Raw genomic sequence first — 70,812 nt, forward strand, 5'->3', positions numbered from 1 at the left:
GGTTCGGTATAAGGCAGCTTCATGTGTTCAAGCCCCGTTACCTCTTGAGTTAGGGCATGCCCCAATGTATGGCCAAATTTGAGGCAGGAAGAACCCAGGCAGAGTGAACAAGAAGCGGCTTATTAAACCAATATTATGGCAAGTAAGTAAATAGGAGAAATGTTACAAAAATGGGGCAGAGTTAACACAGAAACACTACAACCACACAGAGTACAACTCACAAAGAAAGAAGCCGGTCAGAAAAGAACAAAGTTGCCAGCTCTGGGTTGGGAGATACCTGGAGATTTTTGTACCCTCTCTGGTAGAGCTCTGCCTCCTTGACAACCATTGGCTTCTACTTTCCCCTCCATTTTTTCCCAGCCCAGTCATAAAGCTCACCCTTGTAGGCTTGACCAAAGGGTTAATGAGAAAATGAACTAAAGAAATTAAAATCCTTTTGCTAGACTGAGCTAAAAGGCAGCCACAAAACTGTGAGCTGATGGATGGAAGACGCATTGCTGCAAAGTAACCACTAGCCTGACCCTTCAAACTCCAAGATCTCTGCCATTAAAACTCCAAGATCTCTGGGCAGCCACAGATTATTAGCAAGGGTCTGAATAACATATATCTACCCCACGCTGTCCCACTGGGTTTTGTGCCGGGCCCCCTGGCATGCCACCAGGTTGTGGCAGGAGGCAGTGTCCCAGGAGAAAAATTAAAAAGGAAAGCAAGGCCTCATCTACTTACAGGAAGTGCTTACTGTAGAGTTCTTGGTGATTCCTAGAGTCACCCTATGTCACTTTTGAGTGGCTCTAGGAATCACCAAGAATTCTATGGTAAGAACTTCCTGGAAGAACTTCTTCTTCTTCTTCGAAGTAGACAAGGCCTTGATTTTCTTTTTAATTTTATTCCTGGTGCTGCTTCCAGCCATAGCCAGCAACAGGACCTGGGGGCAGCCCTAACTGGGTTGGCCCTAGTTTAAGGGCAAAGCTATATGATATGGCCAACATGTGGAGCCAGAGCAAAGGGGCAAAAACAGGGTTGCCAACCTCCAGGTACTAGCTGGATATCTCCTGTTATTACAACTGATCTCCAGCCAATAGAGATCAGTTCCCCTGGAGACAATGCCCGCTTTGACAATTGGACTCTACGGCACTTAAGTCCCTCCCCAAACCATGCCCTCCTTAGCCTCCGCTCCAAAAACGTCCTGCTGGTGGCAAAGAGGGACCTGACAACCCTAGGCAAAAAGCTTTCCCCGGCTCCCTTTCTGCTGGCAAAAGTGAGGTGGGAGGGAAACTGGAATCTCCTTCTCCCCCCCGCTCACAGTCCCAAGCAAATGCATTTTAAGGTGAAATGGGTGTGCATCCATGAACCGACACACGTTGGGCGTATCCTGTGGCCTGGCCTAGTTCGGTAAGAGTGCTTTGCTAGAGATTTTTATCTCATTTCATAGAGTTGTAGCCAATGGAGTTGCCAAGAAAGAAAGAATTCTTATTTCACTTAATTTGTCTATAGTGTGGATATACCTGTTAATATCTTCAGAAGGAAAATTACATTTGAACATTTGGCAGAAGCAGGCTAAGGGCGTCTGCCTGGCGCCTGTGAGCCCAGAGAAAAGAGAATTCTGTACAACATGCAAATATGTACAACACAAGCAAGCACGAGTTAATATTTGTGTTTAGAAGATTTGGGGTGGATGAAGCTCAGCACTAACTGCCCTTGTTACACACACCTCATGCTGAGTTGTTTCCTCACCACCACCACACCTCAGCGCGTGCACACCCCAAAGTCCAGAAGGATTCACAGCCTTGTCAGATTTTGGAAGCCCTTGTAGCTGAAAGGAGGGAGGTTTGGCACGCAGGCAGCTGCTTTGGGCAGGCACGCAATGTGGTTGACATCACAGGAAGTGGGATCCTGCTCACTGGTGAAGAAAACACCATCAGGAGAATACATGGAGGGATCATCATCAAAATAGTTGTAGGGTCTCAGCATGAACCCAACCACATTCCCAAGGGTCACTGTGTTGGGGATGTCCTCAGCATGTGGAATGTGCAGGAAGCCGACAGTGATCCAGGCAACCAGGTCCTGGGCAGGAGAGAGAAAGCTTTGCGTCATTTGGTTACTTATCGGGAGATCTGGTAAGAGGCAAAGCAGGGATAAGTTTACTTATTTGGAAAATTTATATGAGTATCTCCAGAGACCTGCACAAGGCACAGCACATTAAAAACAATACAACAATATAATCATAAAAACAACCACCAGAAAAAGTACCAACATTAAAGCCACCCATAAAACAAGCCAAAAGCCCACCAGGGGCATAAAAACAACCTATAAATAATATCCAGCAACCTAAAACGATATCCATAAACCAAGCCCTCAAGCTAGAAGCAGGCCATAAAATCACATCTAGAAACAATGGGACCTATCAGTTAAAAACTTGGGTACAGAGAAATGTTTTGGCCTGGTACCAAAAAGAGAATAAAGTAAGCACCAGGCAAACCTCAAGAGGGAGGGGATTCCCAGCACTCCACTCTGGTTCCCACCCATCCTGCCTCTGAAGGGGTGGGGGGACCAGAAAGCAGGGCTTGGGAGGAGGATTTTAATTAGTAGGCTCGATCAGGGCCTTAACCATTAAGCAAAATAAGCAGGTGCTCAGGGCATCAAGGGAAGCGGGGGGCACCACAGAAATTTTCCATTGCCGGATTTACCATGGACCGTATGGCGCAAAACCGCAAATGGTGCAGCTGAACCAGGGTCCACAAAAGGCCCCCCCCCAATAAATGGGAAAATTACAGACATATAGTGACTCAAAAAAACCCCACTGAACATCACAATTTTTACTCTTATCCTTTAAAAAAATGTAAGAATGAAGAAAAACTGGGAATGGAGAATAATAACACTAATCGCACTAGGCTCTCTCTATATTATATATAATAATTATATATATATGTGTGTGTGTGCGAGTGTGTATACATATACATATATATACACATACATACATACATACATATACACACATATATACACACACACACACATATATATACATATATAAAATAATTTAATATTACTTGTTGTGTTTTACATATATATGGGGGCACCAAAATCTTTTAAGTGCTTAGGGCCTCTAAATCCAGCCCTGGGCTTGACAATTGGTCCTTCCGCTGGGCCCTGACCTACGGCTGGAACTGAGGTTTCCACTATGACTGAACTGATACAGCTTGACAACTCACAGCTCATAATGATGGTGGGTACCTGTTGCTGTGCTCCTATGGTACTGTAAATTCTGTAAATAAAAACTGTCTGTCTGTCTGTCTGTCTGTCTGTCTCTGTCTCTATCTATCTATCTGTCTGTCTGTCTGTCTGTCTATCTCTCTCTATCTATCTATCTATCTATCTATCTATCTATCTATCTATCTATCTATCTATCTATCTATCTATCTATCTATCTATCTATCTATTTCACTTTTCTCCCAAACAACTGCTAGCACACTTTCCTCTGAAGGAAACTGATTCTGGGAACTCACCATTACATGGCAAAAGAGAATGCAAAGATACGGTCTTCTTAGACAATGTCTGAAGATTCTGATGTTGCGGCAGAAGAGAAACATGAAGTATCTCACGAAAGAAGCAGGAAAGGACCTCAAGCAGAAACTGCCACAGGACAGGAGAAGCCCCAGGAAGAGAACACACCGCCTTTATGCCACAGCAGAAGAAGCAGGTATTGTGCATGTTAAGTGTTAGAAGGTCGGGAGTATTTGCCCCAGAGCCTACGGCCAGGCTTATTGTTATTAGAGAGGCTGTGAAAATGCAGAAAGACCAGGAGGGTGTCGGAAGGAATGGACTCAAGGCCAGCAAAGAGATCAGGGTTTCAGAGGGGGCAGTAGAATCAGTAAGGCGAGACAGGGCACTTCCTTTCCTTTTATCCCTTAGAAGCTCCTTGATCAATTGATCTTGAGCAGCATATATCTAGTGTTGGAGGGATATAAGGACTGAAACAAATCTTGCCACTGACAATGTAGCCTTGGGGTCCCTGTCGCTTAGTAAAAAAGGCATTATGTCAGTCACAGAGGCATTGGATTTGTATATTAAAAGGGGGGAAATATAATGCGATCGAAGTTCCTCGTAAAAGCGGCATTCCAAAAGGGCATGGGCTAATGTGTCAATAGAGCCAGAAGAGCAAGGGCAGATCCTGTCTGATTATGGTATATTCAGAATTCTGCCCTTCATTACCATAGAAGGGTGACAGGGCACTTCCTGCACCTTCTCTTTGGTCCACTTTGCTGCTGTCCCTTTGTTTACCCAGACCGCTAATCTTGGGAGTTCCTTCCAGCTTCCTCACTTCCCTTCATCCACCATGACAGCTGGTCATGCTCCCTGTAATCTCTCTCTCCATTGTAGCTTATAGCTAGAAACCTCTACTCTGTTTTCCTGCCTAGCAATAAAGTGTTTCTATTTCCTTTCTAAAATAATAAGTTTGGGTTAGGGTTAGGGTTAGCTTGTTTTCCTCTTCCTTTTCTGTCCCTTCCCTGTCTGCCAGTGTTTTCAGTTGTATGCACAGGCAGAATGCACAGGCAGAAAGGCAGGACACAAATATCTCAAATAAATAATTAAGTGTCCAAACTTTTCTCAGCCAGAAGTGTACCACGCCAAAGTTTGCCATCAGAGAAACGGAACTGCACTAGCTTATTGCTTCTCTATGTGTATTTAAAACTGAAACATTTAAGTCAGATAAAGTTTTCCTTAATGAAAGGAATGTTAGGGAACCACCAAATCCCCCCCCCCCACTGTTTTAAGGTTGCGCTGTCGTTTCAAAACAGAGACAATTCACTTTAAGCAGGAAACCCTCGACAGGAAGCCCAGGGGACCCTGACACTTTTCCTAGCATCTGCCAAGAATTTTTTAAAAGTGGGTGGGGCCAACTGGGGCTTTGGCCCAGCAATGCTTCTGATTGGCCATTGAAGATTTGATTGGCCGTGGCAGCCATTTGTGTCAGAATTCCAACGATACCCGCAGGCTCAAAAAGGGACCCCTCTCCGATATACTAAGCTAAAATCAAGTGGGTGCCAGACAAGGAAAAGAGCAAAAAATTGATGCGCGTAGGTTGCGGTCCACACCCTGCCTGCATTAGCAACATCTGTCTGAATGTTTATGGACTTCCATTGACTACTCATAAGGCTTGCCAGCATCCGACAGAGATAACAGCTCACCTCATTGGTAATGGTCTCATTGTTTATGAAGTCATCAAAGGCAACAGAAGGGGTCCAGGGGTCATTCTGGTTATAGACACTGGTGCTGAATGGCTCTTCCTCCTTCCGCTTGGTGACAGCCAGTTTGTACCTCAAAAGCAGAGCGAGAAAAGCATTGCTGAGTGGGATCGCCACTTCCCTGGGCAGGAGGACCAGTGACAGGCTGGGCCATGGCGGCTAGCAGTTCCGAAGGGGGGCAGATGTTCCCTTGAAATTGGAAATCTCTGGGAACTTTTTTAATTCTCTCCCACCCTGAAATACAGCTTTGCAAAGACCCCAATCAACTGCTTCCCCCCCCACACACAAGATTGTTACATCTCCACTTTCACTCCAATAGTTAATTTTGAAACAGAAGGATTTCTACTCCCTGTGGCTAAATGCAGTGCAGCTACCCCTCTGGGTTATCGTGGAAGGCACCACTGCATCTAACTGAACGGAGTGGAAATCAACAAATAAGGAAACTCTGAGACTACATAGGTGGGGATTGTTCTTGGTGGATGACATCCCAGTTGGCCAATGGTCTGCTGAGTCACTTTAATGCCCCTCCCACTGCCCTCTGCCTAGGAAAGTGACACCAGACAGCAAGGTCTGAGCACATGAAGCTTTACAGTATGTCAAGCCAGACCACTGGTTGATCAGGTCAGTCTGCTCTGACTGGCAGCAGCTCTCCAGGGTCTCAGGTAGACAGAGGTCTCTCACATCATCTACTAGCAAATTCTCTCAACTGGAGATGCTGGGGACTGAACCTGGGACCTTCTGTGTGTAAAGCAGGTGCTCAGCCATGGAGCTGTGGCCCTGCCCCAGTTGCTAATGTCAGTCTTCTTTCATTCCAATAGTAAGCAATACAGCTCATTTCAAATGACAAGGAATCTAAACCCACCCACCCGCCCCACACACACTGTTTTGGTTTTTGGCACATCCCTAGAAATAGCTAACTTACCGGCCCCAGCTGATGGCTCGCTCCATAGGATCCGACTCTGGCAGGTGGTCCCCAGAGAAGCTGTAGATCTGAATCCGATAGCCACGCTCGTGCCCCCACGTATTTGTGCTATTTGCTGCAAAATAGATGTGTCTGGGAAAGTCATCGTGAAGGCGGAAGGCAGCCTCGTCCTCCGTGTCCAGGACTTCTCTTCGCAGCCTCATCTGGTGGATCTCCTGCTGTTGGTCCCAGGGGGCCCTCACTTTCGTAAAGGCCATGTCATTGGTTATCAGATAATTGTTCACACCTAGAAAGGAATAAAAGGTCAAGAACAACAGTGAGAAGACATATTCTTGGGCTGTTTTGTTAGCCCATGTCGACACAGGTGAGGCTTTGCCAGGTAGGGCTGTTGATTTGGTTCGGGCCGAACCGAAAAACAGCCAAATTCCCCCCGATTCGGCTGTTTTTCGGTTCGGACTAACCAAACTCAAAAAAGGCGGGAAACGGGGGAGCCGAATTTGCCGACTTCGGGGGTTCGGTGAATAAATTCGGCAGATTCGCCCCCCCCGCGCCTTCACGGAGCTTCCATGAAGGCACGGGGAGGGGGCCCTTTAAACAGATCTGCGCCTTCCAGCAAGGCTGGGGGGGTGTCTTTGGACCCCTCTACGCTCTGTGCGCAGAGAGCGCAGATGGGCTTGACAGCCCCCCGCCAGCCTTCCCGGGACTCCCGGCAAGGCTGGGGGGGGTCTTTCGACCCCTCTGCGCTCTCTGCGCAGAGGGCGCAGAGGGGCTTGACAGCCCCCCGCCAGCCTTCCCGGGACTCCCGGCAAGGCGGGCGGGTGGGTCTTTAAACCCCTCTGTTCTGCCTGCACAGACAGCGCAGAGGGGCTTGTTGGGGGGCCCTTTAAACAGATCTGCGCCTCCCAGCTGGGAGGCACAGATCTGTTTAAAGGGCCCCCCACACGCCTTCAAGGAATTTCCCTGAAGGCGCGCGGGGGGCCGAATTTTCCCCTGAACTCCAGATCCCCCCTGAATTTCGGGGATCCAAAGCGGGGGAGTTCGGACTTCGGCACGGCCCGAATAAAAACGGGCCGATTTTTGCCGAATCCGAATTCAACTGAATTTTTTTTTTCAACAGCCCTATTGCCAGGCATGGAGATGCTTGCCTGGCTGAATGTCTCTGCTTTGTGTGCTGTTCAAGGTGAAAGAGTTCTGTCACAACAAAAGCAGTTGTGTTGCATCCCCCCCCCTTCCCCAGTGACTGAGAAGTTGCAAGTATAGTCCATCCTAGGTATGGTTTCTCTGAGAAAAGAGCACATGGGATTCTTCAACAGCTGTCAGGAGATCATCAGGAGAATATTAACTTTCTTTTTTCCAAGGCTCTCTGCCGAGACAGTTAGACTGTGCATGTTTTGGTTTCACCAGGTGCGCCCCAAGGCCGGGCCTGTTAACTGTCAAATTCCTTTCGCTAACTCTTTGGGAACTGCCCTCGTAGGGAGGGTGGTTGCCAAAGGCCGTGCCTTTAGTTCTCATTTGTGCCAACTTACCTGTTAGCTCTGTATACCTGTAGGTTTTCTAATAAATCAACTCTCTTTTGGACTACTCGTCTGTGGATGTTGTTTATGGGATTACTACGGGCACAAGTGCTCACACATCGGGGGCCAGTTTAGGGCAACCTGTCGTGATAGCCCTATTAACCATAACCGAACGGCAAAGACACAACAGCAGAAACATTAACAGGAACTGATGGTTAAAATCAATCCTTTACAACAAGAAGCTACAAAAGCTAAAAATAGTTTGGTGATGCTATCAAGAAAACTGAACGAGCCTTTTTAGGGTAATGCTGTGAGAAAATAATTGGTGTTCCAGGCCTTAAAACAAGTAGGCAGATTGAGTGGGGAGTGTTCTGGTACTTGTACATTAAACATTAAAATATCACAAATATGGGAAAAGTCCAAAAACAGATATGAAGTTTCATGCTTTCAAAATGATCCACAAAGAGAGTATAAACTTAAATAAATTGCTAAGTAGATCCAACAACTTGAGTGAGTAAACAAGACCTCCCAACACCATGCTCTCATAGAATCATAGAGTTGGAAGTCCAATCCCCTGCACAATGCAGGAAATTCACAACTACCTCTCCCGCACACCCCCAGTGACCCCCCACTCCATGCCCAGAAGATGGCCAAGATGCCTCTCATGATCTGCCTAAGGTCATAGAATCATAGAATCCTCTCTTTTTATGGTTTCAGAGGGGGAACTGGATCCCACAGTCTGCTGGCCTTGCTCTTCCATTTTGGGGGGAAATGCTCTACTAATTTAGTTTTTATTTATTGGCAGCCCTGATTGGAGAGGGGAGGGAGGGCAGCAGGGTGTAGCCTATTCTTGTCAGATCGCGTAAGCTAAGCAGGGTTGGTACTTGGAAGGGAGACCACCAAGGAAGGCTCTACAGAGGAAGGCAATGGCAGACCCCCTCTGCTCCTCGCTTGTCTTGAAAGCCCCTTGCTGGGGTTGGCACATGTCGGCCACACAAACAAGCTGCTTTGAGTTCTGCAAGGTAGGAAGACTGCTAATAAATACGTTAAATAAATAAGAATAAATACAGTAAAGGTAATTATAAATAAATTAATACATTTATAAACAAACAAAATAATGGTTATAATAAATAAAATAACGGTTCATGTTCACCATATAAATGGAAAGAATGGCTACCATAGCAATTCCCAGCGCAATGTTCAGAGTGCCAGGGCCAATATATTTCCCGGCACACTCTTTCATTTTTAGTTCTGAGGATAAAATGGCTAGAAGCTGTTGTTGGACCTCTCCTCGACCTACCTGTCTCTTCCCCTTGACGACCCTCTAGCTAGTGGCCATCACTACATCCACGGCCAATTTAATCTCTCATGGAATAAAGAAGTACTTCCTTACAAGAACATAACACGAACCTCCAGTTTCAGGAAACTAATGTTAGGAAAGACCTCGTGCTCATCTCTTTTTATGACCTCACAGGGGGAACTGGATCCCACAGACTGCTGGCCTTTGGGACGGGGGAGATCTACTGCAATCACAGTCATGCATCTAAGTTAACTGTAGAAGCCTCTGACATGTCCCATTCTCTTAGGGTTGCCAACCTGCAGGTACTAGCTGGAGATCTCCTGCTATTACCACTGATCTCCAGCTGATAGAGATCAGTTCACCTGGAGAAAATGGCAGCTTTGGCAATTGGACTCTATGGCATTGAAGTCCCTCCCCTCCCCAAACCCCGCCCTCCTCAGGCTCTGCCCCAAAAATCTCCCACCGGTTGCGAAGAAGGACCTGGCAACCCTACAGTCTCTGAATGCTGCATGGTTCGCAAAGTGCCGATCCCATTGTCATAAAGCAGTGGAACCAGCTCTTTACAGAAAGCAAAGATGGTGGTTAAAAAGCACAAAGGGAGGAAAGGCAGGTCACTTCACAAAACTGAAGGATGCAGCTTTCTGTCTATGATGCTATTTCATTTCCCTCTGTTCCAGAGATAGAATCATAAAAGTCAAACTCAGCCTAAAGATTCATGTCACTTTCTTTTTAACTTCTAGCCCCAGGCAGCATCACAGGTCTTAAGAGAAGGTGTTAAGCAGAGCCAGGTGCTTTCTTGGCATGCTGCCTGCACCATCGTTCCTCACTTGCACAAAAGGAGAAGAAAAAGGGACGCCCGGAGTTCTTGTAACGTTGGAAGTAGATGTAGGAGGGCAGCAGCTTGTGTTGCATCTCCAATTCCAGCCATGCTGGATACTAAAAAGACTGGCTGTGTTGGGCAGTGGAAGGAAAGAAATTTAGGGAGCTATGAGGAGAAAACACACAAGCTAGAGATTTGCCAAGCAAAGAACAAAGGTGAAGAAACAAGCAAGGCGTATTGCCTACCAGATGCAGGAGAAAACTGGGCAAAAAGGTCTACGGAAACAACGGTCTTTGATTAAACTAGACACAAAGATTCTGTTGCTATCCTCTCTCTCCGAGCTTGGGGTTCTGTTGCTATCCTCTCTCTGATCTTGGTATCTCCTTGCATGGCAGTCATAGGCTTGCCAACTCTGGTTTGGAAAATACTTGGAGATTTGGGTAGATGGGGGTGGAGTCTGTGGAGGGGGGGTTGGGGAGGGGCAGGATCTCAATTGGGTATAATGTCATCGAGTCCACCATCCAAAGCAACCATTTTCTCCCAGGGAAATTATCTGTGTCACCTGGAGATGAGGTCTAATTCCAGCAGATCTCCAGGCCCCACCTGAAGGTTGGCAACTCCATGACTCATGGAGCTCCCTCAAAAACGTTCTGTACTACTTTGTCTGTAAAAGAATACACACACAGAGAGAGAGGGAGTTTTGTGTCCACAGAAACCACAATGGCATAAAAGTCACTAGCAGGGCTCTAACTTTATCAATCCCACACCCCGCTCATACACAGTTTGTTGGCAGGGACCCACAATGAGGGCAAAGCCAGCAGAAAGCCAAGCTCAGCTTCAGTGGTGGATTAATTTGTTTGTTAAATACTCAGAAGGTCCATTTCTTCAAAGAAAGATCAACGACATGATCTGCACTGCTGAGACTGCTTGTTAGGCAGCAGTTATAATGAGGGAGTGGGCACACCCAAAACAGAGCTGCCCCTTTTAATTTGCCCTTCTTTTCCCTGCTCTGCCAGATTCTTTCTTTGCACTGGAAAAAGAACCACAAACCAGATGAAGAGAAAGCAACACACTGTAGTTAGATGACGACCAAGAAGCAGGCTAGGAAAGAATGAAGAGATAGAAAGACCCTGGAGTCTCAGAGTCCATGGGGAAAAGAACCAGGGAGCTGGCTGCACAAACTGCAAAACTTTCAAGTTGAGCAGCTAGAAGCTGTGGAACAAACAGCCTGACCCCCACCCATGGCATTAAAATACACGGTCAGCTCAGAAAGGCAACACTGCATCTCAGCCACAAAGATGCGGGTAGCCTGGATCTCCCTGCTCATCTAGGCTGATCAACAGTGCCTCTTTCCACGGGGATGCCCAGACCACCACCCAGCACTGATTTGCATCCCAGCCTACCAGGAAAAATTACTGTAGAGAAAGGCCAAGTGCTGTTTGGATGAACCTTCTTGCTGTGGGGTTGCATTTGGGGCAGAAGGGGAGAGCCTACTTAGGGTCCATGCTTAATAAAAATACATCTTCACTCTGCAATTTTCTCTTGTCAATTAGGCAGCACTACCATTGCACAGAGTCCACACACACTGCACTTTGCATTGTTACAGCACACCGTCCATCCACTGGACTCTCCCTCGCACCTGTGCTCCTGGTGCTGGATGTCCAGCATGACAGGAGGTTTTATTCATTAACAACTCCCAAGGAAAATGACAGTTTCCCTGCAAAGAGCTGGAATTCACCAAAGCAACCCCTGTATCCTCTTTCCTTGTGGGGGCTCCAAGGATGGAGGGGTGTCCAGCTCTCAGACACCTGCCTCAGATAGCTTGGATGTCTCTTAACCCACCATCAGATTGTGGGACTCAAAATAACACTCAGTCTTCCAGATGCAGTTTAAATATTCACCAAGCAGGCACGGAGATGGCTGCATTTCTTCAAAATCACAAAACAGCACTTACCACCAACGTCCAAATCCACTTTGTAATGAATACTGTGAGTATGCATTGGTCCCAGTGTCAGCTCCTGAACCCTGTTCCCAAAATCTGTGGCATCGCCGAAGAAGAAAGAAGACAAAATATACCCACTGGCATGCACCTTGATGCCAACAGCTCCATTCTGATGAAACACAAAATCCCAGACATAGTCATAGTTAACCATTGCAGAGATGCACCTGAAGACCAGAACTGAATCAACCAGCCCTCCGTAAAATGCAGGGCCTGAGTGGTCATAATGGCGCCGTATTGGAATCTCAGCATTTTGTTCAAAGATGCAGATAGAGTTTTTGCGGGTGACAGGCGACGAAGAGTCAAGGAAATAGTGCCCATCCAAATAGGTAGCTAAGTAAGGACAATCAACGCCCTGGGTGAGGGTGATGGCATCTTTCCCAATGGCAAAACTTAGGTCCATGTAACTGGTAATCATTGTCCCTGGACTATTGGACCCGTAGAGGGAAGAGGCATCTTGCGGGCTTAACTCGTATACTATCCTCTCACCCTCAAACCTAACGTCGAAGATACGTGGCCCTCTGTTTACTTCCATTCCAAAGGCAAAGCTCCAAGACATGAAGGTGACTTGGTTGTCCCTGATGCAGTAGCGTGGACCACGAGGTTCATATTGCAAAGGGCCTGGCCACTCGGGTGGGACCCTTGGTTTCAAGGATGAGTAACCCCCCTCAAGAGGCGCCTTCTTTACTTTGGCCACTTGAACTCTCCCCTCGTTGAATTGTCTTTCAAGGTCTTCCATGTCCTCAAAGTACTGCCCATTATAGAACACGTTCAGCACTTTCCACTCAGAAGCATCCAAGCTGCTAACATCCACTTGCAGCTCCAGTCCAACCGGATGCACATAAGAACCAGAAACATTCTGGAAATGATACATCCAGATTTTCCTGTCTCCTGATTTAAACCCTGGTGGCAGAGCAGGGTACCTCACAAAGCTGCTTCCATTATACTCAAACACCCTGTGCATAAAGTTTGGAGCTTTAGAATAATCCTTGCTCATGAGGATATTGATGTCTTCTAGGTCACTTCCCAAAAGAAATCTTTGGTAATATGACAGCTTCCTTCCATACTTCTGCACTGTGATATCTTGGTGGTATGTTGGCTTTGGAAGAGGACCCACTACATATTCGGTGACATTTGGGTCCTCTTGGTTTCCAAAGTGGACCACCGCCAGAGCTTGCCGTGTAGATTTTCTCCCCTGGTGATCTAGGAATTCTAGCACCTCTGCTTTGGGGGGAAGCTGAAGGTTGATGGAATAAATGCAGTTGTCTGATGGCTTGGCTTGAGGGGGCTCCACTAACGGCACCCCCAGGTTGTTCCACAAGTACCTCTTTACCTGCATCATCTCCCCCACAGTTAGATCAGCAAAGACCAGGCTGTGGCTATCTTGGCTTCCCTTCTCCAAGCATAAATCCTGGTGCTGGCTCTCACAGACCGGGGGCTCCTCTTGTTGTGTTTGGAATAGCCAGCCTACGATGAAAGCTATTGCTGTGCATATAGCGAGGAGGGCACAAACCCATTTCAAGTTCATTTTCAGCATTGCCGGTTCCTGGGGTTTGTAAAGCAGTTAGGAGAATGCAGACTGAAGCAACATTTAGAGTGTGACATGAAGATATAGCCTGTATTAGGGGAGGAGATCTGGTGTGAATGAGGTTCAAACTTGTATGATTTTGCTGCTTGAGTATGTACCTCCCACTCAGCGTTTCTCCAAAGCTTTTTACAAAGAAAGCAACAGTGTCTTCCTACCAACTCATTAGACTAGCTCGAGAGCACCTTTTAATTAGTCACACTTTACACAAATTGATAACATCTAACGTACACAAATAGTACAGGTGGAGCCAGACATTGTCTGGCAGAGGAGGTTTTGGTGCAATTCCTGTAAAAAGAGTTGAATGGGAGACCCAGCGGAACTTTCTTATGGTCAATTCTTGTTGCAAAAGCATCAGCTACTCCTGGGCAAAATATCCTAATGAAGGCTAAGACAAACCTATCCTGATCCCACCATTTACCTGTGCCCCCTGGCTTTTCATCCAGTCAACTGCAATATCAAATCACACAACAAATAGAACTCCATCCTTTTTTTATATATAAATTTTTATTAAAGTTTAACAAAACATACAATGTAAAAAGACAAAAAAATTAATAACAAAAAAATTAACATATAAAAGCGAAAAAAAACAAAGATAAAGGTAAAGGTAAAATAAAATAAAAGGGTATTTTTACATCATATATAGTACAATCATAATCAATCAAAATATCCAAAAATACCTTTCTACCCAACACCCACCAAAAGTGACCCTTCACCCGACTTCCGAAGAGGTGTCTGGATAGTTTTATTTATCTATTATCTAAAATTAAAGTCATTTAAACATTATTTTTCTATATCTCACTAAATAATGTCATAAAATCCATTTTTGCCATCTTACCCCAGTATGAGGTGGCCTTAAACCATGTTTGTTTAAATTCTTCCATATCTTTTCCATGCAGAAAAACCGTTAATCTGGCCATCCTCATATACAACCATAATTTCTCTCTCCAGTCTATAATTGAAAGTTTATTTACTTGTTTCCATACTTTAGCTATCACAATTCTTGCAGCAGCAAAACTGTATTGGCAGATAATTCTATCCTGGTCAGGTATGTTGTTTGGTGGGATTCCCAACAGACAAAATGATGGTTTCCTTTTTATTTTGCTATTAATCAAATTATTTGTTTCTTTCACTATTTTTTTCCAAAAGTTTTTAATTTTTTTACATGTCCACCATACATGCATATATGTTCCTCTTTCTTTACCACACTTCCAGCATATTCCTTTATCTTGACTATTCGTCTTAGAAATCATAATTGGGGTTATATGCCATCTATAAAACATTTTATACAGATTTTCTCTTATTTCATTAGTTATTGTAAATTTAAATTCCCTCTTCCATAGGTTTTCCCATATATCCAAATCAGTATTAAATCCTAAATCCATTTAATCATGACTGGTTTAATTCTTTCTTGTTCTAAATTGGTTATAACTAATAATTTATACATTCTACCTATCATTCCTTTATTTCCTTTATCTAATATTTTTTCTAACTCAGATTTATTTTTACTAAATCCGAGTTGATTATCTTTGTTAAAAATATCTTGTAACCTATAGTATACAAACCAATCATTTATGTTTAATTCTTCCCTGCTTTTTAAAACCCATTTACTTTCTTTCCACTGAATAATATTTCTGTACATCTCTATATCTAAATTTAACTGTATTCCCCTTCTCATGAAGGCTTCTGTTGGGTTAATCCATCCTGGAGTCCTAGTTTCTAAAATCTTCTTATATTTTTTCCAAATTTGAAATAACCCAGCTCTAATAATATGAATTTTAAAATCCCTATTTACCTTTTCCTTCTCGTACCATAAATATGCATGCCAACCAAAACGAAGATTATAACCTTCTAACTCTAATATTCCAAGATTATCTAACGTAATCCATGTCTTTAACCAAAGAAAACAGGAAGCCTCATAATATTGTTGCAAATCTGGTAATCCTAATCCTCCTGTTTCTCTTAATTGAATCAAATTATTATAAACTATTCTATGTTTTCCTTTCCCCCACAAAAATTTCAAAATATCTTTTTTCCAAATTTTAAAATTTTTTGATCCCTTACTAATTGGTAAATTTTGGAATAAAAAAAGCATCTTAGGTAATACCATCATTTTGATTACCGATATTCTACCCCATAATGATAAAGGTATTTTTTCCCAGTTTTTCAAATCCATACTTATTTGTTCCAAATTTTATCATAATTATTTTAAAATAAATTAAAATTATTAGGGGTCAACCAAATTCCCAAATATTTTACTTTATTTTCAATAACAAAGTCCATACTTCTTGTCAATTCTTGCTGCTTCAAGAGTGCGATATTTTTAACCAATATTTTATTTTTATTTTTATTTATTTTAAAACCTGCAAGCTTTCCATAAACCTCAATCATTTTATTCCATTCCGCAATCTGAGTAATAGGATTAGTTAAAAAGCAAACTAAATCATCCGCATATGCCTTAACCTTATAATGATTTCTCCCTATTTTATACCTTACAATCTCTACATTATTTCTAATTTTTCTCATCAGTACTTCTAATATAATAATAAACAACAAAGGTGAAAGAGGGCAACCTTGCCTGGTGCCCTTTTGAATTTCGAATTGTGAAGATAATTCCCCATTAATTAATAACCTAGCAGTTTGATAAGTATAAATATTTCCAATAACCCTTTGAAATTTTTCTCCAAAATCCATGTATTCTAACACTTTTCTCATAAATTTCCAGTTTACATTATCAAACACTTTTTCTGCATCTAAAAATATCATTGCAAAAGGTACAGTATCAAATTCTACATATTCTAAAAGGTCCAACACAACTCTAACATTTTGGTTAATCAGTCTTCCTGGAAGGAATCCTGCTTGATCTTCATGTATAATATTATTTAGTACCTTCTTCAATCTATTTGCTAAAATCATTACAAAAAGTTTATAATCATTATTCAATAATGATATTGGTCTGTAATTTTTTACTTCCGTTAAATCAGAGTTTGGTTTGGGAATTAAAACTATATTTGCTTTTTTCCAGGTATTTGGAATATGTCCTCCCTGGATACAATTATTCATTACTCTCAGCAAATATGGTGAAAGTTGATCTACAAAAACTTTATAATAAAAAGCTGTGAATCCATCCTCTCCTGGTGCTTTATTTAATTTACTTTTGTTTATTGCCGATTTTAATTCCTCTATTGTTTTCATCATCTAACAGATCCTTATATTCTTGTAGTATTGTATCCCATTCAAATTGTTTTAAATACATTTCTATTTTTCTGAAACCTCTCCTTGTCTGTAAAGATTTGAATAATAATCTGTAAAAGTTTCTATAATTTTTTGTTTATCCGATACAACTTTACCATTCTTCCTTATTTTCAATATCGGTGTTTTCCTCTCTTTGTGTTTGAGCTGCCATGCTAGCATTTTACCTGGTTTATTTTTTTCTCTATATCTACAGTTATTAAAATTTCATATTGTTGTTGTAAATTTTTTATTTTATCAATCTGTTCTTGTTTAAGTACTTTGCTTTGTGCTTTTCTTAACTGTAATTCTGCCTGTTTAATTTCCTCCAATATCCTTTTCTTTTTCCGCTCTCTCTCTCTATACCACCTCGAGTTTTGTTGTATTAATATACCTCTAATTACTGCTTTCCCTGCATCCCAAACAATTTCTTCTGGAGTTCCTTTTTCTGTATTTTCCTGAAAGTAATGTTGTATATCTGTTTTTATTTTATCTGTTATCTTCTTATTTTTTAATAAATATTCATTAATAATCCAAGATTTATTTCTCTTAATTCCCATATTCATTTGTAACATCAGTGCATTATGGTCAGATAGTACTTTAGGTAAAATTTCAAGATCCTCTGATTTACCTATAACATCTTTAGATAACCATAACATGTCAATTCTCGAATGAGAACTATGTCTTGGAGAGTAAAAAGTATATCCTTTTTTATTACCATTTTTCAATCTCCATACATCAAACATTATTAAAAATACCCGGTAATTTACCTTCAAATTTCCCCACTTTTTTCTTCGATGATCTATCTAGTTGTGGTTCTATTACCCCATTAAAATCTCCCATCCATATCATATTTTCAGTAGCATATTCAGCCAATATTGACATTAACTCCGTATAAAATGATTTCTGATTGTTATTAGGTGCATAGATACCAACTAATATCATTTTTTGGAAGCCACACAAAATCTCTACCATCAAAATCCTTCCTTCTGTATCTTTATACAATATCCTCGGTTCAAATATTAAAGGAATATACATAGCTATCCCATTAGTTTTTTTATTTTCATTACATGATGTAAATAGTTTACGCAATTTATTTTGCTCCAACCTTTTAACCTCCTCCGTTATCATGTGTGTCTCCTGTAAACAAAAGATATTAGCTTTGGATTTTTGTAGATAATAAAATATTTTCCTCCTCTTATTTGGAGAATTCAAACCATTAACGTTTAAATGAACAAGAAGACGTGGTGGAAGGAATTATTATAACAGCCTACAGGATCAACTCTGCATTTGCAACTAAACATAATGTGCCTAGGGACTGTTTAATTCCGCCAACTGAACCTTTTAAAAAAAATTTAAGTCTCTTCCTTCAGATTTTTCTTTCAAACCACGAATATGAATTGAAAATTCTTTTACTTTCATTTCCAACATTTGCAATGTGGTCCTCTTGTTTTTCTTCTCTCTCTAAGGATGCTTCTGAAGACATTTCCAGCATGTCAACCCTTTTCCTTGTCTCTTTGTTGTCCTGTGAGTGCTTAGATAATTTAGCCTCCATCTTGTCCTGACGTTCAGTCAACGAGGAGATTGAATCTTTCAAAGCAGAGATGGCAGCAGTGTTTTGACTTATGGCAACAGTGTTTTGAGTCACCTCTTGTTTGGTTGCAGTTACCTCCTGCAATGTTTTGGTCAGTAAATCATGCAAGGAATTCAAAGTGACCTCTGGTTTTGCTTTGGGAGGCATCTTGGCTATAGCTGAAGTACCCAATAGTGAGGGTGAAGTAGCTGGAGTTAAAGTTATATTTGCTGCAGAGCCCCTTCTTTGTGACTGAGTAGGTTGTTGTAACTGTAACTGTTTAAAGTCTTTGAAGTATTCCTTAGTGTGTTTTTCTTTGTCCCCCATTTATCCGAAGTTATAATGGCTGAACTTGTAATCCACAGGGGGGGGGAGGTAATTTTTTTAAAGCATCTTTTTAAAGTTCAAGAAATTGGAAATCAGCTGTTTATAATCCAGACCTTAGAGAGCAGTCGTTTTTTATTAGCTTCTTCAGTCTATTATTTCATGCCAGTTGCTTTTCCCCAACACAGTCTGTATTAATTTTTTCTATGGTTGGCAAAGCTGGCAGTTGGATTAAATGCTGCGCCACACCTGGCAAAAAGCCCAGTTTCACTTTTGATTATGTTAAATGAGTTATAGTCCAAGATCAGCATTCTTTTAAATGACTAGTGAAACTGTTCAACACCTCAGTTGTGAATCTTTTAAGTAGGATGAAGAAAAGAAAGAAAACTTGTTTTTGTTTGGAGATCGGGGTTTCGTCGCCGCTTTCCCGGTATTTAAAGGAGCAATGGAGCCTGCCTCTCGGCTTCACCTGCCGAAACTCTCGCCACCGATTTCTCGGCAGCAGTTACTTTTTCGGCGGGGAGCCAGCAAGCGCCAGTGTCAGCATCCCCTCTTTCGCCGAGGGGTGCCGGCTGCCAGAAGATAGGGGGCCGATTTCTTGCCCCCCGGCAGTGTTTTCTTGGGGCGCGATCGTCCGCGTGGTCCGCGGCTCTTCCCCCCCGACCCGGAAGTCATTCTTGATTCTTTCTAACCACAATCACGATCCATGAACCTTGATTAACTCAACAAAAGGGGGTATAGTCCTTCTGAGGAGTGGTGAAGAGATCCCAGCTACGCATTTAAGCGCTGATCCGAGAGCCTGTCCATGGGGATTTCTGATTACCCAGCAAATAATTATTGAAATAAGGCTCCATTGTGCCATTGGGTTACTCTTGAGAGCAAACTTCCAAAAAACTACTTTGGTTACAGTACAAAAGTAAATAGAAATTCTGGAGCCAGGGATAAATAGCTTGTCTTTTCAAAATGTAGCACTCATGCAATCACTCAGAATTCTGTAGGGAGTGATCAACGGAACAGCGGCATAGAAAAATAAGCTCAGTTCATTTGGTTGTTCCATGTAGCAAACCAGTAACATTAGACAGTAAAAAAAGCTGGTCCCAGAAGTTTCCTCAGTTCTTGCAGGAGCAAATCCAGGCAGAGTTATTCTGAAGTGTGAGGTTCTCCAACCTCCCTGGGCAATTTCCATAAAATCACTCGCTCAGACGACTGTTCAGAAGCAGGCAAGTTTATTGGAAGGCTTCAGGTAAGGTCAGTGCCTACATGGTCCAAAGCTACAAGTGCTCACACAGTCAAAAGGGCTAGAATATAAACAGTTCTATTTTGCAGACGCCTGTTACATGTTTTGAGAACCAAGTGATAACAGCGCTGAGCTAAGCTACTGAATACACATCAAAGACATCAGAGGAGCTCGTTAACTCGAGCCTGAGAAAGCCAAGGTCGGAGGAGGGAGGTGGGAATGAGAAAAGGAGAAAAGGAAAGCAAACGGGACATTCCTGCAGGGGCCTAAATGGGAAACAGTCCAGCCAAGGCCTGAACCCTTCTACTGACAGAGACCTGGCCTGTCGCTTGTACGGACAGTCCAGACACAGAGCAGAGCAATCCCTCACATTCTGCCCCCCTTAAGGCCCCCCTCCCCCCGCCTTGTCAGGACGTGGCTTGTGGGGGTAAGCGGTATGGAACTCGTGTACCAACCGGGGTGCCTCTACATGGGGGGCCGCCACCCATTCGTCCTGGGCGGGGCTCAGATGTTTCCAGCGAACCAAGTAAAACAACTTCCCATTTTTCAGTTTTGAATCCAACACTTTAGAGACCTCAAGATGCATCTCCCCCCCACAACCGTAGGAACCTCTGGCTTAGGTTGAGGATGGAACTGGGGGGCTGCAGTGTAGGGCTTGAGCAGGCTAATATGAAACACTGGATGTACCCCTTTAAGTGACTTAGGGAGAGCCAACTCAACTGTGACTTCATTAATGACCCGAGTAATAGGGTAAGGACCCACATACTTGTCACTGAGTTTTTTACAGGGGTGCAGCGATCGTAGATTCTTGGTGGAGAGATAAACCTGATCGCCCACTTTGAGTTCCCACCCTGGAGAACGATGTTTATCTGCTTGGTCCTTGTATTTGCGTTTTGCCCGCTCCAAATTCTTCTGAAGCCAGGGCCAAGTTGTTTGCACCACCTGTACCCATTCCTGGGCCCCCTGCACACCCTCCATTTCCGGGGTAACGGTAGTAGACCCAAAGGGCCCAAACTCCTTCCCATAAACCACTTGGAAAGGACTGAAACCTGTGGAGGAATGAGGGGCGTTATTGTAGGCATATTTAGCAAATGGCAGCAAATCCACCCAGTTGTCCTGGTGGTAGTTCACATAACACCTTAAATAACATTCCACTACAGCATTCACACGTTCAGTCTGGCCATCGGTTTGAGGATGGTAAGGAGAAAACAAGCCCTGCTCCTTCACCCCCATTATTTTCAGAAAGGCCCTCCAGAATTTGGCCACAAACTGAGCCCCCCTGTCGGAGAGGACCTTCCGTGGGACCGAATGATGCTTTACCACGTGATTAACAAACAACCGTGCCAGCTTTTGTGCCGAAGGCAATCCGGCACAAGGAACAAAATGAACCTGTTTCGAAAATAAGTCAGTAATTACCCACAAAACGGTTTTACCCCGGCTAGGGGGCAAATCGGTAATAAAATCCATGGCTATAACTTCCCAAGGCATGGTTGGGACTTCCAGTGGTTTTAAAAGGCCTGGTGGCTTTCCCATGCATTTCTTTGCAGTAGCGCAGGTGGGACAGCTGCGCACAAATAATTCAACATCAGCTCTCATACCTGGCCACCAAAATTGTCGTCATAGCAAATGCAAGGATTTAACAAACCCAAAATGTCCAGCTAGTTTGGCCCCATGTACCTTTCCCAACACCTCCTTTCTAAGAGTCTCTGGTACATATAGCCTATTTCCCTGGAACCAAAAAGTCCCCTTTTGAGTAAGGTTTGGAGGAAGACTTTGCTTCTCTTCCTCCAACTGTGTGGCTTCTTTAAGCTTCATCTGAAAAGTCTCTGGTACTCCCCGAAGAGGGGCAACGTCAGTGGCACGAGTTTGGGATCGGGTGGTTACTGACAGTCCTGGCACTTCCCCTCTCTGTTCCGGAGTGAATAGGGATTCAACGGGTCGGTCAAAGTCATTCCAGTATTGGGGGAGTCGGGACAAGGCATCTGCCAAAGCATTGTCCTTGCCAGGCACATGTTTAAGGACAAACCGGAACTTGGCGAAAAACTGTGCCCAGCGAACCTGTTTTGCTGTCAACTTTCTAGTCCCTTTTAAAGCCTCTAAATTTTTGTGATCACTCCAGACCTCAAAGGGCTCCTCTGCCCCTTCCAGGAAATGTCTCCAAATAGTGAGAGCGTGTTTTACCGCTGCTGCTTCCTTCTCCCATATCGCCCAGTTGATTTCAGATTGGGAGAACTTTTTTGAGAAATAAGCACACGGTTTTAAGTGGCCGCTCTCATCCCGTTGAAGTAGCCCCCCCCCCATGGCAACCTCAGAAGCATCCACTTGGACTATGAAAGGTTTCTCACAGTTGGGGTGGGAGAGCACAGGTTCAGAAGTAAATAATCGCTTGAGCGTCTCAAACGCCTGTTGGCAGGCAGAAGTCCATTGCAGTTTTGCAGACGGCAATGTGGCTGCCGCTCCCTTTCCTTTCGTGCGCAACAGCGAGGTTAGAGGGAGCGCCACCTGAGCAAAGTTTGAAATAAAGATCCGATAAAAGTTTGCAAAACCCAGAAATTGTTGTAATTGCCTGCGCGTGGTGGGGGGGTCCCACTCGACCACTGCCCGAATCTTGTCGGGATCCATCTCTAACCCTTGGTGTGAAATGACATACCCTAGAAAGGTAATGGAGGGTCGGTGAAAGTCACATTTTGAAACCTTGGCAAACAGCTTGTGGGCACGCAACTGCTGCAGTACTTCTTTCACTAGCTGTACGTGTTCTTCCATAGTTTTTGTATAAATGAGAATATCATCCAAATAAACCACCACTCCGCGGAATAACAAATCATGTAACACTTCATTGATTAATTGCATGAATACACTCGGAGCCCCCGTAAGTCCGAAAGGCATCACCAAATACTCAAACATTCCAAAACAACAAGAAAAAGCGGTTTTTGGTTCATCCCCTTCTCTTATTCGGATGCGATGGTAGGCTTCCACTAAGTACAGTTTAGTGAAAATCCGGCCCTCCTTCAATTGTGCAAGCAGGTCTGGAATGAGAGGGAGGGGGTAGGCATTAGACTGAGTGACTGCATTCAGTCTGCGAAAATCGATACACAGTCTTAAATCTCCCGTTTTCTTTTCACAAAAAAGGCGGGAGCCGAAAATGGTGCTTTGGAGGGGCGGATAAAACCCCGAGCCAAATTAGTGTCCAAATAGTCCCGTAAGACAGCCTTTTTGTTAGGACTCATGGGGTAAATCTTTCCTTTGGACAGTTTGCCATCCCCTACCACTTCTATGGCGCAATCGGTCTCCCGGTGAGGAGGCAATTCGTCACACTCTCGTACATCGAACACATCAGAAAACTGAGCATACTCCTTAGGGAGCTGTGGGTTGACAGTTCCCGTTGGCCGTGCCTCAACTAAGGCAGCCGCCCGGGTTTTGAGCACCCGGTCCTTGTCGTGATGCTCACACAGGGTCTCAGGGAACGTGAGAGTTCGTTCTACCCAATCTATGGAGGGGTTATGTCCCAGCAGCCAGTTCGTACCCAAAATCACGGGCGTGTTGATAGGGGCAATGGTAAAATGGAGCCGTTCCAAATGTTCCCCCATGCCCATCACTACCGCGGTCGTGCGGTGAGTGACAGGGCCTCCTCTAAGGTCGCTACAGTCCATCTGGGAGAAATGTATGGGTTCGGGCAACTGTACCCTTTTCACCCGCAGTTGGCGGGCGACTTTTTCGCTTATCAGGGTGCGGGAACAGCCGGAATCCACGAGGGCTGTCACTTTTATTATCGGTCCCCCTTTAGGCAACGTAAGGGCAACCTCAACAAACACATTGTCCTCTTGTTCGCTTACCATCATTGGAGCTCCTTGCACCAGGTCTGGAGCGGTCTGCTGAGGAGCCCCTTTTACAGCAGACCGGCGGCGTTTTTTTGCCGTCGGGTCCCATTCCTCCTCGTCGCTGGATGAGGTCAACTCGGGATTTGTAATCCGTGGCTCTGATGAGCCCAAGGTTTCATTTGTAATCCGTGGCCCCGATGGGCCAGTAGCTTTCGAAGCTCCTGGGTTGGATTGCGCTTGAAGGGCCGAAGCAGTGCTCCGTCTGCCGGGTGCGCCGCTGCGACGGCGAGACTGTCCCTCAGTGGGTGGCTTTTCTGGTTCAGCCGCTGCTGGTCGGGGTGGTCCCAGGCGTCTGGGTCTGGAAGGGCATTGAGAAGCAAAATGCCCCTTACCTCCGCAAACGAGACAGGCTCCGCTCTCAAAGCGTTTGCGGCGTTCGGCTACCAACGGTCCCCCCCCGAGGGGAAACGAGAGTCCTTCGGACCGCCAGGCCTGTCTCCACGGACTTTGGTCTCCTGACCCGTGCGTTGTCTGGACAAAAGTAGAAGCTGCTTTCGATTCTCGATGTCGGCTGCGTGCCGGACCCAGCCTTCTACATCAGGAGGGTTACCTTGCATAAAAGCCCAGTGCTGTAATTCCGGGTTCAAACCCTCACGGAAATATTGCACCCTGGTAGCCTCACTCCAGTCCAAAATCTTGCTCGAGAGCGATTGAAATTCACTAGCATATTGCGTTACTGACTTAGTCCCTTGGCGCAACTGTAGCAAGGCAGTCTTGGCTCTTTCGCCCAAGTGCAGGTCCTTGAAACGATGTCGAAGAGCAATCATGAAGTCATCGAGACTTCGCAGGACAGGGGAGCGGAGTTCATACTGCAGCACCATCCAGGTGGCTGCTTCACCCTGTAGAAGGATGCAACATACTGGACCCGAGACTCCTCAGAGGTAAAGGTCCTAGCTTGCTCTCGCATAAAAATATCCACTTGAACCATAAAAAATGTCAACTGGTCACTCGACCCATCATAGGTGATTTTTAAGTCCCGGCGTGCCGGCGGAACGGGGCGAGCGGGCGGCACAGGAGCCGCAGGCTGTACGGGCTGTCCCCCTCCCGCCGGCGCTGCAGGCTGCTGCTGCGGATTCACCCGCAAGTCATCCAGCGTCTGGGCCAAGTCCAGTATTACGGCGTTCATGGCATCCATGCGTTCAAGCATGTCCTGTCGCTCTACCTGCTACCATTGGCGTTCCTCTTCCATCTGGTGTAGCAGGAGAGCTTCCTTCCGGGCCGGATCATCTTCAAATCCAGTCCCGGGAACTGCAGTCCTCCGAGCCCGTGTCTCATCCCTGGAGAGGTACCAAGCACGCAGAGACTCAATCCAGGTGTTCAAGCGGGTAGTCTTGGGCTTCGTACCCAAACACGATCCAGAGTCTGCTCCACTGGGCGTCTTCCCAGTCGACTTCCCTTCCGAAGGGCTAGGATCGGGGTTCGTTGGCACAGTGCTGTCCTCATCCTTCTTGTCATCCCCATTGCCTGCCATAGCTGTCCAAAGGTGGTACAGGAGCAGGAACTGGGGCAAGGGACTTGTAGCTTAATGTGAGGTTCTCCAACCTCCCTGGGCAATTTCCATACAATCACTCGCTCAGACGACCGTTCAGAAGCAGGCAAGTTTATTGGAAGGCTTCAGGTAAGGTCAGGGCCTACATGGTCCAAAGCTACAAGTGCTCACACAGTCAAAAGGGCTAGAATATAAACAGTTCTATTTTGCAGACGCCTGTTACATGTTTTGAGAACCAAGTGATAACAGCGCTGAGCTAAGCTACTGAATACACATCAAAGACATCAGAGGAGCTCGTTAACTCGAGCCTGAGAAAGCCAAGGTCGGAGGAGGGAGGTGGGAATGAGAAAAGGAGAAAAGGAAAGCAAACAGGACATTCCTGCAGGGGCCTAAATGGGAAACAGTCCAGCCAAGGCCTGAACCCTTCTACTGACAGAGACCTGGCCTGTCGCTTGTACGGACAGTCCAGACACAGAGCAGAGCAATCCCTCACATGAAGGTCCTGGCCAGTCAGGAGGAACTAAATGTGTTTCACAATATCAATTCCAATTTGTTTTGTAGGTTGAGGCAGGCAAGGAGTCATCACAAAACAGAATTTGTAATACAAAGTTTCATTCTTCTATCCTGCTTATAGCCTCTGAGCTGCTTCCACCTTCACCTTTCCCCCCTCTCCAATTATGCTTTCTCTTCTAGTATAGGAGGGTAGAAAGAGCCCCCGTGGCACTGAGTGGTAAGCTGCAGTACTGCAGTCCAAAGCTTTGCTCATGACCTGAGTTTGATCCTTACGGAAGCCGGTTTCAGGTAGCAGGCTCAAGGTTGACTCAGCCTTCCATCCTTCCGAGGTCGGTAAAATGAGGACCCAGCTTGCTGGGGATAAAGGGAAGATGACTGGGGAAGGCACTGGCAAACCACCCCGCATACAAAGTCTGCCTAGAAAATGTCGGGATGTGACATCACCCCATGAGTCAAGAATGACCCGGTGCTTGCACAGGGGACCTTTACCTTATAGGAGGGTATAGTCTGCACAGCCACAGACTGGGGGTGTGTGCTTAATGGACCTTTACACACGATCAATGAAATAAACTGTAGCTATTAAAATACTACTGGGTAGTCCAGACTAGCCCATTCTCATCAGCTCTCAGAAGCCAAGCAGGGTCACCCTGGTCAGTATTTGGATGGGAGACCACAGAGGCAGGCAATGAGAAACCACCTCTGAACGTCTCTTGCCTTGAAAACCCTATGGCAGGGGTCATGGAATCATAGAATCATAGAGTTGGAAGGGACCACCAGGGTCATCTAGTCTAATCCTCTGCATAATGCAGGAAATTTACAACTACCTTCCCCCCTCCACATACACCCAATTACCTCTACTCTATGCCTGGAAGAAGGCAAAAACAACAACAGCAACCCTCTAGAATCCCTGAGCAATTTGGCCTGGAGGAAAATAGTTTCCTGATCGGCACTACCCTGGGCATGCCAGAAAGGGCCAAACACTGATGCAAACCTTCCTGCCCTCCCTCTCATGATCTGCCTAAGGTTATAGAATCAGCATTGCTGACAGATGGCCATCTAATCTCTTCTTAAAAAGCACCAAGAAGAGCCCACCACCTCCTGAGGAAGCCTGTTCCAGCGTGGTGCCTGTGGGAGACATGGTAGCTGCCAACGCCTTTCCTGGTGCCCGACAAGTGGGTGTAGAAAGTGGGTGAGATTTGGTGGGGCATGTGCCCTGCATAGAGATGCAGCCTCCAGGTGGGACCTGGGGATCCCCTGGAATTGCAGCTCATCTCCAAACTCAGAGCGCCAGGTGCCAACATGGTGTACCTGGCAACCCTAGCCCAGCAGGGCTTCTGATTGGCTGTGCAGATTAAAAGCCATCCTGTTAAACAGAGCTTCTGCCTGAAATGATGAAGAGTTGCTATTAGAGTTATCTTTGACCTCACTCCCTGACATTTTGTTGCTGGTTCTGCCTTCTGCAGCAGCCATTTTGTGATTTTGCCCAGTGCCCTGTGTCATTATTTCAGAGGTGCCCACAGGCTCACAAAGGTTGGGGATCCCTGCCCTCCGGGGTCGCCATAAGTCATCTGCCACTTGGCAGCAAAGAAATAAACAAACAACACAGTACAGGTTACCCATAGAGAGAACATGCTCCCAGACTGTCTTCAAGGATAATGGAAGCTAGCCACATCAAAGAGCTGCTTGCTCTCACAATACAGACACCGAGAAATCTGCCTCTGAATGCCAACCTCCAGGTTAGGGTTGCCAACCTCCAGGTACAAGCTGGAGATCTCCCGCTATTACAACTGATCTCCAGCCGATAGAGATCAGTTAACCATGAGAAAGTGGCCGCTTGGGCAACTGGACTCTGTGCCATTGAAGTCCCCCACTCCGAACCCTGTCCTCCTCAGGCTCCGCCCCCCCAAATCTCCAGGTTTTGGAGATTTTCCAACCCGAAGCCGTAAACCCTAGCCTCTGGCTTTTGAAAAGATATTTTTAAAAGGAATTTGATTTATTTATAGCCCTAGGTATAATAGAAAGAATGGAAGAACCCAGAGAGTAAATACACTGTCTAGTAACTGAAGGGGGGAGAGGATGGAACACTATCTTTTTATCTTGAGCTAGTCTCTATGAAATGCAGAAGACCAATGAGGCAAATGGAACAATTCTAGAAATCATGCCAAAATGACCTCTGATTTTGCTGAGTATGTTATTTGGGACAGGTTATTTTGCTGGTTTTTTGTTCGTTTGCTTGTTTGTTTAATGTTTCATGAAAGGGAAGATAAGAGGAGCTGTCACTTTAAGAGAAGAGCATCCATTTTTTTAAAAAGGCCTGTGCCCCTGGGGGAGGGGAGAAAATGGGAGGCCCTCAAGGGACTGGTTGGGGGGTGGGAAAGGGCAACAGATGTGGGTGGGGAGGTTCAGAAAAGCACAAACACACGTAGGCAGATTGAGGGGGGAGCGTTCTGGTATTTGTACATTAAACATAAACATATCACAAGCATGGAAAAGGTCCAAAAACAGATATGAAATTTCATGCTTTCAAAATGATCCACAAAGACAGCATGAGCTCAAATAATCTGCTAAGTAGAACCAACCGCTTGGGTGAGCAAACAAGACCTCTCAGTACCATGCTCTCTTCTCTTTTTATGCTTTCAGAGAGGGAACTGGATCCCACAGACTGCTGGCCTTGCTCCGCCTTTGGGACGGGGGAGATCTACTGCAATCACAGTCATGCATCTAAGCTAACTGTAGAAGCCTCTGACATGTCCCATTCTCTTAGGGTTGCCAACCTCCAGGTACTAGCTGGAGATCTCCTGCTATTACCACTGATCTCCAGCTGATAGAGATCAGTTCACCTGGAGAAAATGGCAGCTTTGGCAATTGGACTCTATGGCATTGAAGTCCCTCCCCTCCCCAAACCCCGCCCTCCTCAGGCTCCTCCCCAAAAATCTCCCACCGGTGGCGAAGAGGGACCTGGCAACCCTACAGTCTCTGAATGCTGCATGGTTCGCAAAGTGCCGATCCCATTGTCATAAAGCAGTGGAACCAGCTCTTTACAGAAAGCAAAGATGGTGGTTAAAAAGCACAAAGGGAGGAAAGGCAGGTCACTTCACAAAACTGAAGGATGCAGCTTTCTGTCTATGATGCTATTTCATTTCCCTCTGTTCCAGAGATAGAATCATAAAAGTCAAACCCAGCCTAAAGATCCATGTCACTTTCTTTTTAACTTCTAGCCCCAGGCAGCATCACAGGTCTTAAGAGAAGGCGTTAAGCAGAGCCAGGTGCTTTCTTGGCATGCTGCCTGCACCATCGTTCCTCACTTGCACAAAAGGAGAAGAAAAAGGGACGCCCGGAGTTCTTGTAACGTTGGAAGTAGATGTAGGAGGGCAGCAGCTTGTGGTGCATCTCCAATTCCAGCCATGCTGGATACTAAAAAGACTGGCTGTGTTGGGCAGTGGAAGGAAAGAAATTTAGGGAGCTATGAGGAGAAAACACACAAGCTAGAGATTTGCCAAGCAAAGAACAAAGGTGAAGAAACAAGCAAGGCGTATTGCCTACCAGATGCAGGAGAAAACTGGGCAAAAAGGTCTACGGAAACAACGGTCTTTGATTAAACTAGACACAAAGATTCTGTTGCTATCCTCTCTCTCCGAGCTTGGGGTTCTGTTGCTATCCTCTCTCTGATCTTGGTATCTCCTTGCATGGCAGTCATAGGCTTGCCAACTCTGGTTTGGAAAATACTTGGAGATTTGGGTAGATGGGGAGGGGCAGGACCTCAGTCGGGTATAATGTCATCGAGTCCACCATCCAAAGCAACCATTTTCTCCCAGGGAAATGATCTGTGTCACCTGGAGATGAGGTCTAATTCCAGCAGATCTCCAGGCCCCACCTGAAGGTTAGTAAATCCCTAAAGAGATAATCTCAGTACACAGCCACTAATCGTTTTAACATATGCAACTTTACTTATATATTATTACAATATGCACGTTATGTATGCGTAACACTCTTTTCAATAAAGTTCTGAGCTGCAAATAGCCTGAACGTGATGAAAATAATAGGCTTTAACACTCTATACAACTCCACAATCCTTATCCGAATAAGAGAAGGGGATGAACCAAACAACGCATAGCTACAGATGCTAGCGTTTGTAACCGGCTCAACCAGCAGTAACGGGATTTGAACCATTGGATTGGTCTACGCGTGATCAGCTGACCGCGATTGAGAACGATCTTGATTTGTACTGCCTGATTCGTGGCGGGTTTCAATACATCTGTAAAACTTTGTGGACCTTACTGCTGGTCGTAAGAATTACTCCCCGGGGGGTTGTATGTTCTGGAATGTTTGTAATATTTAGAAGAGGATTGTGGAGTTGTATAGAGTGTTAAAGCCTATTATTTTCATCACGTTCAGGCTATTTGCAGCTCAGAACTTTATTGAAAAGAGTGTTACGCATACATAACGTGCATATTGTAATAATATATAAGTAAAGTTGCATATGTTAAAAAGATTAGTGGCTGTGTACTGAGATTATCTCCTTAGGGATTTACTAGCCACATATCAGTACACCTCCAGTTCATAGTACCCACCTGAAGGTTGGCAACTCCACGACTCACGGAGCTCCCTCAAAAACATTCTGTACTACTTTGTCTGTAAAAGAATACACAGAGAGAGGGGGGGGGAGTTTTGTGTCCACAGAAACCACAATGGCATAAAAGTCACTAGCAGGGCTCTAACTTTATCAATCCCACACCCCGCTCATACACAGTTTGTTGGCAGGGACCCACAATGAGGGCAAAGCCAGCAGAAAGCCAAGCTCAGCTTCAGTGGTGGATTAATTTGTTTGTTAAATACTCAGAAGGTCCATTTCTTCAAAGAAAGATCAACGACATGATCTGCACTGCTGAGACTGCTTGTTAGGCAGCAGTTATAATGAGGGAGTGGGCACACCCAAAACAGAGCTGCCCCTTTTAATTTGCCCTTCTTTTCCCTGCTCTGCCAGATTCTTTCTTTGCACTGGAAAAAGAACCACAAACCAGATGAAGAGAAAGCAACACACTGTAGTTAGATGACGACCAAGAAGCAGGCTAGGAAAGAATGAAGAGATAGAAAGACCCTGGAGCCTCAGAGTCCATGGGGAAAAGAACCAGGGAGCTGGCTGCACAAACTGCAAAACAATCAAGTTGAGCGGCTAGAAGCTGTGGAACAAACTGCCTGACCCACCCCCCATGGCATCAAAATACACCGTTGGCTCAGAAAGGCAACACTGCATCTCAGCCGCAAAGATGCGGGTAGCCTGGATCTCCCTGTTCATCTAGGCCTCTTCATCAGTGTTCATCAGTGCCTCTTTCCACGGGGATGCCCAGACCACCACCCAGCACTGATTTGCATCCTAGCCTACCAGGAAAAATTACGGTAGAGAAAGGCCTAGTGGTGTCTGGATGAACCTTCTTGCTGTGGGGGTGGAGGCTTGCATTTGGGGCCAAAAGCAAGCGCCTACTTAAGCGCCTTGATTTTAAAAAAGCTTCACTCCACAATTTCCCCATGTCAATATGGCCACACTGCCATGACACAAAGGTTGTATTGTCTTCGTCCACTGGCTGTCGACTGGCCTGTGCCTCACACCTGTGCTCCTGACGATGATAGATTGATTATTTTAATTATTTACAGGTCTCAAAGAGCTGGAATTAGACTCAGGAGGCCCTGCACCCTGTTTCCTTCTGGAGCAATGCTGACCACTGACACCTTTTCTGACACCGGCCAAATGTTTCTAGGAAGTGGGCGGGGCCAGGTAGGGCTTTTGCCCAGCAATGTTTCTAATTGACTATAGGAAATTTGATTGGCTGTGCAGATTTTTTAAAATGTTGCTTTGGCAGCAACTGCCACCACAGCACAATTTGCACTGTGTTACTGAAGTTAAAGCTGTGGCCATCATTTTGTGGCTGGCTCCGCCCCCTGCAGCAGCCATTTTGTGGCAGTATTTTTCCCCCTGCACCCACCATGTCTTGTCAGAATTCCAAATGTGCCCGCAGGCTCAAAAAGGTTGGGGACCCCTGTTCTGGAGGCTCCAAGCTTGAGAGAGGTACCAGCTCTCACACAGCCTACCACGTCACTTAGCCTTCAATGCATTTCAACGTTGGTGATTAATTTTAGCAGTGCAATAGGAAGAAAGCTGATAGGAAGAAAGTAGATTCCTTTGAAATGTGGTGTTGGAGGAGAGTGTTACGGATACCCTGGACCGCCAAAAAAAACCAGTGGATTTTAGATCAAATCAAGCCTGGACTGACCCTAGAAGCTAAAATGACTAAACTGAGGCTGTCATACTTTGGACATATTATGAGAAGACAAGAGTCACTGGAAAAGACAATCATGCTAGGAAAATTTGAAGGCAGCAGGAAAAGAGGATGGATTGACTCTATAAAGCAGGGGTGGGGAATGTCAGGCCCGGGGGCTGTTTAAGGCCAGCAAAATCATTTGGTCTGGCCCTTTGTGGGCCCTGGCAGATCTCTAGCTCAAAAGGATCTAAGACTGGTGATCCGCCCCCTCCCGCGGACAGGAATAGCCTCTATTCAAGGTGGATGTGAGTTTGTTTTGCCAAGAAAAGGAACCTTTCCCCCCCTTGCAGAAGAGTCGTTAGCTATGCAGCTGCTAGGACCGCCCAAGAAACTGTGTTAACCCTTTCCCACCTGGGCCATGGAGAAACGTATTCCCTCTGTACTACAAGAGGGCTGGGGGCGGAAGTGGCGACTATGGAGGGGTTAAAGGGGGCAGGGCCAGAATGCATGCATGCGGGGTGGGGGAGTTCTTAGCCAGTGTGTCCTCATTTCATCCCTGCGGGCGGAGGTAGCAGGAGCCGGCTGTAGAATCCAGCCCTGACTGTGCGGAGCAGGAGCAACTCCAGCGTACTGCCAGACGGCTATGCCCAGCTGGTGCAACAGACCATCCTGTGCCACCAGGTGGGCGAATGCTCCACCGGTTGGATGGATGCCTGTTTGCCCATGCGGGGGGGGGGGGTCATCTGGGGCAGCTGCCTGCTTGGGGCTTGGTCAGCTAATTTTTAAGTTGATAATTTTGTATGGCCCGCGAATGAAGTTATAAATATCCAAATGGCCCTTGGCAGAAAAAAGGTTCCCCACCCCTGCTATAAAGGAAGCCACGGCCCTCAATTTGCAAGATCTGAGCAAGGCTGTTAAGGCTAGGACACTTTGGAGGACATTGATTCATAGGGTCACCATGAGTTGGAAACAACTTGACACACACACACACACACACACACACACAATTATACAGTGGTGTCAGAACAAACGAAGAAGACTCAGCAAGGTATAACTACAACTGCTACAAGAACCGGGCCACCTCCAAGACTCAAAAATCCTTCTCATTCTAATCATAAACAGTAACATTAATTAGCTGCTCCAACAAATGCGCATGTGGTAATCCCCTGACAGATTTAGGGACTCACATTAAAAAAACCATAAAGTACTGCTGAAAGCTTCATTAAGAAGGTATAGATGCTGTTTCATTTCCTGGAAAAAAAAAACCCAGACACTTACCGCCAATGTCCAAGTCCGCTTTGTAATGAATATTGTGAGTATGCATTGATCCCAGTGTCAACTCTTCGACCCTGTTCCCAAAATCTGTGGCGTCGCCGAAGAAGAAAGAAGTCCTAATATACCCACTGGCATGCACCTTGATGCCAACAGCTCCATTCTGATGAAACACAAAATCCCAAATATAGTCATAGTTACCCACTGTGGAAATGGATCGGAAGACCAGAACTGAACCAACCAGCCCTCCGTAAAATGCAGGGCCTGAGTGGTCATAATGGCGTCGTATTGGACACTCAGCATTCTGCTCAAAGATGCAGATAGAGTTTTTGCGGGTGACAGGCGACGAATAATCAATGAAATAGTGCCCATCCAAATAGGTAGCTAAGTAAGGACAATCAACGCCCTGGGTGAGGGTGACGCTATTTCTCCCAAAGCCAAAGCTTAGGTCCATGTACCTGGTAGTCATTGTTGCTGGACTATTGGACCCGTAGAGGGAAGAACCATCTTGCAGACTTAACTCGTATACTATCCTCTCACCCTCAAACCTAACGTCGAAGATACGTGGCCCTCTGTTTACTTCCATTCCAAAGGCAAAGCTCCAAGACATGAAGGTGACTTGGTTGTCCCTGATGCAGTAGCGTGGACCACGAGGTTCATATTGCAAAGGGCCTGGCCACTCGGGTGGGACCCTTGGTTTCAAGGATGAGTAACCCCCCTCAAGAGGCGCCTTCTTTACTTTGGCCACTTGAACTCTCCCCTCGTTGAATTGTCTTTCAAGGTCTTCCATGTCCTCAAAGTACTGCCCATTATAGAACACGTTCAGCACTTTCCACTCAGAAGCATCCAAGCTGCTAACATCCACTTGCAGCTCCAGTCCAACTGGATGCAAATAAGAGCCAGAAACGTTCTGGAAATGATACAACCAGATTTTCCTGTCTCCCGATTTAAACCCTGGTGGCAGAGCAGGGTACCTCACAAAGCTGCTTCCATTATACTCAAGTACCCTGTGCATAAAGTTTGGAGCTTTTGAATAGTCCTTGCTCATGAGGATATTGATGTATTCTAGGTCACGTCTCAAAGGAAATCTTCGGTAATATGGCAGCTTCCCTCCATACTTCTGCTCTGTGACATCTTGGTGGGATGTTGGCTTTGGAAGAGGACCCACTACATATTCGGTGATGTTTGGGTCCTCTTGGTTTCCAAAGTGGACCACCGCCAGAGCTTGCCGTGTAGGTTTTCTCCCCTGGTGATCCAGGAATTCCAGCACCTCTGCTTTGGGGGGAAGCTGAAGGCTGATGGAATAAATGCAGTTGTCAGATGGCTTGGCTTGAGGGGGCTCCACTAACAGCACCCCCAGGTTGTTCCACAAGTACCTCTTTACCTGCATCATCTCCCCCACAGTTAGATCAGCAAAGACCAGGCTGTGGTCATCTTGGCTTCCCTTCTCCAAGCATAAATCCTGGTGCTGGCTCTCACAGACCAGGGGCTCTTCTTGTTGTGTTTTGAATATCCAGCCTAAGATGAAAGCCATTGCTGGGCATATAGCGAGGAGGGCACAAACCCATTTCAAGTTCATTTTCAGCATTGCTGGTTCCTGGGGTTTGTAAAGCAGTTAGGAGAATGCAGACTGAAGCAGCGTCTTGAGTAAAGCCCTCATTAGGGGAGGAGATCTGGTACGAATGAGGTTCAAACTTGTATAATTTTCTTGCTTCAGCATGTACCTCCCACTCAGCAACTGGGCCTTTCTACAAACTCATTAGATTAGCTCGAGAGCACCTTTTAATTAGTCACAACTTATACAAATTGATAATATCTAAAGTACACAAATAGTACAGGTGGAACCAGGTATAGGGAAACTGTCCAGCAGAGGAAGTTTTTGGTACAATTCCTTTAAAATGAGTTGAATGGGAGACCCAACAGACCCTTCTTATGGTCGATTCTTGTTGCAAAAGCATCAGCTATTCCTGGGCAAAGTATCTTAATGAAGGATAAGACCATCCTATCCTGATCCCACCATTTACATGTGACCCCTGGCTTTTCATCCAGTCAACAGCAATATCAAATCACAGGACAAATAGAACTCCACCGGAGGAGAAGAAGAAGAAGAAGAGTTGGTTTTTATATGCTGACTTTCTCTACTACTTAAGGGAAAATAAAACCAGCTTACAATCTCCTTCCCTTCCTCTCCCCACAACAGACACCCTGTGAGTTAGGTGGGGCTGAGTGTAAGCTCTAGCCCTGCGGCAAACCCATAAACAGATTCCAGCAGATGGCAAGTCCACTAAAGCAGTTTTATTGGTTAGGATCAACAGGTTTCAGAAGCCATATTCAAAAGGACACCAGTAAGGGGCAAAAAGCAAGGTGCATAGCATATATGGAAAAGCAAAAGGAGATAACTGGTAACCTAGGCAACCCCCCTCCCAGAGGCAGGAAGGAGCACTTGGCGATTCCCACAGTATGGGAATCTACGAAGACTAAACATGGGGCACAGACTGGCTTTGGACAGAACAGCACAACAGCACCTGGGAGCAGCACAATCGCACTACCGCATACCATCCTCATGGCTTTCTCCTGACATTCTGCCCCCCTAAAGAACCCCCTCACCCTCCCACCATGGGTTTCTGAGGGTAGGCTGCATGAAATTCTTGTACTATGTGGGGGGCGGAGACATCACAGGCGCGCACCCATTCATCATGGGCGGGACTAAAATGTTTCCAGCGGACCAGGTACTGAAGGGCACAGTAGCGAATGCGAGAATCCAGTATTTTAGCCACTTTGAAATGCTCCTCCCCCCCACCATTTCATTCACTTCGGGTTGTGGTTCAGGATGCCATTTTTGGGAAGGAACAAACGGTTTTAAAAGACTGACATGGAACACAGGATGGATTCTTCGTAGGGACTTGGGCAAGGAGAGTTCCACAGCCACTGGATTAATAATCCGGGAAATGGGGAATGGACCTACATACTTGGCACTGAGCTTATCACACGGGCGGGTGGATCGTAGGTTCTTGGTGGACAAATAGACAAGATTCCCCACTTTGCATTCCATACTGGGGGAGCGATGTTTGTCAGCTTGAGCCTTGGAACGCCGTTTGGCCCGCTCTAGATTTTTAACCAGCCATGGCCAGGTTGTTTGAATAGAACGTACCCATCCTGCCACATCTGCTCCCCCCTCCTCCTCAAAAACATCAATATGACCAGCGGGGCCAAACTCTTTACCATGGACAACCTGGAAAGGGCTGAATCCTGTGGATTGGTGAACCGCATTATTATAAACATATTCAGCAAAAGGCAACAGGTCTACCCAATGATCTTGATGGTAATTAACGTAACAGCGTAAATAGCATTCCAACACCGCATTTACCCTTTCAGTCTGACCGTCCTTTTGAGGATGGAAGGCACTAGACAGTCCTTGTTCTACTCCGACCAATTTGAGAAAAGCCTTCCAGAATTTGGCCACGAAATTTGAACCCCTGTCCGTCACTATCTTGCGCAGAAAGGAATGGAGACGGAAGACATGTGACACAAAGAGGCGGGCCAATTTCGGGGCGGAAGGGGTACAAGATGCACCTGTTCTGAAAACAAATCAGTAATCACCCAAAGAACTGTCTTTCCCCCACTAGGGGATAGGTCCGTCATGAAGTCCATTGCAATTACTTCCCATGGTTTCGAGGGAGTCTCTAACGGTTGTAAAAGTCCGGGCAACTTGCCCTGAGATCGTTTGGCTGCTGCACAGATGGGGCAGCTGCGGATGAAGGAGTCCACATCTGATCGCATGCCAGCCCACCAAAACTGTCTCCGTAGTAAATGCAATGTTTTGAGGAATCCGAAATGTCCGGCGGTCTTGGCGCCATGAACCAAACCCAAAACCTCCCCCCACAACGCTGCCGGAACATACAATTTAGAATCTTTGTACCAAAACTCCCCACGTTTAAGTAAAGTAACTGGGAGGGTTTGCGAGGACAGTTCCGCTTGATGACTGCGGAGGAGAGTCTCCTTAAAGGAATCAGACAGTCCTTCCACCCCCTCCGGAGAGGAGTTGGCGGGCAGCTTGACCGGGGATAGAGCCGATACAGGTGCAGGGAGCGGCTTAACAGGGCGCTCAGGTCCCCGCACCTCAGGAACGGTGGCTGTCAGTCGCTCAGGGGGAGGAGGAAGCGAGGCGGGCGGTGCTGTTGGTTCAGCCGGGCGTGGGGTTTTCCCCCCATCGAAAGCGGCGGCGGTGGGGATCGGGTCTGAGAACGGGTTTGTACGGCCAAAGTGGGCAACAGACCTCGTTGGGCAGGGGTAAAGAGCGACTCTGTGGGCCGATCAACCTTGGTGGGATATTGGGGAAGTCTGGATAAAGCGTCAGCCAGAAGGTTTTGCTTCCCTGGTACATATTTTAGGACGAATTGAAACTGGGCAAAGAAGTCCGCCCAGAGCATGTGCTTCGCGGACAGCTTGCAAGCCCCCATTAGGGCCTCTAGGTTTTTGTGATCAGACCACACTTCAAAGGGCACCTTGGAACCTTCTAAAAACTGCCTCCACACTGTCTGGGCATGCTTCACCGCAGCGGGTTCCTTTTCCCAAACGGCCCAGTTGAATTCGGATTGAGTGAACTTTTTAGAAAAAAATGTGCACGGATGTAGGTGCCCATCCTCCCTTCGCTGCAGGAGTGCACCCCCCATCACTACATCGGAAGCATCTACATGCACTACAAATGGTTGATTGCAGTCCGGGTGCTGCAAAACAGGTTTGGATGTAAAAAGTTGATTAAGACTATCGAAGGCGGCTTGACACTGGGGGGTCCACTCCACCCGGGCGTTGGGTAAGGTATTCCCCTTTCCCTTAGTCTTATGGAGGTTCATAATGGGTAGCACAATCTGAGCAAAATGTGGGAGGAACGCCCTGTAAAAATTCACGAACCTGAGGAATCTTTGGACCTGTTTACGAGTAGAGGGTGGTTCCCAATCGAGCACTGCTTGCACCTTGTCAGGATCCATAGTCAGTCCTTGGTGTGAGATAATATATCCTAGGAAAGTCAATTGCTTCTTATGGAATTCGCACTTAGACACTTTAGCATACAGCTGATTGTCTCTGAGACGTTGCAACACCTCTCGAACCAAGGCAACGTGCTCATCCATGGTTTTAGAGTAAATGAGAATATCATCTAAATAGACCACCACTCCTTTGAACAGTAGATCATGGAGGATCTCATTAATGAGTTGCATGAAGACCCCCAGGGCCCCTTTTAATCCAAAAGGCATCACCATAAATTCGAACGTTCCAAAGGAACTAGAAAAGGCAGTCAGAGATTCATCCCCCTCCCGGATTCTGACTCTGTAATAAGCCTCGACTAAGTCCAATTTGGTGAAATTGTGTCCCTCCTTCAACTGTCCCGAGAGATCAGAAATGAGGGGGATGGGATAAGCATTTGTTTGAGTAACAGCATTGAGTTTTCGAAAGTCAATACACAAACGTAAATCTCCTGTTTTCTTACGTACGAAGAAAGCCGGTGCCGAATAGGGAGCGGTCAGATGAAACCGCGAGCCAAGTTCTTGTCTAAGAATTTGCGAAGCACCACCCGTTCCGTAGGACTCATTGGGTAGATCTTACTCTTTGGCAGTTTTCCATTCCCCACCACTTCAATAGCACAGTCCGTCCGGCGGTGGGGGTGTAACACATCACACTCCTGCACATTAAATACATCCGCAAAGTCCTAATAGTCGAGTGGCAATTGGGTCGGACTGGAGGTGTCCGAGACCAGGGCAGGAGTTGGTTGGATTACGGTTTTAACAGCCATTTCATATCAGTGCAATTCACATAGCGGGCTATTGAACGTTAAGGTCTCAGCTTCCCAGTCTATGGTGGGACTGTGCCCTTTGAGCCAATTTGCTCCTAACACCACAGCATATCGAACATTGGGCACAATAGTGAAGTTGATTTGTTCCCAATGGTGGCCAATTCCCATTGCCACTCCATGAGTGCAACGGTCGACTGCCCCCTTCCCTGAAATCACTGCCATCCATTTGAGCAAAGTGAACAGGTGCCGGTAAAGGGACTGACTTCACTTGGAGCACCTTAAAGGTGGTTTCGTTAATTAAAGAGCGGGCACACCCTGAGTCTATTAAGGCTTTAACTTGTAATTGAGGACCTTTTCTATAATGTTGTAATATCACATCTACATACACAGTCTCTTCTACTTCACTCACCATGACAGGAGCCTCGGGTTTCGCAGGTACACCTGTGGAGGTCTGCTGTATGGCTCCCTCTACTGCAGACCCAGTCCGTTTTTTGGCTGGTCGAGGGAGACTCCAAGTTAAGGGCTGGGGAGTTAAGTTAAGGGCTCCAAGTTAAGGGCTCTCCTCTGAAGATGCAGGGCTACTCTCCCCAGGAGTAGTAATTGTAATCCTGCACCCCGACGGGTCCATTGGCAAAAGGTCCGTCGTCACTTCTCAGGCGCGTAGAGCTGGGGGCGTTTTTTGTCTTGGAGGGATGCTCCGCTCGGCTGCGGTGCCTCTCCCCTGGGCGCGTCCTCTCCCATGAGGAGTCCCATCTGGCTGGGGAGTGGGACTCGGCAGCCCCGGACGTGACGGACAAGTGGCAGCGAAGTGACCCATGGCACCGCAAACGAGGCAGGCTCCCCTTTTAAACTGCAATGCTCGGTCTGGTGGAGGTAGAGCCAGCCTCCGCGGGGCCTGAGGAGTGGCAGGTTTGGGAGGGTTTTTCTGGCTTCCCGCCTCCCTGGCCTGCCGTCGGGCAAGAGAAATAAACTGGCGGCGGCTTTCCACTTCTTCCACCAGTAAAATCTCGGTTTAGATGTTTCCTTTCGTTTCTCTGCTGAACAGTCCATACTCCAGGACGGCTACACATACCAAAGCCTGGGAACGCCACTCCTGGGAAATAATGCTCTGTTTATGCTTTGTAATCTACCGCCGTTTCTCTGCCTTATATTTCCAAATAACGGGCAAGACAAGCCATAGCTGTCATCTTGCCTTCAATGCACTGTATTGCCTATTTGACCAGTAAAGCCATCTGCTTGGAATCTGATTGTCTCTGTGGTAATTTCTGGTTCGATGGGTCAAGAGCTCACACTCTTCCAAGGTGGCTCGGTCTCGCTGCATGTATGCCCAGTTTAAAATCTCAGGATGCAATGCTGCTCTGAGGTAGTGCACCCGGGTGGCTTCAGTCCAGTCCACTATTTTATTAGCGAGTCTTTGGAACTCATCCACAAACTCTTGGACTGAGGAGGATCCTTGATGGAGTTGTAGGAGGGCCGCTTTGGCCTTCTCCCCTTGAAACGGATCCTCAAAACATCTTCTCAACGCTCACATGAATTCATTAAGCGACCGTATGGAGTGGGCCCAGGTATCAAACTGGAGGACCACCCATTCTGCAGCCTTTCCAGCTAGAAGTGAGGAAACGAACCTTACTCGGCTGCCTTCTGTGGGAAAGGTATGCCCTTGTTCTCTCATGTAACTGTCCACTTGGTGAAGAAAACAGGGCAATGCATCCGCGGAGCCATCAAATGTCACACGCAATCGGGGTTGCTTCCACTGCACGACCGGTCCCACTGGTGGAGGTGCCGGAGGCTGTCCTGGAGCTGGCTGCGCCAGAGGCTGCTGGCCAGGGGGTTGTTGTCCCAGCTGCCCAGGCGGCGCTTGTACCGGAGGTTGCTGTGGTGCTGACTGCGCCGGAGGCTGCTGGCCGGGGGGTTGCTGGCCTGGGACCGGTGCCTGCGCAGGTGCCACTTGAGCTTGCTGCAGGCAACCGTATTCATGCATCAACACGTCCATTTGGTCCTGCATATGGGCCATACGATCCAAAAGCTCTTGGTTTTTAAACCTTAAGGCATGGATCTCCTCCTCAGCCCCCCCGGTCCTTCAGGCTTGGCTGGCTCGGTAGTTAGTATTCCAGTCACCCTCCTCTGCATACAAGTCCTCCTCCTGCTCATATTCTGGGACATCAGGAGCAAAGGTGAGCCACTGCCTGCGTGCTACTTCCCGGGGCAGGCCAGGTTCCGGGGAGCCCAAAGACAATGAGGGGAGAGACCAGTCCAATCCCCCACAAACCTTCGACCACGCTCCCGTTCCTGCCGTCGCCCGCGCCCGAGCGGCGGCTGCATCCACCAACAGTTGCTCCTCTGCCTGCCTCTGGTCAGTGAGCGCGCGGTCCACCTCGAGTTTGGCGGCGGCGGCGGCTGTCACAATTGGTACTGCCGCCTGCTCCAAGAGTATTTGGATTTTCTTATGCTGGCCAACAGCGGTTGGATCTGTTGAGCCAGACCCGCGGAGGCAGGACCAAATTCAGGAGTTAGTATCTTCTCGACATCGGCCGTCGCTGCCGTGGCCGGCATGAAATCCACAAGAACCAGGACTGTCCTGGTGGCAGCATTCTGTGCTTCCCAGTGGCATAGGGTGGATCCGGAGCAGTTTGTGGAACCTCTCCCACCAGAGCTCCCGTCATTGGGAAACAGAACTCGGGCCCCTGGATCAGGGCCGCCGACTCCTGTTGTGTCCCGCAGAGTGTAAGAGCAAAGTCCTCTTGCGCCAACCGGGCCTCCTCCAGCAAAGTATCAAGTCCCAAAAGGTCGTCGTGGGCACGTAGATCAGCGTCCTGAGTCCTCCAGGGGGTCGCCGCTGCCAAGCGACGCCACTGATCAATCACCAGCCCAACCAGCCGAACAGACTGGGCGTAAGTCCGCTGCGCCTCCTCCAAGGTGACACGCCGAAAGTCAGGGTCCTCGGGGAGCTCGTCCTGCGCCCAAAGCCGAGGAGACGAGTGTCCAGGCGAATCCTCCAGGGCTCCAGCCAAGGTCAACAGGTAAGGATAGAACTAGTGTCCTAATGTAAGCTCTAGCCCTGCGGCAAACCCATAAACAGATTCCAGCAGACGGCAAGTCCACTAAAGCAGTTTTATTGGTTAGGATCAACAGGTTTCAGAAGCCATATTCAAAAGGACACCAGTAAGGGGCAAAAAGCAAGGTACATAGCATATATGGAAAAGCAAAAAGAGATAACTGGTAACCTAGGCAACCCCCCTCCCAGAGGCAGGAAGGAGCACTTGGCGGTTCCCACAGTTTGGGAATCTACGAAGACTAAACATGGGGCACAGACTGGCCTTGGACAGAACAGCACAACAGCACCTGGGAGCAGCACAATCGCACTACCGCATACCATCTTCATGGCTTGCTCCTGACACTGAGAAAGCTGTGATTAGCCCAAGATCATCCAGCTGGCTTCATGTGTAGGAGTGGGGAAACCAATCCAGTTCACCAGATTAGCCTCCGCCCCTCCTGTGGAGGAGTGGGGAATCAAACCCGGTTCTCCAGATCAAAATCCACCACCCCAAACCACCGCTCTTAACAACTACACCATGCTGGCCCTCTTCTGGTAGAAGTACACTTTTATTTCTGTTCAGGTATTCCAAACAAACCACATCGGTCTTTATGCATGGCTGTTTCCCTCACAGTCACCCCTCCAATGACTTCAGGTCTTTGTTTTGATTATGCATGCCGTTTCCGACTGTCAGACGTCACCTCACTCTTCCCCTCCGTTTCCCTGCATTTTGCCTGCGTTTTCAGGGACCTGTTTTATCTTGTAATTGAAAACGTAGGCAAAACATGGGGAAATGCAGGGGGAGAATGAGGCGACCTCTGACAGTCGGAAATGGCATACATAATCAAAACAAAGACCCTACGTTGTCAGAGGGGTGACAGCTAAGGAAGCAGTCATGCATAAAAGACCATAGCCACAAAGCTGGGTTATATTGGCAGGTCTGTGCACATGCTCACTTGCTCTCTTTCTTCTTCTTGTATGGTCTGCGAAGACTGAAGATGGAAGTTTTGAAAATAACTCCAATTATTGTGACCTCCTCCTACTGTGGGCACCACATAACTGAGGTGCCTGTCTTTCTCAGTCATCTGGTATCTGATAAAGGGAGCTTTGACTCTTGAAAGCTCATATCCTGAAAATCTTGTTGGTCTCTAAGGTGCTACTGGACTTAGTTCTAGTTGTCTTTCCCAGTAACTGTGATTCTTAATCCTGGTTAGAATCCTGGTTGCAAATAAATAACCAAACCCCATTTGTTAAGGGACCCACATTGGGATGTCATAACCGATTGTAGATAGAATACTTGTTGTAGATTGTAGATAGAAACTTGTTAAGCCAGGAAAACTTCCACATGTGAGGGAGTGAGTGAGCATGTGAGCCCCAAAATAAAACAAATTTGTTCCTGTTACAAACTGTGGCCATTTACGCATGGGATGTTTTTGTTGGATTTGCCGCTCTGCAGACGCACAGTTTTCTCATCTGAATTCTAAACACTATGCATGGGGGCTTTTTGCCCCAAAGAAATCCCAGGAGTACCTTGTGATCAATTATGCATCCCCATCAAAATACTATCCATTTACATTCCAATTTCCAAGAAAGGAGATGTCAAAGATTGCAGCAACTATCGGTCCATCACATTAATTTCTCACGCAAGTAAAGTGATGCTCAAAATCTTACAGCAAAGGCTGTTACCATATATGGAAAGAAAAATACCTGATGTTCAAGCTGGATTCAGAAAACGAAGAGGCACTAGAGATCATATTGCAAATATACATTGGTTACTGGAGCATACAAAAGAATTTCAGAAGAAAATCAGATTGTGTTTCATAGATTACAGCAAACCTTTTGACTGTGTGGATCACAAAAAGCTATGGCTGGTTTTAAAGGAAATGGGTGTGCCACTACATCTGGTCGTTTTGATGAGCAACCTGTACTCTGGACAAGAGGCCACAGTTAGAACAGAATATGGAGAAACTGAATGGTTTCCAATTGGCAAACGTGTCAGACAAGGATGTATTTTATCTCCCTATCTCTTCAATCTCTAAGCAGAACATATAATTAGGAAAACTGGATTAGATTTAGATGAAGGTGGAGTGAAATTGGAGGGAGGAACATTAACAACTTGAGATATGCCGATGATACTACATTACTGGCAGAAAATAGCAAAGAAACAGCTACTGCTGAAAGTTAAAAGAGAAAGTGCCAAAGCAGAACTACAACTGAACATCAAGAAGACAAAAGTAATGACTACAGAAGAATTACACAATTTTAAGGCTGACAATGAAGAAATTGGAATTGGTGACTTTCTATTCCTTGGCTTCATCATCAACCAAAAGGGAGACTGCAGCCAAGAAATTAGAAGGAGATTGAAACTGGGAAGGGTAGCTATGAAGGAGCTAGAAAACATTCTTAAGTGTAAGGATGTGTCACTGACCACCAAGGTTAAGTTAATTCATGCCATTGTATTCCCTATTACTATGTATGAGTGTGAAAGCTGAAGAAGAAAGTAGACGAAAGCTGTTAGGAAGAAAGTAGATTCCTTTGAAATGTGGTGTTGGAGGAGAGTGTTACAGATACTGTGGACTGCCCAAAAAACAAATCAGTGGGTTATAGATCAAATCAAGCCTGAACTGACCCTAGAAGCTAAAACTGACCCTAGAAGCCAAACTGAGGCTACCGTATTTTGGTCACATTACGAGAAGACAAGAGTCACTGGAAAAGGCCATCATGCTAGGAAACACTGAGGGCAGCAGGAAAAGAGGAAGACCCAACAAGAGGTGGACTGACTTAATAAAGGAAGCCACAACCCTCAATTTGCAAGATCTGAGCAAGGCTATCAAAGATAGAACATTTTGGAGGACTTTGATTCATAGGGTTGCCGACTCGCCATGAGTCAGAAGAGACTTGACGGCACTTAACACACACACATATTGAAATTCGGAGCTTCCGTGTCCCTTCCCCCTGACAACGCTGCTTTGTAATTGGATGTAGTGTGTAGTGAGGGCTGGGAAGGAGGAGGAGTGGGAGGGTGTAAGCACTTGGTCCATAGAAATCCAAAAAACCACACCAGGAGACTTAATAGTCAAAAGAGTAGGTTTACTGGTAACATAGGCAAGCAGAGCTTAGAAATCCAAAGGCAAGAATGGGGGGGGGGGGGAATGGCAAGCACTTGATTATATGAGAATACCAGAAAAGCAACAGCAATACAGTCTCATGAGATAACCTCAAACAGTCTAGAAACACCAAGGCTCCCACGGGCACCCACTAGCTTCAAAGGGAACAGGAATGCGAGCGTTTAGATAAAACAGTCCTTGAACGAGAGTCTGTGCGAAAACGAAACCATCTCAGATACAGCGAGCAGGCCTGACAGAGGGGAAACGGGAATGGGGGCATGAGAGCATGGGAGAGAAACAAAAGTTGCACCCATGCACACAAATGGCAGTAATTTGCCTCAATTTAGGATTGAGGCAAACTTTAAATTCGTGGCAAAACAGCTTCCTGAAGCCATGAGACAAGTGCAAGGCGGTAGTAACATCTGAAAGTTGGGAAAATCATGCATAACTCCAATGAAGCCCTGAAGCAGTCTGGCAGAGAGCACGAGGCAAAGTACCCATGTGCATAAACAGCCTGTGATATCTGAATGCAGTCTTTGCCCATCATCAGCATATCACAGTCTCACAGGAAATATTGGTTTCATTAGCCGCACAAAAGATCCGTTCAGTGGATGGAAGAAGGTATAACTTAGGTAACAGGTGAATACTGCAATTCAAAGATGCTGAAAGAGCCACAGCATCTGCAACCCCCACCCATTTACACTTTCTGTGAACTGTGCCCTCAACCTCAATGCATCTGTATTTCCATCAGTGATATTTAATTTGTTCATATATGATCTGACATCAGGATCTCTCCAACCCGGGTGAATGTGCAATAAAATGACAAAATGAGCTTGAATGTAAGTGAATATCAAGAGAAGCACACTGCATCAAAAATGTTCTACCTTCATGTGTATATACTGTACATACACTGATGAGGTCTGAACTGGCAATGACTTTTCAGAAAGAAGTTCTTGGAGTTGCAGTGAAATCAAACTTCTATTTAATGTCTGGCAGCAATGAAAAAGGCAAAGTCCATGCCAGTAACTATTAGGAAAGGAATGACCAATAAGATGGCTAGCATCATAATACTTTTATATATCTTAATATTGTTGGAAGTGAAAGACTTTGCACTTTTCTCTAAGCCTCAGCCTCATGCTTCCTACGGAATACTATATGCAGTTCCACTCACCTGATCATAAAAAAGGATATCTGAAAAGGACAGGATGAAAAAGATACATGAAAATTGCAGCAAAAGGCAGCAACCAAATAATCATAGAATCATAGAGTTGGAAGGGACCACCAGGGCCATCAAGTCCAACCCCCTGCACAATGCAGGAAATTCACAACTTCCTCCCCCCCTCCACACCCCTAGTGACCAGAAGATGGCCAAGATGCCCTCCCTCTCATCATCTGCCTAAGGTCACAGAATCAGCATTGCTGACAGATGGCCATCTAAGCTTTTCTTAAAAACCTCCAGGGAAGGAGAGCTTACCACCTCCCGAGGAAGCCTGTTCCACTGAGGAACCGCTCTAACTGTTAGAAAATTCTTCTTAATGTCTAGACGGACATTAGATGTCTAATCTTGGGGTTAGAGCACTGTGCCTTCAAGGAATGGCTAAGCGTTTGGGGCATTTTGCCTAAACGAAAAAGTGCCCCAACACTTCAGCTTTCCCTCATAGGAAAAGTGCTCCAACCCTGGGATTATTTTGTCATCTTTTTAAAAGGACAACTAAAGGGCTAATTGCATATGACATGGGAGATACCGGTGGCTGTCCATTTAATCCAGAGGTGCAAATAGCAGATCCCCAGGGCCATTGCAGATTAGAAAAGTTTCATGGGGGGCAGAATTAATGCACCCCCAATACCCTGGTCCAAACTGGAATCAGGCTCTTGCATATCTGATAACTGGATTTAAAAAGCAGGGGGAAGCTCTGATCACAGACCTTCCAGCGTCTTGTCTCATTTGACAGAACAAAATTTGAGTCCAGGAGCACTTTAAAGACCAACAAATGTTTCCAGCTTTTCTGAGACCAAGCTCATTTCATTAGATATTTGATGACATAGTGAGCCTTTTGCTCATGACAGATTATCCCCTGGAAAAATTTGTAGGTTTTTATGGTGCTACTGTACTAGAATTTTGTTACACAAACTAACAAGCCTAGCCATCTAGAACCAAGATAGGAGGAAGAGGTGGGCTTTTCTTAGTGTGGCTAAATAGGTGCTTCCAAGTAAATTAGCAAATGGCAAGAGTTTCCAGACCCCCCCCTTTAGTATCCTTACCCCAACCCGTAGATTCAGAGTACCATTGTCAACAGGAAATGAACACATCTGGTCTGCAGACAATACAGTGTTCTGGCACGCCGTACTGAAACACAGCACGCAGCTCTGGTCTTAGATTGAAGCCCCAGAGAGGTTTCACTAGTATATGGCTCAGGGGCACAATACAGGGAAAGAAATGTACAAAGTGGAGCTACAATAAGAAATGACCAAAAAAACAAACAAAAACCAGAGCTAACATTATGAGATGTTGCTTGGCACTTACCTGCAACATCCAAGTCTACCTTGTAGTTGATCAGGTGAGTATGGATGGTTCCAAGGGTATGATCGGCAACCCTGTTGCCATAGTCCAGCCCATCGCCATAGAAGAAAGATGAAGTGATATAGCCAGTGGCTCGTACTTTGCTTTCAATGGCACCATTCAGATGGAAAACAAAGTCCCAGACATAGTCATAGTTGCCCATGGTGGCCACGGAACGCAAGACCAGGGCAGAGCCAGGCAGCCCCCCATAGAAGAGCGACTGAAGGTTGGAGTAATGGCGTCGAAATGGGGCTCCAAGACTTTCCTCAAAAACACAGATGGAGTTCTTCTGCACCTCTGGCTTTACGGTCTCAATTAAATAGGTAGCGTCAAGATAAGTGGCCGAGTAAGGGCAGTCCACCCCCTTGACCAGTGAATATGTAAATCTTCCCATTCCAAAGTTCCCATCCATGTACCGGGTTGACATCCCACCAGGGCTGTTGGAGCCATAGACTGACATGGCATCCTGCACACTAAGCTCATACACAATCCTGTGGCCCCGGAATCGGACATCATAGATATGTGGTCCCCTGTTCACGTCCATCCTGAAAGCAAAGCTCCACAAAGAGGAGACAACCTGGTTGTTGCTCACACTGTACCGTGGCCCACAAGGCTCATAGTGCAATGGACCAAATCCTCCGGGGGGGACCCTCGGATTAACCGAGGAAAAACCCCCATCAGAGGACACTGGCTTGACCTTCTCTACATGCACACGCTTCTCTAGGAATGCTCTTTCCAGCTCTGCCAAACCACTGTAGTATTGTCCATTGTAAAACACTTTTGGCACACTCCAGAGAGAGATGTTCAGACTGCTGTGGTCTACCAACAGCTCCAGTCCCACAGGATGAAGGAAGAAGCCAGGTACATTCTGGAACAAGGCAAACCAAGTGGCACGATCTCCAGACTGGAACCCCCGAGGAGCTGATGTGAGAGCTTGGAAGTTACTCCCATTGTGCCCAAATACCTGGTTCAGAAAGGTGGGTGCCTCCCGAAGTTTCTTTTCCAGTAAGAATTCTCCAATCTGCTCATATTCATTGCCCAGCACCGTTCTACTGTGGTAGGGTATTTTCCCACCATACTTTTGCACTGTCACATCCTGATGATATGTCGGCACTGGGAGTGGGCCCACCACATACTCCGTGATATTGGGGTCTGACTGGCCTCCAAAGTACACCACGACCAGTGCCTGTCGAGTGGGGAATGCCCCACCATGGTCAAGGAACTCGAGTACCTCATCTTTGCAGGGAAGCTGCAAATCCACATAATAAATGCAGTTATCAGAAGGGTTGGCATGAAAAGCATCTACCAATGGCAAACCCAGGTGGGACTGGAGATACCTTATCACGTGGTCCATCTCTTCAGCTGACAAGCCAGCAAAAACCAAACTCTGGTTGTTGTGCCTTTTCTTCAGTGAAGCCTGTGGCTCGACATCACATTGGGTCGTTTTCTCCTTCCAGGTCAGCAAAATAGACACTAAGACCAAAATAGTGGCCAGAGCCATCATGAAAAGGATAAGAAGGATTTTCAGATTCATTGTTGCAAAGGAGTGTCCACAAACCTCAGCAGCTGCTCACAATCCACGTCCCAGTAGTAGATATGCACTGGAACTACTGCAGGATCTGTTACTCGAGGAAATGTTAGAAGAGGCCACAGGAAGGAGGAACAGAGTTCATAAGGAAGAAAAGTTGGACTCCCTTCCTGGTTGAAGCAGCTGGATCATCACAAAGATCTGGACACTCCCCAGGACAGCTACAATCTGTGGTATTAGTCTGGCCTTCCTGAAGAGTCTATGAATCAGAGAAAGAGGGCTTGGTACCAGTGGGAGTTACTGGAACACCTTTGTCGGTACGCTGGCCAGAATTAAGAAGTTCATTTTTTTGGAGCTCTCTGTACAGATCTCTGGAAAACTGAGGAACAGCTGACACAAACTAATGCTTAGAACAGAAATGGCCACTTGAAGCAACATGCCAAAGAATGCCTGGAGGAAGCTGCGCCATGAAAGTCAGCTTGCTTCTGGCAAGACGTGGTTAGAACATATGTGGAAAAGACAGAAGCAGGAATATGGGTTAACTGAACGTTTCAGGGAGACGCATCACTTCCAGGTTTTCGCCTGGAAGTGACATCACTGCATCATGCAATGTCTTTTCCTGATGCTGTGCCCCCAAAGTCTCCCAGGGGGTGCCAAGCGTGCCCCTGGCAATGCTACTGGCTAGCCATCCTCTGGTATCCTTACTTCCTGTGAGTGAGGGAAATATGAAATGTTTTATATGTGTTTGATTGATTAATTGCTGTTTCTAACGCAGTGTGCCATTGTGCTTAATAAACTGGCTTTCTTCATAAATCTAGCCAGCTGCATGCTGGTCTTTTTCTAATTAGAATCCTGAGGAATCAAAGGTGTCTGTGAGATGTGATGACTGTTTTCTATTGGAAGAAATCACACATAAGGCTGCCTTATTCTGAATCAGAGCCCTGGGCCATCAAGGTCAGCCTTCTCTACTCAGATTGGCACCAGCTCTCCCACGTCTCAGGTGGAGGTCTTTCACATCACCTCCAAGCTGAGCAAGGTTCTAAAGGCCTATTGGTGGGCTGGGGCCCACCGAATCTGGTTGGGCTGATCCTGAGGCAATCCGACAAGGAGTGTGTGACTGGCAAAATGTGGCTCAGAGTAGTAAGCTGCAGTACTGCAGTCAAAAGCTCTGATCACGACCTGCGTTCGATCCCAACGGAAGTGGGTTTCAGGTAGCCGGCTCAAGGTTGACTCAGCCTTCCATCCTTCCGAGGTCAGTAAAATTAGGACCCAGCTTCCTGGGGGTAAAGGGAAGATGACTGGGGAAGGCACTGGCAAACCACCCCGTAAACAAAGTCTGCCTAGTAAACGTCGTGATGTGACGTCACCCCATGGGTCAGGAATGACCCACTGCTTGCACAGGGGACCTTCACCTTTACCTGTTAGTGTCCTACAAGTCCAAGAGAGTATCTCATTTGTTTCTTGTTTGCCAGCGTGGGACTTTGCTCCAAAGTGGTTATGACATGCGTAATCACGGAGGTAGAGAAGACTCAGGGACTTGTTCCAGCACCTCCCACACCTGGCCCTCTTGGGTGGAAGACAGACCTTCATCCAGCTGGGGTGGTTCCTTGGCCTCAGTGGTCAAACTCCAAGGCAATACCCCCTCTTGTAAGTCAAGAGGGTCATCAGCCAAGTGGCACTCAGGTACAGGCCTCTTCTGCCACCTCTTGAGGTCATTTATACAAAGCCTTTCCTGGTGATGGGGTCTACACTGGACCTCGTATGAATTGAGCCCTGGACCTGGTGTCTGCAAAGGGGCCTTGTAAGGACTTGGTGGTTGACTAATACCTTATCCCAGCCTTTTAGGGGTCACGTCAGTGTCCCATAGTCACGCTGCTCCTTCTGAGCCTGTTTGGCCTCATGGAAGTGCCGGCTAGCTTCTTCTCCAGCTGTGCCCAATCGCTCCCTGAGATGTTGCAGATACTCAGATGTGCTGTGCTGTTTCCTGGGCTACCCACCAGCCTCTGTGAGGTCCAGGATCTCCCTTGGTTTCTGACCGTACAGAAGCTCAAATGGAGCAAACCCAGTGGATGCCTGTGGGGTCCTGCAAACTGAAAACAGTCTAGATATAAATTCGATTGGCTTGGTTTGTCATGGGTTAGCTTGCGCAGCCATTAAACTTTGGTTGAAATGTTCCAAAGAAGTGGAACAGTGCTCTTCCCACACTGTCTATGCACATATTGCGCAGAGGAACAGCCTCCTGATAATGGGTGGCATTATCCATCAACACTAGTAGGTAGAAGAGCCCTTGTGTGAGCACTTGTCCCCGTAGTAATCCCACAAACAACATCCACAGACGAGTAGTCCAAAAGAGAGTTGATTTATTAGAAAACCTACAGGTATACAGAGCTAACAGGTAAGTTGTCCCGAATGGGAACTAAAGTCACGGCCTACGGCCTATATGGGAGAGCATTGGTCATATCAGATAGTGGTTGCAGTCATGGCAACCACCCTCCCTACGAGGGCAGTTCCCACAGCTAGGAGAGGAATTTGACAGTTAACAGTTCTCAGCCTTGGACAGCACCTGGTGAAACCAAAACACGCACAGTCTGTTTCTCTCTGCAGAGAGCAGGCCTGACATCCTGCTCCCCTTAAGGCCCCCCTCCCACCGTCCGGCGTGTGGGCACTGGTTTGTGAGGGTAAGCAGTATGGAATTTACGGATTAGATGGGGGGCTGAAACATCACGTGAGCGTACCCATTCATCTTGTGCAGCACTGAAGTGTTTCCAATGAACTAGATACTGGAGGGAGCCATGATGGACACGCGAGTCCAAGATTTTTGCAATTTCAAAATGTTCCCCCCCCCCTACCATCACCGGTGGTTCAGGGAGAGGCTTAGGATGCCATTCCAGGGAAGGAACATGCGGTTTCAGCAAACTGATATGAAACACGGGATGGATTCGTCTTAACGATTTCCACAGTTACTGGGTTGATGATTCGAGAAATGGGAAAGGGTCCCACATATTTGGCACTGAGTTTGTTACACGGGCGGTTGGAACGCAGATTCTTGGTGGACAAATAAACCATGTCTCCCACTGTATAGTCCTTCCCAGGGGAGCTATGTTTGTCAGCTTGAGCCTTGCATTTACGTTTGGCTTGTTCCAAGTTCTTTACCAGCCAAGGCCAGGTTGTTTGAATTGTCTGTACCCAGTCAGCAACTCCTTCACCTTCCTCCACCTTGGAGACATCAGCATGACTAATGGGGCCGAAGTCCTGACCATACACGGCCCGGAAGGGGCTATACCCTGTGGACTGATGTACAGCATTATTGTATGCATATTCAGCAAAGGGCAACAATTCAGCCCAATCATCCTGATGATAGTTAACATAACAACGCAAGTAACATTCTAATACAGCATTTACCCGCTCAGTCTGGCCATCAGTTTGGGGATGGAAAGCACTTCAAAGACCTTGTTCCACCCCCACCAATTTTAGGAAAGCTTTCCAGAACTTAGCTACATAGTTACTTCCGTGGTCACTGACCACCTTGCGCGGAAAGCTATGGAGTCGGAAGACATGTGACACAAAGAGGTGGGCAGTTTTGGGGCGGACGGGATACCTGCGCAAGGGACGAGATGCACCTGTTTAGAGAACAGATCAGTGATTACCCAAAGTACAGTTTTTCCCTCACTGAGGGGGAGATCAGTCATAAAATCCATTGCAATTACTTCCCAAGGTCTAGTGGGGGTCTCTAATGGTTGTAATAATCTGGGAGGTTTTCCCTGGGACCTTTTGACAGTAGCGCATACTGGGCAACTGCGGATGAACGAATCCACGTCAGTTCGCATGCCCGCCCACCAAAACTGTCTCTGTACCAAATGCAACATTTTTAGAAATCCAAAGTGCCCCGCGGTCTTGGCCCCATGGACTAGCTGCAGAACCTCCCTTCGCAGTCCCTTAGGCACATATAGCTTTGAGTCTTTGTACCAATACTCCCCATGTTCAATCAAAGAAGTGGGGAGGGTTTGTGCAGAGAGTTCGGCTTGGCACCCGGAACGAAGAGAGTTCATAAAGGAGTCTGTTAGATCCACCCCATCTGGCGTCGTGGGCACCGCGCTGGCGGGCTTCACTGCGGGAGGGGAAGCTGGTGTCTCCAAGGGGGGTCGGACGGCTGGATCACCCGGGCGGCCGGGCGCTGGCTGAGCTGGCGAAGGAGGCAAGGGGGGTGGAGTGGTCGGGCTGACCGATGTGGTCCGGCTTCGAGTCCCCCCCCCATGCGAAGACTGTGGCGGGAGCCAGGCTTGTGATCGGGTCTGAACCGCCAGAGTAGGCAGCAAACCTCTCTGAGCAGGAGTGAACAGGGACTCTGTGGGGCGTTCAACCTTGGTAGGGTATTGGGGAAGTCTGGATAGAGCATCCACCAGGACATTCTGCTTCCTTGGCACATGTCTTAATACGAAGAGGAATTGGGCAAAGAAGTCCGCCCAGCGTACCTGTTTCAAGGACAGTTTACGGGCTCCCGTGAGTGCCTCCAGGTTTTTGTGATCGCTCCACACCTCAAAAGGGACTTTAGAACCTTCCAAAAATTGTCTCCACACCGTGAGGGCATGGTAGACAGCGGCCGCTTCTTTTTCCCAGATTGGCCAGTTGAGCTGAGATTGAGCAAATTTCTTAGAGAAGTAAGCGCACGGATCCAGAAGACCGTCCCTCCCCCGCTGTAGAAGCGCACCCCCCATTGCCACGTCCGAGGCGTCAACCTGGACTATAAACATCTGTTCAGGATCAGGGTGTTTCAACACTGGTTCGGAGGTAAACAGTCGCTTGAGAGTATCAAAAGCGGTTTGGCACTGGGGGGTCCAATTGATTTTAGCTGAAGGCAACGTGGCTGCATTTCCCTTTCCCTTAGTTTTAAGGAGATCAGTGATGGGGAGTGCGACTTGAGCGAAGTTGGGGATGAACCCTCTGTAGAAGTTAGCGAACCCTAGAAATTGCTGAACCTGTTTGAGGGTTGAGGGTGGCTCCCAACTGGTTACAGACTGCACCTTGTCAGGGTCCATAGTGAGACCGTGGTGTGAAATTATATAGCCCAAGAAAGTTAACTGTTTTTGGTGAAACTCGCACTTGGATACCTTAGCATAGGTATCTAAAAATGTTGCATATGGTCTCTGAGATGTTGCAAACGTGTTCGTCCATAGTTTTGGAGTAAATGAGAATATCATCCAAATAAACCACCACGCCTTTATATAACAAGTCATGTAGGATTTCATTAATGAATTGCATGAAGACCCCCGGGGCCCCTTTTAATCCAAAAGGCATCACTAAGAATTCATACATGCCAAAGCAACTGGAAAAGGCTGTTAGGGGTACATCTCCATCCCGAATTCTGATTCTATAATAGGCTTCCACCAAGTCTAATTAGGAAAGATACGCCTCTCCTTTAGTTGCCCCAAGAGATCCGAGATCAGAGGAATAGGCATTGGACTGGGTGACTGCATTGAGTTTCTGAAAGTCAATGCATAACCGCAAGTCACCTGTCTTCTTGTGCACAAAGAAAGCGGGGGCCGAAGAAGGGGTGGTAGATGGTTGGATGAAACCTTGAGCCAAGTTCTTGTCCAAGAATTCACGTAGCACTGTACGTTCGGAAGCACTCATGGGGTAAATCTTACTCTTAGGCAGTTTCCCATCCCCCACCACCTCAATAGCACAGTCCGTTCTGCAGTGGGGGGGGGGTAGTACATCACACTCCTGTACATCAAAAACGTCTGCAAAGTCCTGATATTCGGCAGGCAGTGGAGAGGAAGAGGGGGTGTCTGAGACTAAAGCTGAGGTTGATGGTACAACAGCTACCTCGTGACGGTGTTGGTCGCAATTAGGACCAGAGAACTTTATAGTCCCAGCACCCCAGTCAATATACAGGCTGTGCCCCTTGAGCCAGTTTATTCCAAACACTACTTCATATCTGATAGGGGCTATGGTGAAGTTTATTTGCTCCCAATGGTGGCCAATGCCCATCGCTACCCCGTGAGTGCGATGATCTACTGGCCCACCCCTAAAGTCACTGCCATCCATTTGGGCAAATTGAATGGGAGCTGACAGAGTTTCTGATTTGACTTTGAGCGCTTTGAAAGTGGCCTCATTGATTAGGGAGCAGGCACACCCGGAATCTATTAGTGCTTTGACTTGTAATTGGGGGCCCTTTTTGTAGTGTTGTAACACTACGTCCACATACACAGATCTTCGATCTCACTCACCATTACAGGAGCCTTGGGTTTTGCAGGAACAGCTGCAAGGGTCCGCGGTGTCGCTCCACTCACTGCAGACCCTGCCCGTTTTTTGACAGATCCAAAGGAGATTCTAGATTTAAAGCTGGGGGGTCCCAGCTTCTGTCCTCATCCGAAGGTGAGCTGTCCCCTCTCGGGGCACTTATAATCCGGGACCCCAAGGGGTCCATCAGTGCAGGCTCGCTGGGCACATTTCCGATGTGAAGTGCTGACGGCGCAGTCCCTCCCGGTGCAGCGCTATGGTTGGCCGCGGTGCCTCTTCGATTCTGGGGCAGCCCATCAGGTCGAGAGGGAATTAACCGATCCGGTCGAAGCGGACAGGCGGCAGCAAAATGGCCCATGGCACCGCAAACGAGACAGGCTCCCCTTTGAAATCGAGACTCCAAGTCTTGGGGGGGGTTGAGCCGGTTTCTGCGGAGTAGGAGTTGCAGCCTTACATGGGGGTTTTAGGTGGCCCCCCTCCTTGGCTTGAAGTCAGGCCAGCGAAATGAATTGGCAGCGGCTTTCCATTTCTTCAGCTAGTAAAATCCATTCTTCCAGAGTGTCTGGGTCTGGTTGCATATAAGCCCAGTTCAATATGTCAGGGTGTAAGGCTTCCCGGAAATAATGTATTCGGGTAGTCTCAGTCCAATCTACTATTTTACTGGCAAGTCTTTGGAATTCGTCTGCGAACTCTCGCACGGGTGTAGAGTCTTGTCGAAGCTGCAGGAGGGCTGCTTTGGCCTTCTCTCCAGGAAAGGGTCCTCAAAATGTCGCCACAACACTCGCGTAAAATTGTTGAGTGAGCGTATGGATCGGGCCCGAGTGTCGAACTGGAGTACCATCCAGTCTGCGGTTTTTCCGACCAATAGTGAGGCAACGAAACCCGGCTGTCTTCAGTGGGGAAATGCTGTCCCTGTTCAACTGTCCACTTGGTGTAGAAAACAGGGCAAAGCATCAACTGAGCCGTCATAAGTCACCCTTAACCGTGGTTGCTTCCACTGCATAAGAGGGGGTGCTGGGGGTAGCGCTGGCAGTTGTCCTGGGAGTGGCAAAACTGGTTGCCCTGGGGGTGGCAGAACCGGTGCCCCCGGGACTGGCTGGGCCGGATGTCCCAGAGGCGGTTGGACTGGTTGTCCCGGAGGGGGCAGCAGTGGTGGTCTCAGCAGCGGAAATTGTGGTCGTGGAGCCGGCTGAGTTGGTTGTCCTGGCACCTGTTGAACTGGGGGAGTTTGAGCTCGCTGTAAACGTTCATTTTCTTGCATTAGAAGCTCCATTTGGTTCTGTAGACGGGCCACACGATCAGTCAAGTCCCGGTTCTGGCCCCGTAAGAGACGCATTTCGTCCCCAGTTCCTCCAGTGTGTCGGGACTGGCTGACCTGGAGGCCAGTAGCCCAGTGGGGCTCCTCACAGTACAAGTCCTCCTCATCCGAGTAATCCGGTTCGATCAAGCGACCAGCGAGCCGACATGAGCGTTGCACGTCTCGAGGGTGGCCATAGGTCGGGGAAAACGAGGGGAACAATCCGAACCTTGTGTTCTCTTTGGGACGCACGTCCGTTGTCGTCGTTGCACTGCCTCGAGCGGTGGCCAAATGTTGCTCCTCGGCCTTGTTCTAATCGGCCAGCACCTGAGCTGCAGCCGCATCTGCGGCTCGCAACTGGTCTTCGGCTCGCTTCCAATCGACGAGTGCTTGGTCGGCCTTGAGCTTAACAACAATCGCCATTAAGATGATCGGGAGGGCCTCGTGCTCCAAAAGCAGAAGGAGCTCAGAAGAATCTTGGCCCAACAGCGGTTGAATCCGGACTGCCAGAGCAGCTGCGTCTGGTCCAAACTCCAGGGTTAATCATTTTGCAATCTCGGCCACCGTGGCTGTGGCCGAGGTCAGTCCCACAAATTGTAAAGCCGTCCTGGCCGCCACATCTTGTGCCTCCTTCTGGCACACGTTGGGATCAGGAACGGTTGACATCGGGACCTCCTCCGCCCATGCTCCCGCCATGGGAGAGCCACACACGAGGCGGATTGGGACCGCCGCCGGCTCCTGTTGCACCTCAGGTTCTGTTAATCCCGCTAACAAGCGGGTCAACGTTGCTAAATCCTCCTGCGCCAGCCGAACTTCCTCCAACAACCTGTCCAGTGTCCGGAGGACGTGCTGGGCACTTTGATCTGCGTTGTGGGTCTTCCGGTGGCTGAGCTGATCCCGGCGCTTGTCTCTTGAGAAAGCTCTCAAGGGAATCCAAGATACGCTCTAATTGGAGTGATTTATTTCACTCCAACCCAGTCCTAATTAGTGGATTGGGATACAGGAATTCCTCTGCAGCCTGAAGATAGCAGTTTGACGCCCATACTCTCCGAGGGAGTTTTTTTTAATCCCCCGGAGGTGCGGAGACTGTCCTGCTTGGCATTGAGAGGAGAAGCATCGCCGTGAGCATTTTCTTTGGCATCTGGCCAGGATCTCCACCACCTATTACCAACTTATCAACTGATTAATGAACAAATACCTCACTATCTGAAGTCTATGTGAGTAACAAGAATACTTTCGCTTTTACAGGGGATAAAAGAGCAGCCTGGCTGTTAGAAATAATTGGGAACTTCGCACTCTCCCACCCACCCCATCAAAAACTGACTGGGTGAGATAAGACATTGGATAAAGCAGTAAAGAAGTTATAAATTTGGGTAGACTAAACAAATGACTTTTAGATGGACGTGACAAATACCAATTAGACTCTGTGACGTTTGAGGGAAAGGGAGCACTAAAACCCTCCCCTCCCTTGATCACAATACCTTTCCGGGTTAGGAAGATCAGCCTGCCACGTACTCAAAATTGAAATGCCCGTCGACTTTGCAGAAGGGAAGTAGAGAACTACGCATGACCAGAAACTCCCCCGGTGCATCCAATAAAAGGCTTATACTAAAACTACGATAAAGGGAAAGACGGAAGGTCCGTAGCTGCATCATATCTGGCTGACTTCCTGTTTACAGTGATTGTGCTTGATAAAAGTTATTAGTCTACCCATATCCTGGAGAAAATGGAAAAAATCCAAGATTTGTTTGCCCAGCAGTATGAGGCCTCTGCCAGATGGTATGAACAAATGTTAAAAAAACAGGAGCAGCTGGCAAAGCAGATAGAATGGATGGCTGTTACAATTAATGTTGATATCCAGTCACCTACCCAAAAAATAGGTGAGGAAGACCTTAACGGTTCTATAGAATTGCCACTTGATGACAAGAAAGAAGAAATACAGAGGAAACACTCGGATGAAATCGGAAATTTCAATAAGCAAAGTGTGATAATCCTGCTACCAACAATGGATTTGACAGTGAAGGACTTGGATTTGTGTCTCTATAACCTGCCTGAGGAAATCTTTAATATACGCTTGGAGTACATAATGAGCAAACAAGACTCTTTTATTTGAATGTGGGATGGAACAGACTACAACCTGGATTTACTTTGAAGACCATCAGTATGCAGAAGAGACTTCAATAATGACCTCCAAGGATGATTTTCGATGCCTATTGCTATTGGAGGCAAGAAGGAAACGCTGGAAATTCCGAGAGAAGAGACTAATATAAAAGAGGGGTCTTTCTTGGTGACATGATTAAAGGGAATGGGTTAAAGGGACTGGTTTAAATGGAAAGAGAATCATAATTGATATTGATTTATTAGAATATTAATGCTTAAAATAAAGAATGGGCGAATCTTGTTAATCTATAATTTTTGGGGGGTAAGGAGGCGTGGAGAACTTATTGTAAAAATTACTTTCTGATGGATCAACTTAAAGGATAAATTTTGATTTAATCTCATGTATGTATTTTGTATAATGGCCAACTAGGATACCATAAGATTTGTATTAGATAAAACAGGAAAAGGATAGATTTCTTATATAGATGGGGATTACGCTGTTAGCAAAAGTACTTACAATTTATTTTCAGATGGAAGAAAGTGAAGGGGGAGTCATTTTTATTTGTATTACACATTCTATTAGACTTTAATTTACATTTACTATTTTTTAATACTCAGTAGTGATGTATGTATGAGGTATTAAATGAGAAAATAATAAAAATTCCTTAAAAAAAAATGGTAGAGATATGCGTCGTGGGTCGTTCAGGGGGTCGTTTCAGTGAGGCGACGCCACTGAAATCGAATAAGTCCAACTAGGCGGTTGATCTCCGCATCAGTTCGCAGCGCCTCAGCAAGAACATCATGCAGCAGAGTAGGGTCATCGGGGAACTCGTCCAACATTCCCAACGGAAGGTACCAATGTTCAGGACCCTCCAGGGCTCCAGCCAGGAACCCTCTACCCAGGGAGCACTCTCCCTGCTCCCACCCGGAACCCAGGCGAACCCTCCGGGGCTCCAGCCACAGGCAACTCACTCAGAGAGCACGTCCCCTGCTCCAATCCGAGATCCCAGCGATCTCTCCAGGGCTCCAGCCAGGCAGGTAAAGGTAGAGAGGGATTCATGTCAAAATGTGAGCACTTGTCCCCGTAGTAATCCCACAAACAACATCCACAGACGAGTAGTCCAAAAGAGAGTTGATTTATTAGAAAACCTACAGGTATACAGAGCTAACAGGTAAGTTGGCACGAATGGGAACTAAAGGCACGGCCTACGGCCTATATGGAAGAGCATTGGTCATATCAGATAGCGGTTGCAGTCATGGCAACCACCCTCCCTACGAGGGCAGTTCCCACAGCTAGGAGAGGAATTTGACAGTTAACAGTTCTCGGCCTTGGACCGCACCTGGTGAAACCAAAACATGCACAGTCTGTTTCTCTCTGCAGAGAGCAGGCCTGACATCTTGGGGCATTTGGGATAGTGGCCGTACAAAGTCCATGGCTACCCTCTCAAAGGGGGTCTGGATTAAGGGGAGGGATGGTAGAGGAGCTCTTGAGGCCAGAGGCCAAGACGAGAGCTGCAGACACAATGGACAGAAGTGACAAAACACCTGGACAATCCTGGGCCACTGCAGGCCAGAAGAACTGGGTCAAAATGTGTGATGCTATTTTCTTGGTCCCTTGGTGGCTAGCCCACTTGTGGTCATGGGCGTCGGTCAGCACTTCTTCCCTGTACTACTTTGGCACCAGCAACTGCCAAACTGAACCTCCCCGTTGAAGGGCCAGAGTCTACACCATATGCCACACCCTTGCGTATAATCCATCTTGGGAGGGCTGGCAGATGTGGCATGGACCTGCTCACTATGGGCTTACTGCCCATATTTTCCACCACATTTTCAGGCCTGCCTTGCTCCACCCCAGCATACCTATGTTCCACCATCTTGCCTAGGGTCAGGCAGGCTTCCCAAACAGCCTCAGAATGGGAAGGAGAAGGAATTACAACACCCAGGCCTTCTTCCTTCCCTTGACTGGCTCACTTGCTAGGGTTGTTAGCTTCAGGTAAGGAAATACCTGGAGATTTTGGGGGTGGAGCCTGAGGAGGGCAGGGTTTGGAGAGGGGAGGGACTTCAATGCCATGGAGTCCAATGGCTAGGGTTGCCAGGTCCCTCTTTGCCACCAGTGGGAGGTTTTTGGGGTGGAGCCTGAGGAGGGCAGGGTTTGGGGAGGGGAAGGACTTCAATGCCATAGAGTCCAATTGCCAAAGTGGCCATTTTCTCCAGGTGAACTGATCTCTATAGACTGGAGATCAGTTGTAATCGCAGGAGATCTCCAGCTAGTACCTGTGTTGTGTCCATGGAAACCCCCAGCACCCATACACACACACATTCCAGTATCTAAGAGCACTAATACCACACACACACACACACAGCCCAGATTAGACTGTCTCTGCTCCAAGGACAGAGCTTCCCTCCTTCCTTCCCCGTCAGTGCGCACAAAGAACTCTCTGATCTGTATAGATTGCATTGTTTCCTGTAATAGCGAAAGGCTAGTTAAGATGCGCTTGCACATGGAGAATCCTGACTTTGTATCTTTGATACTCAGTGATGCTGTTAGAGACTTGTATGGTTCAAATGTATCTTTTATTGGAATATAGCCTTCATGTAGCCTTTTATTGGAATATAGCCTTCATGCTATAAAGAGTACTGTTTGCCCCTTGCTGGGGTGTGACAGTCTCCAGACTCTGCTTTGGGATCTGTTCACCCAGTTCTGTGCTTTGGCCAAATAAAAGAGCTGTAGTTCACCCAACCTCCTCTTTATTGTCTTCATTGGACTCTATAGACAATTTGGGTCACAACACCTGGAGGTTGGCAACCCTAGCGAAGCCTGAGGAGGGCGGGGTTTGGGGAGGGAAGGACTTCAATGCCATAGAGTCCAATTGCCAAAGCAGCCATTTGCTCCAGGGGAACTGATCTCTATCAGCTGGAGATCAGTTGTAATAGCAGGGGATCTCCAGCTAGTACATGGAGGTTGGCAACCCTATCCAATGGCCAAAGTGGCCATTTTCTCCAGGGGAGATAATCTCTGTTGCCTAGAGATCAGTTGTCATAGCAGGAGGTCTCCAGCCACCACCTGGAGGTTGGCAACCCTATCCCTTGCCCTTTCTCCAGGCTCACATGTCCTCAGCCTGTTTCCGGCCTGGCCTTTTATTTGTTTGCCCCTGGGCCCCGCCCTCCTTCCCTGGTCCCAATCCGGACTTGACTCCACCTCTGCCTGGAATTGGTAAAGGATGGTGGTCAATGACCTTTTCCCTGGGCTGCCAATCTTCCCTCTCCCTCCCCTTCTTCCTGTTGCTCAGGATGGGAACCCTCCCTGCCCTCTTTCAGCCAGGCTTGGTCTGGCTGCAGGCCGTTATTCCTCTGGCCATACACTGGGGGGCGGGGTTGGATTCCCCACCACCCTTCCTGCTGCTGCGGCTGCAGCCAAGTTGGTTGGGGTCCTCTCTGCTCTCCCTGCTGCTGCTGCCATTCTTTCCCTGCCTGGCTGCACCAGGCAAGGTTTCTCAGGGCTCTCCCCTCCAACTGGGTGTGTGTGTGTGTGGGGAGTCAAGTCAGGGTCAGGGCCTGGACCTGGACAAGAACTTAATATAGTACTGTATGCAAGGTAAAATCTAGCAATCCACTTCCCACAGGAAAGATCCTCATATCTTTTTACATTTTACTTGGAGCAAATGGTCCTGCTTATCTTTGCTATTGTCCCCTAACATTTTATTTCCGTCTCCCATTCTCGTTTGCTTTTGCCTTCCTGTACTTAATTAATTATACATCCTGTTCACTTGTGCCGCATCCCTGAATGGATCCTCAACTGGCTCCTTTTCCCTGGGGTGGGGAGGCTCCAGTTACAATTTTTTTTCTTTTCAGCTATATGTATTGCTTATTATTTTTCCCAGATCATTTTTCCCAGATCATTTTTTCCCAGATCAACCATTTTTCCCAGATCATTTTTTCCCAGATCAACCATAAACTTATGATTAAGCTAGCAATTAAAGCCCTTCCCCTGTATGGTGAAAGACTTAAGACTTCAGATGTGATGTGATGTGACGTGGCAGCTCAGTAAACAGGAATTCATTAATTAAGCTAAGAAGCAGAAACTTCTTTGGAACGTCAGAGCAAAGGTGTATAATGTAAAAGGGAATGTAAAATGCAGCGTATATTAGAAGTGCGGTTATTGGTAGATGAGAGCGGGCAATAGAGTACTCATTTTCTGTAAGGTTGTGTTCAAAATGGCTGAATAAATAAGTTGTCGTGCTACTGAGGCTAAGGTTGCCATCTCCTGGAGTTACAACTGATCTCCAGACTACAGCGATCAGTTCCCCTGGAGGAGAAGGCTGCTTTGGAGTGTGGATTCTGTGGCATTATACTTTGCTTAGGTCCCTCCCCAAACCCTATGCCCTCCCCAGGCTCTAGCTCTAAAATCTCTACATATTTCGCAACTCAGTTAGCAACCTGAACTGAGGCCTTGTGGTGCAACTTTTTTGTGAGAGAACAGATATACAACAGGGAACCTCAAACCTCAGTAGTGCCGTGCAAGCCCCTGTGTGGACGGCTGATGCAGCAATAGCATTTTAAGTTAAGAATATCACCATAAATACAGCCTGAAAAATAGATGGTGAGGAATTGGACAGCAATGTTATCCAGATAATCTGTAAAACTGAGCATGTGAATAGTGGCAACCAGTGTGCCACTAATAGTGTGCAAGCAACCAGACCCAAACCCCACACTAGAAGGTGAATTATAAAGATATAAAGGTACTAGATGTTTTACTCCTAGGTGCTGGGGCTGGATTACCGAATCCATTGGATGTCATCCACTATCGCAGCATGTTTAAAGCTTTGTGAGGCATTTGGAAATTTCTTCTGGTTTCCATGAATGTTGCACACTGGCTGAGATACCAGACTTGGGTGAAATCTGGCGGTGGATTGTATCCAGTGATCCATTAGCAAAGGTATTGACAGTCATGGAAATTTGATTCCTAGGGAAGCAGGACCCATGTGGACAAATAGTTGTGGGGGCTCAATGTGGAGAGGGAAGGGGACAAAATTGCCTTTTCTGCCTCCTATTAATGGACAGGAAGAAGAATGAGAGCAATTTCACCCCACCCCCCTATTCAGCACGGCTATTAGTCCATACTGCGACTGTGGAAATCAGTTTTTCTGGGGTAGAAAAGACCCGGTGGAAGGAGAGGAATATGGGAAATATTTATTTACATTATTTATAATCCACCTTTCTCACTGGGACTCGAGATGGATTAGACAGAGTGAGTCAATACAATCAAAAGAATGGGACATCTAATAAACAGTGAAATATCATTTAGATTGTAGAGCCAACCAGAAGTCTAAAAAACAGAACTGAAACAAGGCATAAGTGTTAACATTAAACATTGCCTCCTCTGGGTTAAACATTAACATTAAATGATGCAAAATTAGACGACGGGATCCAACCCACAGCAAACTATACACAGTAGTACCCAGTAGTATAGACCACAGTCCCCAATAATTTATCCAACTATCTTTGTTAAGCCTTTTGTACAGTAGTACCCTATTGCCTGCACAGAAAAGCCCTACTTTGCATAGTTTGGAGAAAGCCATGCTAGTGAGAGCCTCCCATTCCACAAGTGGGGGCCACTTCATGCTCCTCCCAACCACAGATTGTGAACCAATTTTCCAATGTTCTGTTTTAATGAAAAGCCACTCTGGAGGCTGTCATCGTGGTAAGGGAAGAACTAATTACCCTCTTCCCTTCCACATGGGGTACCCTTACCTTTTTTCCCATGGGAAGAAAAGAAGCTGAAGAAGAACAATTTTAAACAGAAAAAAGGACAGGAAGGGAAAGGGTTAAGCAGCCCCATCGGCACAGGGCCATCCCTCTGCACCCTGCTTTTAATTCCAAGCAAAGTCAGATCCCTGCATCTCCCTTATAATGTTTAGCTTGTGCATCAGGTTATCAGGACTGCAAAGAAGCAAACAGCGCACACCAACTCTGCACCAAGGAGCCTTTGACCGCCAGATGGGGCTGCTTACGAGGCAAAAGAAACAACCATCTTTGCATTTTCTATCAATACAGGGAAGTTTAAAAGAAGTTTAGAAGAAGCCAGATTCAGGGGACTGAAAAAAGATGCCCTTCAGAAGCCACACGAATGCATCAGCTTAATGGGTCAACAGCATCAACCATCATTCCACAGCAATGTTCAGGACATTATCCTAGCCCCCCCCCCATTATCCTACCCCCCCCCCAAAAAGAAACCTGGGTCACCAGAAAAGAGGTCACCCTGAAATGCAAATAAGGAACTGGGAACCAACTTCAGCTTCCTGAGGACTCTGCAGATAGTCCAATAAAAGTGTCTATTTGAAGCGATTTGTGTGTCTTACCAGCTGTTAACAAGCAAAAGTATATCTAGCAACAATGGGAAATATACGTAAACAGAAATTCAGCAATACACTAGAAAAGAAAACAAATAAGGTTGTGGGAAGAGGGAGGTCATGAGGCAGATGGATTTTGGGGAACAGTTACTTATCCTCTAAGTTCTGCCGTATTTCAAGTCATGTTTCGATCCATCTGTACATGCAAAAACTCATCTTCTAATAGCAACAGAGTTCCAATAACTTTCAGATTGTTTAAGCAGTTCAGACGACTCCTTGTCTCCAAAAGACAGACAGAGCAGACTGATGTTTCTTCCCAGAAACTGAACTTGGTCAGCATGGATGCAAAGCAGATGGTTGGAAACTATGGTTGCCAACTCTGGCTTGGGAAATTCCTGGAGATTTGGGGGCAGTACCTGAGGAGGGTAGAGTCTGAGGATGGGAGGTAGCTCAGTGGGGATATAAGGCAATGCAGTGGAACCTTCAAAAGCTGCCATTTTCTCCACTGGAACTGAGCTCCGTCATCTGGAGATCAGTTATAATTCTGGGAGAACTCCAGACCTCACCTGAAGGTTGGCAACCCTACTGGGAAAACTGACAGGGCTGGTGTTCAGATTACAGAGGAGGCCATTTATGCAGTTTACAAGGAACTGTCAAAGGAAGGCTGGAAGGCTGACACCGTGGCAGGGCCTCCCCCGTCAGCACGTTCTGGAGGAGTGTAGAGCCCAGGTTCAGTCCTCAGGCATGCCAGACCTGTTTCCTGCCTGCAGGTCCTAGAGATGTGTTTGTCTATAACCTTATTTGCTTGATCTCCAGGAGTCCATAGTGTTTCTGGCCATCCAACAGCTGCTGCCCCTGTTCCTTCCATTTGGAATTGAAGACAGGGCTAAGGGGGACTGGCCAGTCACTCCATTCCATTGCCCTCAGTGCCCACATGCCCAGGAACCCAACAAACAACATTATAGTCCAGGGAACAATTGGAAAAGTATGACAGGAAGCAAGAAGTGCAAGCTGAACAAACCCAATCTATGAGAGCCAATCTGTCTAAGGCCAGAAGCACGGTCCAGGGCCAGTAAGATTGCCCCACGGAAATTGCGGATTACTCCTTTGGAAGCTTTCTTGTAGTCTCTTGAGGGTGGATGCAATTCCTGTGTGGTCTTCAAAAACCTTGTAGCCATACTTTAGCAGCAATCACAGCATTCACAAGTTCTTTCTGTGTGCGTGCGCTCTTGCGAAACAGAGACAGATCATGCACATAAGAACCTGCACATTAAACCGGGGCCAAGAATATGCAGAGCCAACCCCAGCCATTCCTTCTAGGCCACCGGTCCACCAGGAAATTTCCCAGTAAGTTAAATGGCCAGTCCACCCCTGATTCAAGCAGAATGTTCTAACAACAGTTTATTAATAAAAATGCAGATAAACACTCATGACAATCATATGATACTCCTGAATCTATTTGAACACCCATTTCTTTCACTTCAGCAGCAGAGAATGAAGAGGAATATTGGATTTCATCTGCGGCAGAGAAGGACAAAATAACCCCTCCACACACACACACACACCAGCTAGGTCTGCTTTAGCACAACTGTAGCACAGAGTGTGGATTAACTTAGGGACCCAGCGTCACATGGGCAGCCCAATCCTGAAGGCCATGACACTTTGCACCATGATAAGTGGCACCTATGCCAGCCTGGAAGGCACAGTGGTGGGGAGTGGCAGAGCTGTGTGACACACGACCACTGGACCATGTCAGATAGGGCTTCTGACAGCTCCGTCCTCAATCAAGATGGTTTCCTCGCAAACAAAATGGAGTTCTCCGTACACTCCTTCCCCCCCCCCCCCCGTTTTGCACACGAGCTCTGGCCAGAGATTTACAATTGTATTGGGACCCGCCCGTGTAAATCTTCGATCTGATATCGGGTCCCGTGCACAAAGCCGAGAGCTCGGCCATCTCCTCCACTGATGGTTCATGATTGTTTCTGTTTCAGTTTTACTTAAGTCGTTACCGGCAGGAAACGACTTCATTGTCTCTTTGTTCCTGTAACCCTATTGTATCAGCCCTATAAATGTATCCCCACTCCCCCGGTCATGTATTCCAACCTTGCGAGTCTCTTATTGAAATCACTGACTTCTACCCCACTTCTTACTACAACTTTCTGACTTCATGAAGGACCAGGGTGAGACTTTCCCCTCCGAAGAAGCCCGAGTTCGGTACACCATCGGACTTCTGGAGAAGGAGGTGGTGGAGTGGGCAGTAACAGCAACGGAAGTAAATCCCGGACTTTTGCGCTCCCTCAATTGTTTCCTGGAAGCCCTGCACCGCCGGTTTGAGGACCCGCACCGGCCGGAGAGGGACAAGATCACCATGCGCAAATTGAGGCAAGGGTCCTGTACAGTACTGGAATATGCCCAAGAATTCCAGTCCCTGGCGTGCAAAGTAAGGGAGTGGAGAGAGACCACCAAGGTCCAATACTTTCACGAGGGACTGCGATGGGAAGTGTTGGAGGGCTGCCTGACTCTGGGCGACCCTGAAATGGTGGAGGGCTGGATCCAGCTGGCAGGGCAAATGGAGCACCGTAAGCTTACCTTGCAGTTTGCCAAGGATCGCCGGGGGAGGGAACCCCCCCAGAGGCCCAACCAGGGGGAATGCCGTTGCGGGGGCGCACCATGGCGAGGGGAACCGAGGCAGGTTCTCGGAAGTGAAGGCACGTCGTTTCAAAGAGGGGGCCTGCTTGCGTTGCGGGAGAATGGGACACTTCGCGGCCAAGTGTACTAACGGATCCCCTGGACAGACAGCAGACAGAGCGATCCCGACCGACCCCCGAGTTCCAGACCGAAGGAGAGCTGAGGGAACACCCACCCAGCGTGGCGCGGCGGCTCTAAGCACAGACCTGGGGCCTACTCCGTGTGAACATCGCTGCTGCTCCGGAGAAGCCTCACCGGCAAAAAACGAAGAAAGCTTCCTGTGATTGAGCCGGCACAGGAGGCTACCTTGCAAGACAACGAGCCGGTTCCGACCTGGGTGAGTGACCAGGGAGAGACTCTACTGGTGCCAGTGGTGTTAAAGAATCGCAGGGGAGGGGATCCAATTGCAGTAGTGGGCATTTTGGACTCTGGCTGCTCCAGGATTTTAATAGACCAGGGTGTGTTTGACCGACTGCAGTTGGGGGCTGTGGAGTTGGATCAACCCTTGCACTTCTGCCAGATGGACGGGAGCGACCTACAGGGGGGCCCCGTTCATTTGCGCTCTGACCCAGTATTGTTGGGGGTGGGTGATCACTGGGAGCAAATCAGCCTTACCGTTGCTCCTGGGATCACTTACCCAGTGGTTCTGGGAAGCAACTGGCTGGCGGGTCACAACCCCAGCATTGACTGGACGCAGTGTCAAATAGTATTTGAGTCTCCACAATGCGGGTGGCATTGCTGGGAGGACATGCCCGATGGGGGGAGGGTGACTGCCATGACAGCGACCCCCGTGACACTACCCCCGGAGTATCAGGACTTTATGGACGTATTTGAGGGGAAGGACTGTGACTTATTACCCCCTCACCGCACTACGGACTGTGCCATTGAGCTCACTGCGGACATGAAGCCCTCCAAGGCCCGGGTTTACCCCATGAGCCCCCTGGAAAAGACTGTGTTGCACGAGTTTCTGGACAAGAATCTGGCTAGGGGGTTCATCCATCCGTCCAAGGCTGCATTTTCCTCTCCCTGCTTTTTTGTAAAGAAAAAGGGGACTTTGGACCTCCTGTTGTGCGTAGACTACAGGGGTCTCAATGCAGTGACTGAAAAGAATGCGTATCCCATCCCCCCTCATCCCTGACCTCCTCAGTCAGTTACAGGAAGGCAGGGTATTTTCAAAACTGGACCTGGCGGAAGCCTATTACCGGGTCCAGATTAAGGAGGGGGATGAGGCGAAGACAGCCTTCTCATGTTGTTTTGGTCTGTTTGAGTTTAACGTGATGCTGTTCGTGTTGTCTGGAGCTCTGTCCTGCTTCATGCAACTCATCCACGAAATTTTACATGATTTATTGTTTCGGGGGGTCATCGTGTACTTGGATGACATTTTAATCTATTCTCGGGATCCGGAGGAACACTGGAAGTTGGTGCGGGAGGTACTGCGCCGACTGAGGGAGCGCCATCTATATGCCAAACTGTCCAAGTGTGCCTTTAATCAGGACAAGCTTGCATTCCTTGGGTTTGTAGTGTCTCCCAACGGGTTAATCATGGACCCCGAGAAGGTCCAGGCGGTCTGAGACTGGGACCCCCCCCCCCCGAACCCGTAAGCAAGTCCAGCAATTTCTGGGATTCGCAAATTTCTATCGGGGCTTCATCACGGATTTTGCTGAGATAGCCCTCCCGATTTTGGACCTCCCTAAGACCAAGGAGAGGGCTCAGGCGGCCACGGCCGCTAACTACCAGGTGGCGTGGGACGACCGCTGCCAGGCAGCGTTTGACTTGCTTAAGAGCCGGTTCACGTCTAAGCCCGTTTTAGCTCACCCCGACTGTTCTCAACCTTTCGTCCTGCAAGTAGACGCATCTGACAAGGCAATGGGGGGAGCGCTTCTGCAGAAGGACGCTCAGGGGAAGCTCAGACCTTGCGCCTACTTTTCCAAAAAGTTCTCGGGGGCCGAGCTCAACTGGCCGATTGAGGAGAAGGAGGCCATGGCTATCTAACATGCCCTCATGGTTTGGTGCCAGTTCTTAGAGGGGGCAACGGTGCCGTTCGAGGTTTGGATGGACCACCGGAACCTCGAGGCCATCTTGGGGCAGAGGAGGCTCTCGGCCAAGCAGCTGACTTCTTTTCTAGATTCCGCTTTACCATTAAGCATGTCCCCGGGAGGGAGAATTGCCTGGCGGATGGTCTCTCCCGCATGCCGCAGTACGACTGCAGAGTCGAGCGGCCACTTGGGTCCCTTTTTACCCCAGAACACCTGGGCGTGGACCCAGAGGGGGCAAGCGCAGGGATTCTGACCTGGGCCCAAGTCCGAGCAGCGCCCTCCTCACCTGCTCCGGTTCTTCTGCAAGGCGGCACGAGCGGTGCCACCCGTCCCCTAGGGGTTCAGACCCGGGCCCAGACCCGGGCGGCCGTCACTCCGTCTGTACCGGACCTCCAGCAAGAGGTAGCGCCCAAAGCCTCCCTCCCCCGGGGGGCCCTGACCCGGCCCAGACCCGGGCGGAGGGTCCTCCACCTCCTCCTGCCCTCCCGCAGAGGAAGACTCACGATTCCCCCTGTTCCCAGGAAGTCGCTGGAGATCTGCCCACTGCCGCAAGGACCAGGTGGGAGGAGGTTCTTCGTAAGGAATGAGGGGAGGGCTCCCTGGGGGTGGAAGAGACTGGGACCCCAGAAGGAAAGACTTATGTTCCCCAGAAGCTGCGCCGGGAGGTGCTAGAATGGAGCCACAGCTCCAAGACGGGGGCTCACTTTGGGTTCATTAAAACCCTACACCTGGTAAGGCGGTGCTTTTGGTGGTCAGGGATGCGCCAGGACATCGATGATTTTGTAAGGTCCTGTCCAACGTGTGCTACCAATAAACGTCTTATGGGAAAGCCCCCTGGACTGCTGAAACTCCTGGAGACCCCAGAGGCCCCCTGGTGGGTGGTTGGGATGGACTTTGTGACCAATCTTCCCCCTAGCCAGG

The 70,812-nt window shown here is 47.4% G+C and overlaps 3 protein-coding genes across 3 annotated transcripts; all 3 read right to left on the bottom strand.

Annotated features, from left to right (window-relative positions):
• Positions 1-1,766: 1,766 nt before the first annotated feature.
• Positions 1,767-23,587, bottom strand: LOC130490919 (membrane primary amine oxidase-like). Its single transcript, XM_056864721.1, has 8 exons — positions 23,018-23,587; positions 22,097-22,154; positions 20,700-20,800; positions 18,984-19,086; positions 11,757-13,286; positions 6,169-6,454; positions 5,190-5,319; positions 1,767-2,064 (listed from the first exon to the last, which is right to left on the bottom strand). The coding sequence occupies exons 1-8, from the start codon at positions 23,585-23,587 to the stop codon at positions 1,780-1,782; spliced, it is 3,063 nt and encodes a 1,020-aa protein (XP_056720699.1). The 3' UTR covers positions 1,767-1,779.
• A 1,207-nt stretch (positions 23,588-24,794) lies between these two features.
• LOC130490920 (primary amine oxidase, lung isozyme-like) lies at positions 24,795-34,694 on the bottom strand. Its single transcript, XM_056864722.1, has 2 exons — positions 33,167-34,694; positions 24,795-25,102 (listed from the first exon to the last, which is right to left on the bottom strand). The coding sequence occupies exons 1-2, from the start codon at positions 34,692-34,694 to the stop codon at positions 24,795-24,797; spliced, it is 1,836 nt and encodes a 611-aa protein (XP_056720700.1).
• A 4,899-nt stretch (positions 34,695-39,593) lies between these two features.
• LOC130490921 (membrane primary amine oxidase-like) lies at positions 39,594-49,215 on the bottom strand. The gene is made up of 6 exons (XM_056864723.1): positions 47,614-49,215; positions 46,261-46,280; positions 41,813-41,902; positions 41,225-41,397; positions 40,720-40,905; positions 39,594-39,705 (listed from the first exon to the last, which is right to left on the bottom strand). Exons 1-6 carry the CDS (start codon positions 49,181-49,183, stop codon positions 39,594-39,596), a joined length of 2,151 nt encoding a protein of 716 aa, XP_056720701.1. The 5' UTR covers positions 49,184-49,215.
• Positions 49,216-70,812: the final 21,597 nt, after the last annotated feature.

The sequence above is a fragment of the Euleptes europaea genome, chromosome 18 (assembly GCF_029931775.1).
Source record: "Euleptes europaea isolate rEulEur1 chromosome 18, rEulEur1.hap1, whole genome shotgun sequence".
In the NCBI taxonomy this organism is placed as follows: domain Eukaryota; kingdom Metazoa; phylum Chordata; class Lepidosauria; order Squamata; family Sphaerodactylidae; genus Euleptes; species Euleptes europaea.

What these genes read in the sequence shown, in the direction of transcription:
- LOC130490919 (XM_056864721.1), bottom strand. Translation starts at nt 23,587, where the DNA reads ATGGTAAGCGAACAAGAGGACAATGTGTTTGTTGAGGTTGCCCTTACG. An exon ending in CCGATTGCGCCATAGAAGTG is followed by an intron (nt 22,155 to 23,017) that starts GTAGGGGATGGC and finishes GCCTGCCAACAG; the next exon opens with GCGTTTGAGACGCTCAAGCG. An exon ending in CGAGCCATCAGCTGGGGCCG is followed by an intron (nt 5,320 to 6,168) that starts GTAAGTTAGCTA and finishes TCTGCTTTTGAG; the next exon opens with GTACAAACTGGCTGTCACCA.
- LOC130490920 (XM_056864722.1), bottom strand. Translation starts at nt 34,694, where the DNA reads ATGGCTTTCATCTTAGGCTGGATATTCAAAACACAACAAGAAGAGCCC. An exon ending in AGCGGACTTGGACATTGGCG is followed by an intron (nt 25,103 to 33,166) that starts GTAAGTGTCTGG and finishes ACCTTTGGACAG; the next exon opens with CTATGGCAGGCAATGGGGAT.
- LOC130490921 (XM_056864723.1), bottom strand. Translation starts at nt 49,183, where the DNA reads ATGAATCTGAAAATCCTTCTTATCCTTTTCATGATGGCTCTGGCCACT. An exon ending in ACGGCAGGAACGGGAGCGTG is followed by an intron (nt 40,906 to 41,224) that starts GTCGAAGGTTTG and finishes GGTTGCCTGCAG; the next exon opens with CAAGCTCAAGTGGCACCTGC. An exon ending in AGCCTCCGGCACCTCCACCA is followed by an intron (nt 39,706 to 40,719) that starts GTGGGACCGGTC and finishes CCCACTCCCCAG; the next exon opens with CCAGATGGGACTCCTCATGG.